Source organism: Rhinatrema bivittatum, chromosome 4 (genome assembly GCF_901001135.1).
Source record: "Rhinatrema bivittatum chromosome 4, aRhiBiv1.1, whole genome shotgun sequence".
Classification (NCBI taxonomy): domain Eukaryota; kingdom Metazoa; phylum Chordata; class Amphibia; order Gymnophiona; family Rhinatrematidae; genus Rhinatrema; species Rhinatrema bivittatum.
In genome coordinates this window covers 374257347-374322575 of record NC_042618.1, presented here as the reverse complement: position 1 = coordinate 374322575, position 65229 = coordinate 374257347, and the positions used below count along the sequence as shown (strand labels likewise).

Genomic DNA, 65229 nt, shown 5'->3' with positions numbered 1-65229 from the left:
TTTATTTCCATCCTTTAGCCTTTAGGGAGCCATAGTATTTATCCCATGCCCTTTTGAATTTTTTCACTGTTTTGGTTTTCACTACCTCTTCCGAAGAGCATTCCAGGCATCCACTACCCGCTTCATGAAGTAATAATTTCTGATGTTGGTTCTGAGGTGTCCTCCTTGGAGTTTCTTGACCCCTGGTTCTACTGATTTCTTTCCAATGGAAAAGGTTTGATGTTTACACATCATTAAAATCTTTTAGGTATCTGAAGGTTTGTATCATATCACCTCTGCACCTCCTCTCTTCCAGGGAGTACATATTCATATCCTTCAGTCTCTCCTAATAGGTTTTCTGATACTGACCCCACACCATTTTGGTCACCCTTCTCTGGACTGCCTCCATCCTCTCTCTATCCCTTTTGAGATAAGGGCTCAAGAACTGAACACAATACTTCAGGTGAGGCCTCACCAAGGATCTGTACAAGGGCATCACCATCTCCATTTTCTTACTGGTTATTCCTCTATGCAGCCCAGCATTCTTCTGGCTTTAGCTATCGCCTTGACACATTGCATCACCATCTAATTTCCCTATAGGAGCAAATGGGCCGATATAGTAAAAACACGGGAGAGCGAGCAAGTGCCTGCTCTCCCAGCACGTGCACAAGCCACTCCCCTGTGCGTGTGATTCAGTATTTTAATTTATTTAAATTAGGCCCGGCGGTAAAAAGGTGCTAGGGACACTACCGCGTCCCTAGCGCCTATTTTTTGACGGAAGCGGCGGCTGACAGCGAGTTTGACAGCCGACGCTCAATTTTGCCGGCATCGGTTCTCGAGCCCGCTGACAGCCACGGGTTCGGAAACCGGACACCGGCAAAATTGAGCATCCGGTTTTCGACCCGCCAGCCGTGGGCCCATGTAAAAAATTTTTTTTATTTTTTACTTTTTTAAACTTTCGGGACCTCCGACTTAATATCGCCATGATATTAAGTCGGAGGGTGCACAGAAAAGCAGTTTTTACTGCTTTTCTGTGCAAAATGTGCGGCTTAGCTGCACATTTTGCTTTCTGAATCTCGCAGGAATACCTAATAGGGCCATCAACATGCATTTGCATGTTGCGGGCGCTATTAGGTTCGGGGGGGGGGGGGGTGTTGGACACGCCTTACTGAATAAGGGGTAAAGCTAGCGCGTCCAAAGCGCGCGTCCAAATGCTAGCTAAAAGTGCGCTTCATCAGAGCGCACTGTACAATATCGACCTGTAAGTTAAGGTAAATGAATTACAGGCCTAAAATTAGGAGAATTTTCAGCTTAAAACATTTTGGGAATGAAGCTTTTTTTTTTTTTTTTTTTAATTGACCCCACCCCATTTATATAATTTCAAGCAGATTTCCTATTTTTGCTGGTTTCTTGCAGTTTATATGTGGAATCATTAAAATCATTCTGTAGACCTATACACTCCTGCAAGCCATAGCATGTCCATTCTGAGTCCTTAGTACCCTGCTCAAAAGGGAAGCTCATTTCCCTTTTGGTGTTCAAATATCTGACATTACCTCTCTAGCACTGTCTCCCTGCCATGTTTTGACGTTCAGCACATCTGGTGCTTCTCCCACAATAACTCAGTTACACCCAACAAGGTTGAGAGGGTGGGTAAAAGCCATGATAGGGTGGAAGAACTGAGATTGGTTTAAGTAAGGGAATTTATATTTATTTATTTATTTATTTTAAAATGTTTGTATAGCGCTTTTACAATTGGAAATTTATCAAAATGGTTAACAAATAAAACATACATAGTAGAAATTTAAAACATTAATAATTAAAAATCCTAAGTAAAATACATTGTAAAACATACTCAAAAACATAAAATTCACAAAGTGCCTTCAAGATATTGGATGAGGGAGATATGAATGAGCGGGAAAATGATAAAAATAATCAGTGGGAATGAATGAAGAAGGATGATTCATGCTTGAGTATTGATCAGGGAACTAAATGGTTTCTGAAACAAATACTTTTTAACGTTTTCTTAAATTGTTGTTTTGATGCTATGAGACGTAAAGAGTTAGGCAATGAATTCCATAAAATGGGGCCTGCTACTGAGAAAGCATGATATATCTTCATGTATCCAAAGTGATGCAGAACAAGAGATGAAGACAATTGGATAGACCAAGTGGACCAATTGATCATCGTCTATACTATCATGAAAACAGCATCTGCCTCAACTTTGTATGGGAATCTGTGCTAGAATTCAGACGCTAGTGCTCAAGACAATCCAATCCTAGATGCTCTTTCCTTGCAGAGATTTCTGACTACCTAAAACCCTCTGAGGTATTTCTGCCATGAAGTGCAGATTTAATTTAATTGTTTTTAGTTTTCCCTTATTATTTCTTGTGACATTCTGTCATGCTGGAACAGAAATCAGAATTATTCTTTCATAGCTTAGGGTTTTAGACACCAGCTGAAAGAATTAAGAGACAAAAATGATCTGAACAATTATTTATTTACATTTATATCCCACTCTTCCAACAAAGCCCAGGGTGGCTAACAACAATAAAAACAGCAACAATATACATAATCATAACAAATATTAAAAACAGACATAATTGGACAAAACAATAACATTATCATAAATATTATAAACAGAAAATTGGCGAAAGACATACATTAGGTTCTCTCTAGAACCCAAATGATATATAAAACTTTGTTAAACTGAAATAATTAAAAAGTAGAACATAAGAACATTCAAACTAATATTTGTCACAGTTGTGGGCAGGGGAAGTGAGGGAAAAAGAAATTGATTCATCTTAGCAAGGTGAAGGGTCAATTCAGTGGAATCTCTCTGCAATAGTCCCTGGTTTTATCCCAAAGTTGTTCCTTCCACATCCTAGAAAGGTTGGGACTGGGGATGCTGTGGAGGCAGTTATATGCCATACCTGGATGGGGATAGTGGAGGAGAAGTCACGGGTGACCCTGGTGGCTGGATTTAGAGGTGTTGGAAGGAACCTTGATATATGGCTTCCAGCCTCAGGACCCATTGCTAAGGAAAGTAGGAGGGTGGGTCTATTATAATAGAGGGAAACCCCTCCCCCCAGGTAGTTGTGAATGAAGGCTCATGGTGCCAGAATCCCAGCACTGGTTCTGATTCAGTTGGAACTACCAGACCCCCCCCCCCCCCAAAAAAAAAAAAAAAATTAGCAAGGTGAGGCTTCCAGTACCACTTACTGAAAACAAACTAGCACAGTCCAGGCAAGCTTGAAAGTGCAAATGATGGCAGCCAAAGACCAGAAGGGCCTGTTCAGTCAGCCCAGATAGGGTTGAAACCGCTGCTCTGTGCAGGTTACCCCCTTGCCTTCTGTTTAGGTTGAGGTGCACAACTTATTTATCAGAGTGAACTGTAGTTATCAACTTTTTTATTTGTAATGGTTTAAGAGGCAGCAATTCATGGGAAGAGAACTGTAATTCCTTTCCTTTTAACATGTTAACCCCCCCACCCTGACAGAAATACAGAGCACTCAGTCCATGCAAAAGGGTCACTAGAAGCCACCAGTAGTTGATTTTCTCCACCCCAATGTTTGCTGTTTTTATGCTGCAAACGGTTGCTTCTGTGAAACAATTCACACACTCCTCCACCTTCCTGTAGTTCAGGGCTTTTCACAACTCCAGTCCATGGGGTCCACTGCCAGCTCTGATTTTCTCCAATATCCGCAATGAAAGTCTGTCAGATATTTGCATATATTTGCTCTAAGAACTTTAATTTTATATATGGATTTGGGGCATCTTGTAAACCCCTGCTACATTTAGCACATCTTATTTTGTGATCAGCGAGTGGCTCTCTCTCTCAGGAGAACAATGAGACTTAAGCAGTGAGTAAGAGAAGTCTTTTGAAAATTTACTATAGTTGTATTCTTAAATTTAGGGTCTTCACTAGGTTCCTAAATTTAGGAGCCTAGAAGTGAGTGGTTAAGGATGCAGAGTTTGGCACAGAAAAAAATGTTAGGTGTTAGCAATAGGCACCTGTTTTAGGACCCTGTTTACTAAGCATTTTTCCCATAAGACAGAAAATGTGAGAAAACCCTTAGGGGCAGATTTTTTAAAAGTACGTGCGCGCGTACTTTTGTTCGCGCAACTGGTGCAAACAAAAGGACGCCGGATTTTAAAAGATACGCGCGTAACCGCACGTATCTTTTAAAATCCAGGGTCAGCGCGCGCAAGGTTGCGCAAAATCGTCAGCCTGCGCACGCCGAGCCGCGTAGCCTGCCTGCGTTCCCTCCGAGGCCGCTCCAAAATCGGAGCGGCCTCGGAGGGAACTTTTTCTTGTTGCCCCCACCTTTCCCTCCCTTCCCCTATCTAACCCACCCCCAGCCCTAACTAAATTCCCCTCCCCTACCTTATTTCATTGAGTTATGCCTGTCGCCGGCTCCCTGCCCCGGCACAGGCCGCTGTGTGGAGTACTCGGCCCCACCCCCAGACCGCAGTCACGCCTCCGGCCCCGCCCACGGGTCACCACCACGCCCCCCGGACACGCCCCCGAATGCTGCGCCACCCCCGACATGCCCCCCAAACAAAGCCCCGGGACTTACGCGTGTCCCGGGGCTTTGCGCGTGCCGGCGGCCTATGCAAAATAGGCACGCAGCCGCGCAGGGCTTTTAAAATGTACCGCTTAATAAATAGACCCCTTAGGAACTTAAATCTAGGCAAATGAATAAGAGACCTGAATTTAGAAGGTGGAAGTTTGAGGATCCTAGATTTAGATACATTTTCAGCTGAAAGGCACCTAGGTATATCTGAAAATCAGTGCCTAACAGGGCCAGACTCATTAAGGCTTTGCTCCCAGTTTGTGTCTATGGGAAAAACAGTTAGTGAATCCTAAATTTAGGCGCTCAAGTTATTATTTATTTATTTATTTATTTTTTTAATAGCAGCTTCTGTGCGTCCAGGTGAACTCTGAATTGCACCATCCAATGAGAACAAAGGAATTGTAAACAAGCTATTAACGAGGGTGTGATCTTCTGGTTAGCTTGTCTTGAGTCGAAAAATACCTGTAGGAAAAAAAATGGGACAGAATATTTTTTAGTCCTGCATGGAGATATTGTGAGAACCTCAGTGAGGAGTGAAATAATAATTATTTATTTACATTCCACCTTTCGGCATTTCAAAGCAGATTACTTTCAGCTCTGTTCTATCCCCCGAGGGCTCACAATCTACGTTTGTACCTGACGCAATGGAGGGAGAAGCGACTTGCCCAAGGTCATAAGGAATGGCACTGGGATTTAAACCCTGGCTTCCCTGGTTCGCTGCTCTAACCACTAGGCTACTCGTCCCTGGAGAAGCTGAAATTGCCTGTAGGGGAAAAAAATGGTACTTAGAATATTTTTTAGCCCTGCGTGGAGAGATTTTGAGAACCTCAGTGATGAGTGAAATGATTAACTAACTCCTTGGTGTCAGGGACTGAAAATGTGAGGTGGCAGGATTGTGTGTTAGAAACTCATTATGATAATCAAGGACCCCACTGTATTGTGGACTCTCTACCAGTGATTTCAATGGGGGTGGGAGGGAGGATATTTTCATGCTTTACTTAATTCCCCCAAAGACCATCCTCTCTTCTCCCTCCCTCCCCCTCCCCCCTAATTTCAAGATTAATCACCGGGCCTCCCCTCCCCCATATACACACACACACACTGGCTAGCAGGAGAGCGATGCACATCTGCATCTCCATACTCCACTGGCTTTGTGTGGTGCCCACAGGTTTCACAAGATTATAGGGCATCATATGGCTCAAATCACTAGACAGGCTGGCAGATGAAGCAGATGGAAGTAGGCACTGCTCTCCTCCTGCTGGCTAATGAGGAGAGCGATCTGACTGTCTGCTGGGGTGATAAGGCATTAGGATGATGGAAGCCACAATTCACTTGCATCTAGTCAGCAGTGGCATGTCCCAGAGCATCAGCTGAAGAGCTCTCTTGCCTACCTAATTGCTTTCCTGAGCAAGCATGGGGCTGCTGGTCTAGAATCACAAGTTGTTGCAGCCAACCAGAGTTTTAAAATTTAATGGGGAAAGCCAGCACTTTTGTTTTTTGGGGTTTTTAAAACTATCACTATCGCAATAAAGTTACGTCTCTGATCATAGTGGTCACATATTTTTCTTTGCTGTGTAGAGGCCCATAAATTACAATGCAGTTTCTTGCCAAATTCAGACGTGCTTCCCAGGCTAGCCCTGTGCCTTATGATCTAGGATTGGTCATGCTATGATGATAACAGGCATGGAGGACAGTTTCATGCATGAACAAACAAAAGCACTACTGGCACGTGCAATCATTACAGCTTTCCCTGAACTGCTTGGAAGCATTTCCCTAGGTAGATAGAGAAAACAGCAGAGATACATGGGTAGGTTTGAGTGCATGTGCGTCCATGTGCGTGCGGTTCCCAGCACGCGCACATGGACGCGCTGATTTTATAACATGCACGCGCACGTTATAAAATCGGATGGCCACGTGCGCATGTGAGGGCAAATTTTTGCTAACTTCGTGCAGCGATGCAATTGAGCCTCCCCCAGTTCCCTACCCCCCTACCTAAATTCCCTCCCTCTTCCCCTGTCCTCCCCACCCCCTAAACCCTTCCCAGCAATTTACTTTTTTTTATTTTAACTGCTCTCCTGGATCAGAAGTAGTTTGCATGCGCCGGTTGGCTGCCAGTGTGCGCTTCCCCGGGACAGTGGCTAATGGCCGCTGTCCTGGCCGGCCTCCGTCCCGCCCAGTCCATACCCCCAGGCCTGGCACTTGTGCGCATATCGGCACTTACGCTCGTGGCCGGGCCCTTTTGAAAATGCGCACACACATAAGTGCTAATTTTTATGCGTGCGACCGCTTTAAAATTTGGCCTACTGTGTGTAAGAAAAAGCATTGCGCAGACTTCACATATTATAAAGGCAGCAGACTCTGACTTCCAAGTATAGTACTTTATTCCCTCTGCTTTCTCAGTTACAGAAAACCAGCAACCTCCTGCCTGTCCCTTAACACTAATTCTTCACCTAAAACCCAGGGTGGATCATACTGACTGTCCTGGGAACAAGGACCTGGACAGGATTTTATCTGAATATTTACAAATAAGAGTGTACATATATTGACTTTTTAAAAGCTATAATCTAAGGAAATGTTTCTTTACAGAGAGGGTAATGGATGTATGGAACAGCCTCCCTGTGGAGGTGACGGAGACAAGGACAGTAGCTGAACTTGAGAAAGCATAGGATAAACACAGAGGATCTCTGAGGGAGTGATAGAGATTGTAAAAATGTGGACAGGCAGACCAGATAGGCCATATGGGTCTTTTTCTCTCATCATGTTTTTATGTTTCTAAATAGTTTTTACCACGTGTAGGCATTTTTTTTTTTTTGCATTGAGTTACAATATTGTTACTTGTGTTGATACATATGTCTTATTACTTTTTTCCATACTGGCCGTTTTGAATAAATAAAAATCTAAATTTGCCTGGTCCCATGTTGCAAAGCCACTAATCAATTATCTGATATAATTTCTAAGCCAGAAGTTCTGAACTGACAGATATCATTTGGGTGGGCATAGCCAATAGAAAGGTGTAAATTAATGGTAACCTTTGTCTAAACTTTGTGACCTCAATTTGCAATGTGTGGGGTTTTTTTCAGTATGACAAAAATGACCTAAGACAATATTTTCAATATACTATAGCTCATTAATCAGATCTTTAGACAGTACAGAAGTACTGAAAGGGCACGCGTCCGTGAATTTCTGTAGCAGTGGATATAGACAGTGAGAGATTGTTACCAGGTATTGGGATTCTTTGCCACAGGGAAAGAAGTCCTTCTAGGACAGCATAGATTCGTTTTACTAAAATAAAAAATGAAAACAACAACAAAAAGTTAGAAGGAAGTTTCATAGGTGAATAAAATCAGTCCAGTCCAGCTCACTCTTGTGTTTTCTGATAGCACTCAGGGGGCAAACAACATGTTCTATCATAGCATTTCTGCAAAGGAGATATTTTGACTGCATTGCAAATCAGCAGCAGGGCTAGGGTTTATTAATTGTACTGATCAGAGGTACAGAATGGACTAAGAATTAGGGATGTGAATCGTTTTTCGACGATTAAAATTATCGTCCGATAATTTTAATATCGTCTTAAACCGTTATGGAACACAATACAATAGAGATTCTAACGATTTATCGTTATAAATCGTTAGAATCGTGAGCCGGCACACTAAAACCCCCTAAAACCCACCCCCGACCCTTTAAATTAAATCCCCCACCCTCCCGAACCCCCCCCCCAAATGACTTAAATAACCTGGGTGTCCAGCGGCGGTCCGGAACGGCAGCGGTCCGGAACGGGCTCCTGCTATTGAATCTTGTTGTCTTCAGCCGGCGCCATTTTCCAAAATGGCGCCGAAAAATGGCGGCGGCCATAGACCAACGCGATTCCACGGCAGGAGGTCCTTCCGGGCCCCCGCTGGACTTTTGGCAAGTCTTGTGGGGGTCAGGAGGCCCCCCCCAAGCTGGCCAAAAGTTCCTGGAGGTCCAGCGGGGGTCAGGGAGCGATTTCCCGCCGCGAATCGTTTTCCGTACGGAAAATGGCGCCGGCAGGAGATCGACTGCAGGAGGTCGTTCAGCGAGGCGCCGGAACCCTCGCTGAACGACCTCCTGCAGTCGATCTCCTGCCGGCGCCATTTTCCATACGGAAAACGATTCGCGGCGGGAAATCGCTCCCTGACCCCCGCTGGACCTCCAGGAACTTTTGACTGCATTGCAAATCAGCAGCCGTGGAATCGTGTTGGTCTATGGCCGCCGCCATTTTTCGGCGCCATTTTGGAAAATGGCGCCGGCTGAAGACAACAAGATTCAATAGCAGGAGCCCGTTCCGGACCGCTGCCGTTCCGGACCGCCGCTGGACACCCAGGTTATTTAAGTCATTTGGGGGGGGTTCGGGAGGGTGGGAGATTTAATTTAAAGGGTCGGGGGTGGGTTTTAGGGGGTTTTAATGTGCCGGCTCACGATTTTACGATTTTTCACGATATTTTACCCCCCCAAACGGCAACAATACGATTCCCTCCCCCTCCCAGCCGAAATCGATCGTTAAGACGATCGAGGACACGATTCACATCTCTACGAATGCAGTAATTTGTTCAACTTAAAAACTTACTAGATTTGATATAAATTATTTTTCAATGCCCTGCATGTCTGTTGCTATATTATAGCTGTTTTTGGTACAGCACAAACCTATCAACTTTAACTTAGTAAAGGAATGTATGTAGTTTAGTAAAACAGCTTAAAGGGAAACTGGTAGGATTGTCAGAAAAGAAATATTTTAACCAGAAAAAGGTTCTTGGTATCCTTCTTATGTGTTTTTTTTTCCCCCAACATTGTAATTATTTTAATGAATGAATTAATTTTATTTGATTAACCGCCATTTGATACAAAACCATCATAGCAGTTTACAATAAAAAGTAAAATAAATAAAAATAACCTTACATTTTTGGAGGGTTCTTTGTTTTGATATAAATGTAAAGGCGCTGTATCCTTGGGGCGTTACATGGCCATGGCTGATATTTGTTTAAAGTGTCAGTGAAATTCAGCAGAATGGGTGTTGGCTTTAATTTGCATATCTAAGATGTTGCACCCTGGAGATAAAATTGATCAAATCACTTTGAAAGCTTTAATTTGCAAAATTTGAAAAGAACTACATTTCTGCACAATTTCTAATAGATTTTTTTCTATCTGTGCTGTTTGACGGCTTGAATCTCCTTTTTCATAGTACAGCAGCTAACTTACTCAAACAGGCTGATGCAATATTGGCGTGCGTTAAACGGGCGCTCATGATTGAGCACCTGCCCCCTTAAAATAAGCCGATCCACCTCTCCGGGACGCCCAATTTATGAGTGTCTATTTCCTAACCTGAACGCCAACACCCTTTAAAAAATTTTTTTTGGGGGGACATTTCAAATTTTTTAGTTCCGCCAACTTAATATTTCCATGATATTAAGTCAGAGGAAGTACAGAAAAGCAGTATTTTCTGCTTTTCTGTACACTTTTTGGGCTTCTCCAAAATTAACACCTGCTCGGGTCAGATGTTAATTTTGGTGATTAAAAATGTGCACGTCGGGCGCAGAATTTTTTTTTTTGGCATGGGGGAATAAATAGCCTCAGCAACATGCATTTACATGTGATGAGTGCTATTACCTACGTGCGTTTTGGACATGCTAACCCCCATTTTGCATCGGCCAGCACACGAAACTGCATCGGCCTGAAAGTGAGGCAACAGACTGGGAGGCAGAGTTGGATTTAAGGTTTTGGCACCCATAGGCAGAGTGCCACGTGGGATCCCTTTGATGCTGTATTGGCACATGACCCTAAAGCAAGCAGAAGCAGGCTCCTCTTTGGCCTGGGTATTTGGTAATTTCATAATTTTGTATCCTAGGCAATTGCCTATGTTGCCTCTGCCTAAATTCAGACCTTCTGGGAATCCCATCTCAACCAATTCCTATTTGACCCAAGCCAAGTCTCTGTTGCTTTAATTTGGGTATCTTTGCTGCTGACATACAGCTGTAAAGAAATGCCAGATGTTCCCATTTTACCAGACCCACATGTCCCTTCAAAATTTAATGCCTTGATCTTTTTCAATACTTTTATTGAAGCAGAGACGTGTTCATAAAAATGCTTGACTCAGGCTGAGTTTCGCAGCTCAACAGCTGCTGCCTCAGGGGCTCAAACACTCCGAAATCATGAATAAAATACAGTAGTGTAGTATCATCCAATGAGCAATGATTCTGTATCAGCAATGTATATACGAGCAGAGATGACCCCTTGAATGCTGGTTTGCAAGTTGTCTTACATTGCTGATACAGAATCATTGCTCATTGGATGATACTACACTACTGTATTTTATTCATGATTTCAGAGTGTTTGAGCCCCTGAGGCAGCAGCTGTTGAGCTGCAAAACTCGGCCTGAGTCGGGCATTTTTATGAACACGTCTCTGCTTCAATAAAAGTATTGAAAAAGATCAAGGCATCTATTCCTTTGTGTTTACCTGACGGCTATTATAGATCGCCTACCTCTTTGTTTTCTTGGACCTTTCAAAATTTAAGACATTTAGTATTTCTGATCATATAAAACATTTTTCACAGCTTCTGAAGTTCAATTTTAATTTTTAGACATTAAAATCCATTTTTGGAGGTGTCCTCTTACAATTGAAACCAGCACTGTTAATACTCCAACTTTTAAAGAGAAAATAGGTTTCAGAAATTGTTTTCTAAAATTGTTTGCAAGTATTTACATTTTTTTTATTTCTGGAAATAAAACATTCCAAACTAAGGATTATTGATATCGTGCATAGTACATATATCTCGGCAGTAATCTGTCACAGGCAGGCACAGTTAACTGAAAGATCTATACATGTTTTGCTTGAGATATCATTACCCTCAGAACTTAAGGCACTTCCCCAATTGGTTTTAAAAGAGTACTGAAGCAAACGTGCAAGAATTTGACTGTAAGGTATCGTCTTACCTAAACCAGGGTATCTTCCAATAACTTCCAGCGAAGCAAAGCTAATTAAACCAATGCCAACAGAGACAGTCCAGTCTAAAATTAATATACACATCAGAAAATTGGTACTTTCTCCATATTCTCAAAGGTAATACATATTATGATTTTACAATAAAAATCTAACCTGTATAGATGTGAAAACAAACCAGGGCAGCTCCAACAGAGAAACAGAAGAGGAGGAAATGAAAAAAGTTATCTGGAAAGGAAGAAATGAAAAATCAGATTCCTTGACTTCTGCATGTGTTGGTTTCTTTCTAAATGTGAAACCCTGAGCAGTACTGAAATGTGCAGCTCTCACTGGTGTTCTGTAGCAGAACATACCTGTCATACTAGCAAGGGTTAGTATTGCATGGTTCGAGAGAGAAGAAAACAAAATGAAAGCCGCTTTCTTATTATTGTTGAAAAGTGTGATATCAAATTAATTAAACATATAAACATATATTTAATAACGTAATGACGGCAGAAAAGGACAAAAATGGTCCGTCCAGTCTGCCCAGCAAACTTCTTATGGAAGTATCTGCCATGCTGTGTAGATTACACCCATGTTTCTCTTTTACTGGGTCATGAACCTTCTGGAAAATTCAGACCGTGCTGCTTGACGTGCAATGCTTATGGACTTGGCGGTAGAAGCAGTCCTATGCTTCTTCCCTTATGTCTGTGTATCTGTAACCCAGACCATAAAAGTCAGGGCCCATGTTTGATGTCATCTGAATCCAATACCTCCAGAAAAGGCACAGCGAACAGAGAAACTTTCTGAAACAAAACCAAGGTGCAATGAACAGGAAAGTAACAAAATGTCTCGGTTTCTACTGCAAAAACACTAGAGATGTGCATTCGTTTTTGCCGAATTGGAAAATGGCAAAGAAATTGTCCAATTCAGCAAGGATAGGAGGACCCAAATCCCGAGACAGAGTTTCCCCGAACTTTGGGGAAAATTCATTGTTCAGGTTAGCGCGGGGGAGAGGGGCACATTTATTAAAAAAAAACAAAAAACCCCAAACCCACCCCAAACCCTCCAGACCCCCCCAAAACTTGCCTAAAATCCATGGTGGTCCAGCGGGGGTCCTGGGAGCGATCTCCCACTCTCGGGCCATCGGCTGCCAGTAAACAAAATGGTGCCGTGGCCCTTTGCCCTTACCATGTGACAGGGGCTACCGGTGCCATTGGTCGGCCCCTGTCACATGGTAGGACGGCTGGCATCATCTTAGAAAATGGCGCGGGCCATCCATTGCTCCTTCCATGTGACAGGGGCCGACCAATGGCACCAGTAGACCCTGTCACATGGTAAGGGCAAAGGGCCACCGGCACCACTTTGTTTACTGGCAGCTGGCAGCCCAAGAGCGGGTGATTGCTCCCAGGACCCCCGCTGGACCATCACGGATTTTAGGCAAGTTTTGGGGGGGGTCTGGAGGGTGGGGAGGTTGTAATAAACTAAATTTTAAGAGTTGGGGCAGTTTGGGGTTTTTTTAGTGAAAAATCGCCGGAAAAAAAAAAAAAGACCAGTTGGAAAACAAAGTTTTCCACGGGTCGCCCGAGCCGACATGTAAAAACTAAACACATCTCTAAAAAACACTGCTCCAGCACTAGAGCCACACAAGAATTATGCAAAGTCCTAACTGGTTTAGAGGGATAGCCGTGTAAGTCTGATGTTGCAAAAATGAGACGAGGCGAGTGGCACCTTATAGACTAACTAATTTATTTTGGCATGTGCTTTTGAGGACAGAGTCCACTTTGTGGTTAGTCTATAAGGTGCCACCCGCCTCTTCTCATTTCTGTCACTAAGTGGTTTCCCATGTTCTATGGCTGGAGGAAAAGCTATCATCGCAAACAGTAGATACCAGATAGCCTGGAACTCAACAGGGTCTGAAATAAGCAGAATCATTTATACAAAACTTAAGGGGGCGCATGCTATAGGCTTGAATTTTAGGCTGGCACAACCATCAGCTCGGTCTAGATTTAGAATAAGGAATAGGGCCTGAAGTGCTGCTATTGTTACAAAGCTTCCTTTTTCTCATTTTGCGTGAGGCAGGATATACTAAGTCTTTAGTGCAAACCGTTTGTCAGGATGAGCACAGGACTGTGGACACAGGAAACCAGCCAGAAATTAGTTTCTCTCTTGCCACATGATAACACAGGTAATGCAGTTCATTACCATTGCATCAGCAGTTAGGAGGTGATAACCCATGACTTACTCAACAGTCATAAATCTAAGGCTGCAGGATGGTATGATTTACATAGTACAGTACAAAAAAAAAAGAAGGCAGTTTTTCGATTCTGCTTCTCCAAAATGCTCCACTAATCAAAAACAGAGGCAAACGTAAACCTCCAATGAAATAAATAATAAAGCCTACAAGGTGAAATGCATAAAAACTTGTGTACCAAATATTTTAAGAGGTAATATAAAACGTGCTTAGCTACTATCAGATCATAGGTTACAAGGCCCTTTTATAATCTTAAGCAAAGAAGCTCTAAGTATTAATCATTTACCAGATAGAAAGAAATCCATAGGGACATATTCATTATTTTTTATGTTTTTTTTCCCCAAAATTGAATAAAAAATTATTCAAGGCAGTCACTAAGAAAACATCTCTAATCAGATCAAAATAATAATACTCGAAATATGGGTTGATTTAGATACTTGGCTTGTATTAAATATGCTGAGATAGACTGGAATATACTGTGCAAATAAGTTAGACAAAACGTGTCTCATGGCTGACTTCCATGCAACACGGATATGGTTCGATAAGCTCTTGGTGGTTGATAAGTAGTAAAATGCAAGGAAAAGCCAAACACCAATGGTGTTTTCACACTATTATCTGCTTCAGGGGCAAGAAAGTGTTGCCAACTGCTGCAGCTTTTCTTTAGATAGCATCTCATATGTTTAACAATCACCAAAATGCTCACCCAAACTAATTTATGTTAGGTGGGATCTCATGATGCTTTATTCCCAATATCCCGTGACTCTGGAAAAATCTACAGTCGGTCCATCTACCATGCAGTAATGGGTTATTTGAACCAGCTCCTCACAGTCAGGCATGGACCTCCTTCTCTACCAAGAACAGGTCTCGTCCTGAGTAAACCACAAGGGAAGAGATTTCTTACCACTCTTGTGCATGTTCCAGTCTTTTTTTGGCCATCGATTAGGAAGAGGATTTTCAGTCTCATGGTCTGTGCAGGAGAAGAAAAGCAACACTTAGCTTGATAGCAAAATGGCTCATGGCAAAATCAGTAGGTTTATTGTGATTTCCTCAGTGTCTGAAAGGACTTCTAATTGTTTTTTGAATGCATTAAACAGAGACTTGGATGAAAGAGGGGCATTCAGGAAAAAAAAAAACACAGCACTCAAATTTGTGTTTTATGTTTTGTTTTTCGAAAGCAGGTAATATTGTCCTGGTAAGCTGCTTTGGATGCTCATTTAATCTATAATATAAATTGATTTGAATTAATCAATCATGAGTCCAAAGTTTCCAAAGGACCTCTCAATATCACCAGAATTCACTATCCCAAGTGTTTTTATACTCGTAGCCTGCTTTTTTTTTTTTTTTTTTAAAAGGAGAACAATTGTTTATTAAACATAGCTAGAACCAGTGACAGCTAGTGAACAATAACATATCAAAGAGCATTGTGGCATTCATCCTCAAATGAGGTAGTTGAATGCCAGTTTTTTATAACATTGCCTCTCCTCCCAGACAGATCCAATTCAGACAATTTTCAGATAGGAGATGGGTAATTAAGAGTAGGATGTACTGTTAAGGGAGAAGTGGAAGTGAATGTAGATTCCCTGCAGTCACTCAATAAGTAACCTATCACCACTAGGTGGTATCAGTATCTTAATTTTCAGAAGCAGCCTGCCAGAAATCTGAAAGAAACAGCAATCATTCTCAGACTGGGATTTATATGTAAGGTAGGTAATAGGAAAACATCCTACCGCATAACAAATGATGATTATTTTTTAAAGGGAATAGAACATCATTATAATGATGAAGCCAATCTACCGAGTTCTCTTACTGAACCCTGATTAGTATCCAAGGCAACTGTGAGACCATCCTGAAGAGTTCTGGCCCCTCAACCTTTCTGAAACTCCACCCTTGGGAGCATTTGAAATAATAGTTGACTTACTTACCAGTGCTCCTAATAATAAACTCCTCCCTGGGCTGCTTTTCATTTGACTATTCATTAGCTCCTCATATACCAACTCATAGCATGAACAGCTTTACGGTAGCCTGGGCTCAGGCCCAGATTTAGGCATAGGCAACGCAGGCACCTGCCTCTGGAATCAAAATTTGTATATGCGCTGGAGCCACACTGCCATGTCTGCTGCAGCAGCACCATCTCTCTTCTCTAGAAGCACGGACTCCAGGTAGCAGCAGCAACTTGAGGGAAAAAATAAATTCAGCCTGGGGCCTCCCGAGGCCTGGCACGCTGACAGGCCCTGTAATGCCCGCCCCTTCAGCACGGGCTTCCTGTTACCTTGGAAACCTGTGTGAGGGGCAGGGCCCGTCAGTGCCTGAGAGCTACAGGAGTCCCTGTGCCAAATTCTTTTATCTGAAGTTGCTGCTGCCTGGAGCCCATATCGAGACTTGACTTGAGGGGGAGATTCCCCTCCTCCCCCAATGCCTATGAGTGCACGGCACATGAATCCAGCCCCGTGTGGGCTAAGGCTTCCATGTGCAGAGTCTGCTCACCCTATCACAACAGTCTTTCTAAATACAACATAAACCATTTCTACATTTACCTGGAGTCGTCACAGTTCCTGTTCTTCTCTCTATGAACATAAAAACAGAACATTATTCTCAGCCTTAATCCATTTATTTTTATAGGATGATAGAAACAGATTCCCATTGACAAAGTCATGATTACACATCTCACTCTATGCTAGTTTTTAGGCATCCCGAGAAATAAATGAATGTGCCTATCACACTAGCCATGTGTATTGGCTCATCCATTTGCCTGTATCAAGCCCTCATGCATATGGATGAAAAGAAAGTGAAGGAAGCATAAGGAGGCCACTCTGTGAACAGCATGAGAGCAGGGCAGATACATGCCAAGGGGCCTCAAGCCTCACTTCCTCCAGCACCATGCAGCTGCCCTAAGCTTGCCATGCATGCCATCACCTGGTGGAAAGCAAAATAAATCAGGCCGCTATAAATCCCTACATAGAAGCTGCATGCCAGCAGAATACCCCACCTCACTTACATGCAGAACACAGACAGACTTTCACCATATACAGAATAAAGACATCATAAACTATAAACAGAAACCAAATTGGAAATTCCAACAAGCAATGAAAAAACAGAAAGATCACCAGTCCTCATAAATCATAAAACAAAAAAAATCAAGAAATATAAATCAACCATAATAAACCACACTAATAAAAAGAATAGTGAAGAGCTGACAAATAGAGCAACAACCAATAATTATTAATGTGCATTCGTTTAGAACGAATTAGGCAATTTCAACATATACCCAGCACCCAGGCAGGCTCCCATGCACACAGATCCAATTTCAACGAAATTGCCTAATTTGTCCTGGTTTGGGAGACCCAATTCCCAAAATGGATTTTCCCCGAATTCGGAAAAAATTAATTTTCCGGGTTAGCGCGGGGGGGGGGGGGGGGGAGGAGAGGCACAATTATTTTAAAAAACCCCAATCCCAACCCAACCCTTCAAATTTACTTAATTACAATCCCCCCCCCTCCCAAGACTTACTGAAAGCCCTGGTGGTCCAGCAGGGGTCCCAGGAGCGATTTTCCGCTCTAGGGCCGTCGGGCCTGCCAGGAATCAAAATGGTGCCGGTGGCCCTTTGCCCTACCATGTGACAGGTCGGCCCCTGTCACATGGTAGGAGCAACGGCCGGCTGGCGCCATTTTTAAAATTTTCCAAACAGCAATAAAATATTTCAAAATAGCAAACACATCAAACACCCAATAATTAAAGCTAATAAGCATAGAAATATCCCCCGTGCCCCATACCTGAAAACGTTTGATTTCCTGTCACATTGAGCTTGTTATGGATCAGTAGGGGTGGCACAAACTTTCTTCACACGCACACACACACACACAACCCATGCAAACTACATTCACACACACACACACACACACACAACCCAGGCAGACTCTAATGTGCACATAGACATACATACAGAGCCCAGGCAAATTCCCTTGCACACGCACACATACACAACCTAGGCAGGCTCCCATGCACACACACAACCTAGGTAGCCTCCTATGTACATATACCCAGCACCCAGGCAGGCTCCCATGCACACAGACCCACACAATTCAGGCAGGCTCCCATGCACACAAACACATTCAACCAGGCAGGCTTCCATACCAACACCCTCACATACAACCCAGGCAGGCTCCCATGCACACACACATACACACACCCCAGGTAGGCATCTATGCACATACACCCAGCACCAAGGCAGGCTCCCATGCAAACAGACCCACCAATTCAGGCAGGCTTCCATGCATATACACACACACAACTGAGACAGGTTCCCATGCTAATATCACACTCACATACACTCACAAAGCCCAGGCAGGCTCCTATAACACACACACACAGACAAGCCTGGCACGTTACCATGTGCTCACACATGCACATTCAAACACACAAGCATATGCACCACCCAGGCAGGCTCCCGTGTATACACACATACAGATACAGCTCAAGCAGGCTCTCTTGCGCACACACATACACACACACACACACACAACTCAGGCAGACTCTCGTACACATACACACAACCCAGGCAGGCTCCCATGCACACATACACACCCACACACAACCCAGGCAGGCTCCTCTCTCTCTCTCTCTTACATAGTCCTCAGGCCTCTTCTGCTACTGTTGACCAGTGCCTCGAGTCATTTGCTGGGGGAGGAGGGTAGCTGGCTAGCATTTATTCTATGCTCATCTTATGCACAGCAAGGGCTTTCTCTTCTGTTCCTGGTCAGGTAATGTTCACATGCTGAGTAACAGAGTGAGAGCCTCCTTCTACTGCCAGTAAGATGGCAAGGGCCTCTGCCTCCTTCCATCAATGGTGGGATGGGGTACACTGGAGGCCACATGGGCCTCTGCCTTCTTCTGTTGCCGGTTGGATGGAGGCCACCAGCAACCGCACAGGCCTCTCTCTACTCCCTTAGTGGTCCCTTCCTCACTTCTACTGCCACACCCCCCTCCCCAAATCTGTTGCCCTGTGCAATTGCACAGTTTCCCACTCAGTAGTGCCATGCCTGTCTCCACAGCAGCCCTAACCTCAGTCAGCCTGAGGAGCAGAAGCTGGACTCAGAAATCAAGCTCTGATTTCCTGTATGGCAGCTGAACCAACGGTCCAGCCCCCACAATGAATGTTCATGCCGTATTTATATACAGTTGAGCTAAGAAACAAAATAGTTTTCATATTCTGATTACCCTGATAACTGGGCATGTTTGGAAGCCAGAAAAAAAGTAGTCAAGAAGCACTGCCTGTATTGGTGTGTTTCCACTCAGGGATATTGTGAGTCTGAGTACCTCAATATAATAAGACAGCAGACGGTCTCGTGTTTGCATGAATAAGAAGTTAAAAAATACTATATGGCAATGCCAGACTTACCGCGGTGGATGTTTTCTCCCTGTGTTCCTAAAATATCCAAGAAACAGGATCAAAATCTACTGGCTTGAAAAAACATATTTTTAAGATTTTGGAGGTTAGGAGGAAATTCCTATACAGAAGCCTAGCAGGAAAAAAAAATCAGGAAGTTTCGTGGAAATGATGGAGGATTCACTTTTATAGTATTCTATTAGAGGGCAAAACTTTGAGGGATACACAAAATTTCCATCTGGCAATAGAGTACTAAAATAATATCACAAATCTTGCAATTTCTTTACATCACCTTGCTTGATGGTGGCGGGAGTCGTGGGGGACATGAGAAAGGTGGGCGCTTCATACAGGCTGGGATAGCCTGGGTTTGCACTATTGACAGGCTGGGGTAGCCTGTGTTGCCCATCTTGCTGGCTGGGTGGGTGCAAATGGGGGACTTTCAAGATTATAAGTGTATGGCTTGGGCTCCGGGGTTTTAATAAAGCTGTGGCCTGTTGACTCCCAAAACTGTGTTGTGTATTATGTGGTTGTAAAGGGGAGGGCTTGGGCAGAAGCGTCAGTCCTGGCTGCCCATATTATGAGAGGTCGGGTAGGCTTCATGCCTGCCTGGCCAAGATAATGGTTTTGTGCAGAGGAGGGAGGGGGGGGGGGGGGAGGGGAGCCCCGAGGTGGCCGGCCGGTCACCCGTGCTCCTCCTACTCCCTCCTGTATTAGGATTGGTGGTTCTTTTGAACCACGCCGGGGTGGGAGCCGATTGGCTCCTGAAGCGATTAGTTGGGAGGGGGGGAGGAGCTGGAAGAGAGACTAACTGATCCCTCGGGCTTCATCTCTCTTTCCAGCCTTGCTTCTGGCGCTGCATCCCACCCGGCCGCCCTTGTTGCTATTGTTTGTTGTATGGGGCAGCTTCAACGGGGGGAGGGGGGTGGCGGGTAGCCCAAGCCGATTGGTGGGGGGTTGTGCTTTGGTAAATGGTGGCTGACCTGATGGGGGGGCAGGTCAGTGGTCCCTAGCCAAACAACTGGATGCAGTTGTGGCTGGTACGGCTCCTTGCTGGACGGTGGCTGGGGTCGATTTATTCGGCTCCTTGCTTGATGGCGGCAGGGGTTGTGGGGGACATGAGAAAGGTGGGCGCTTCATACAGGCTGGGATAGCCTGCGTTGCCCATCTTGCTGGCTGGTGGCGGATGGGTGCAAATGGGGGAATTTCAAGATTATATGCGTATGGCTTGGGGAGAAGCGTCAGTCCTGGCTGCCCATATTATGAATGTTCATGCCGTATTTATATACAGTTGAGCTAAGAAACAAAATAGTTTTCATATTCTGATTACCCTGATAACTGGGCATGTTTGAAAGCCAGAAAAAAAGTAGTCAAGAAGCACTGCCTCTATTGGTGTGTTTCCACTCAGGGATATTGTGAGTCTGAGTACCTCAATATAATAAGACAGCAGACGGTCTCATGTTTGCATGAATAAGAAGTTTAAAAATACTATATGGCAATGCCAGACTTACCGTGGTGGATGTTTTCTCCCTGTGTTCCTAAAATATCCAAGAAACAGGATCAACATCTACTGGCTTGTAAAAACATATTTTTAAGATTTTGGAGGTTAGGAGGAAATTCTTATACAGAAGCCTAGCAGGAAAAAAAAATCAGGAAGTTTCATGGAAATGATGGAGGATTCACTTTTATAGTATTCTATTAGAGGGCAAAACTTTGAGGGATACACAAAATTTCCATCTGGCAATAGAGTACTAAAATAATATCACAAATCTTGTAATTTCTTTACATCACCTCCAACTGGCAGTGATTCAGCCTTCTTTTTCTTGTGATCCTTTTCTCTTCCATCTGTAAAAAGAAAATAGTTAACTTTATTTGATGAATTCCATTTCTGGTATATAAAATTAAGGTGAAGTACAATAGTAAAGTAATGGATACAATAATACAAATCAATGCATAAACTTTCAAAAATAAATATGAAAAACAAAAGTGAAAAAAATGAATAGAAGAAAATGAAAATCAAACAATAAAGAAGGAACACAAGATAATAAAACAAACTGCAACCAATTAATTCATAGGGGAAAAAGGTAATAAAAGTGTAAAAAATGTATAAAAATTAGCAGTCAAGGAACTCAGAAGCAAGCAAGAACAATCATGTTTTTATATTCTTTTTAAATTTGTGTAAATCTCTATCAAGATGCAAATACAATGGAAAGGAGTTCTACATGTTCGGAGCAAAGTAAGAAAAACACATTTCTCTAGTAACTTCCAATCCAATTTCCTTCACTGAGGGGATTCTTAGAAGTTCATGTTGTGAAGCTCTTAAGGATCTGGTGGGTTAGTGCTGGATTACTAAGGGGGTCATTCTCTAATCTCTAACGCTATCGCACACAAAAAGGGAATTTTCGCATGCGATAGCTAGCTCAGGGTGGAGTCGACCCCGGAAGAGGAGGAGTCAGGGTGGCACCGGGAGCCCACGCTGCGGACACATCGCTGGCGGCGAAAGGTAAGATTCCTTATCGCCGTCAGTTTCGCGCCAAATAACTATACCTTTTATGGTATAATTATTCGACGTGAAAGCTGGCAGCGATTGCTAAGTATGAAGAATTACCACCAGGAAAAGCTTTAAAAGTCAGGCAGGCAAAATTGAATTCGGTATGAGATAAGCAACCAGTGTAATTGAATTAATAATGGGGTGGCACGGTCCTACTTTCTTTTCCCCAAAAATAAGCTTTGCTGCTGTATTTTGTACTAGTTGAAGTCTGCGAGTCAGTGAAGAAGAGAAACCATGATAAAGGACAGTACAATAATCCGACCGGTTTAGAATTAAACAGTTAAAGGTGAATTTTAAAAAGCCCGGCGCGCACCAAAATTAGGGGAAGCGTGACTATGTTGGACCGGCGCACACCGAGTGGATTTTAAAAGCCGCCTGGATACGAGGGTAAATGCCGCTGCACACACAAATGAAAAGTTTGCAAAGCGGGGGCGTGGTCTGGGTGGGGAATGGGCGTTCCAGGATTTGAACCTGAAAATAGCGTGTAAATACACGATGCGACACATGCCGGGGTCCCCTGCCACGTAACTACTTCTGCTCTCTCTCTCTCTCCTCTCTGACTATCGTGGATGGCGGTAATCCTTTTCAGGCCTGTAACGCAGTCCATAACGCAAGGTTGGAGTTGTAGTTATTAGCCGCGATAGCAGCCGCGCTAACACTGCGGCTGTTTCGCCGCACACGATACACAGGTTCCCGCTTTACATATGCTCCGCCCCAACTCCGCCCCCTGAATACCAAATGACTAATTTGCATTCGCACGCGGTAAAGTGCTTGGAAAATGAGGCCCACAGATGAGAAAATTCTCACTGAAAATCACTGGAGTCATTTGAACTATGATATCATGAGTGGCCTATTAACATTCCTAACTATGCAAACATTGTCTTTTCCACTAAAGGTTATGAAAGAATCCAATAAGTTAATCCTATGGCCAAGCAATTAACCAATCAAAATACAAAAGCTTCCCTAAAAGAATTCATTAAAAAAAATTACAAACCCAATAAATATCACTTAAGACTAACAATGTTATTTTAAAATGACAGAAAAACATCAATGATATTTGTTAAATTGTTTTGTGTGGTTTCCTGTCCAAAAAGACATTAATAAAAACCAAAATGTTGTTTTTGTCATTTTGGAGAGTGCTATTTGCAAAAAAAATACTTGCACTGTACAAAAATAGCACGTGTTAAAAATGAAACAAACAAAACTAATAAAACATGAAAAAACTGAAAATAAATGGAAAAATGAAACAAAAAACAAAACAATTTTTGCAATGCACATCCCTTATTCATTTTGCACTATTCAGGTACTGGGATATACTTTACTTATCACTGGTATTCCTGATAGTTTGATTGGTCATGATGGAAGCTGCAGCTATATAATTTTAAGCCCTTCCCCACTTTAGCTTGTCTGTCTAGGCCAGTACTGGCACACAGGATGGGTCGCTAGTGCTACTTTTACCCACACTTAGCAATGTGCACATTTTTGAAATTTCATTTTGTTATTCATTTTGTTTTGTGTTTTTCATTTTTTTTTATTTGTTTATTTAATTTCCTTTCATTTATGTATAATGAAAAAAAAATGTATAAAAATGTCTGTGCTGCAGCCAATAATCCTCTCTCCCCATTTCAGTATTTTCCCAGCCCAAACCCTCTAACCCTCTTGTTTCTTGAAACTTTTTCACGGAGCAGGACCTATCCCTGGTTGCTCCTACCCCAATGATGCAGTTATTACAAATTTATTTATTTATTTATTTATTTTAAGCATTTTATATACCGAGATACATTGGGAACATCATCTCGGTTTACAGATAACTAAAAATAGCAAGAAGCTTCACAGGGAACAATTAATATAGCATATAAACAAGACACCCTTATAAAAAGGTGTCAACATTAAACAAGGTAACAGGAAGGGTAAGGGGGGGGGGAAATATTTACAAGTAATTACAAGCAATTTACAAGAAATTTACAGGGGGGAGAGAGGAGGCGAAGGGAGCTGCGGAGGATAAACCTTTTTGGGCAAGGCTCAAGGCGAAGGTTAGGGGGCATCTTGTTCCATAGCGAGGGCCCAGCTAAAGAGAGTGCACGTTCTTTGGTAGACTTAAGCTTTGCACTTTTGGTGGAGGGAGTATGTAGTGTGGCACAGTGTTATGCTCTGACAGGTCTGTTAGAGGCACAGAATCGTAGATGTTTAAAGACCTGGCTCTTTAAACAAGTGTTTAAAAAAGAGAAGGGGGAATAGAATAAAACGCCAGGGCAGGGCAAAGCACGAACAATCAAACACCCACACATGCACTGCAGGATCCACTAAGGGTGTAGTTTTTTTAAATAACGCATCACTAAAGTTAAAGTTTAAAGATAGTTTTGCACTCAAAGCTGAGAATGACCTGGACATGATTCATCACATGTAACAATTAAACATTTATAACAAACTATGTTACCGAACCTTATGGCACCTATGTAAACTGACAAATTTTAGTATCATTACTTTTATGTGCCTTATTGTAAACCGTTGTGACGGTCCCTGCCGAATGACGGTATAGAAAAGATTTAAATAAATAAATGTTCTTTGAACCAGGGCATGTCTTGGTTGTGGATAGTTTTGTGCATGATGGTTAGGGATTTGCATATGATTTGTGCGTTGATAGGCAACCAGTGTAGGTGTTTGAGGACTGGGGTGATGTGATCCCCTCGGTGGGCATTGGTGAGGATTCGTGCTGCCGAGTTTTGGAGTATCTGCAGTGGTCATAAGGCGTATTTAGGGAGGCCAAGGAGTATGGCATTACAATAATCAAGCTTGGAGAGGATAGTGGCTTGGAGGACAGTACGGAAATCGGAGAAGTGAAGCAGAGGTTTCAGTTTTTTTAGGGTGTGGAGCTTAAAGAAACCATCTTTAAGGGTGGAATTGATGAATTTTGTAAGATTGTGGTGGCTATCAAGAATAATGTCAAGGCTGCGAACGTGAGGGGTGAATGAGGCTGTGGGGTGGGAGGGGGTTGGAGAGTGGCTGGGGCAGTTGGGTGTGGGTGAGATGTGTAGGAGCTCTGTCTTGGCTGTGTTGAGAGCGAGGAAGTTATCAGCAAGTAGGGAGTTGATGGTGCTGGCAGACTGAAGCTAATGCCAGTTATTTTTTTCCATAAACAATGGTGCCAGCATTTATCCATGTGCTTATTTACACTTTCAATGAATTCTAATAGACTGATAAGGCATGACCTCCTTTGTTAAACCTTGCTGGTCATGCTTATCCATATGACCAATACTTTTGTTCTTAACAATAGCTTTCACCATTTTACTCACCACTGATATCAAGCTTACTGGTCTGTAGTTTCTTGGGTCCCCCCTTTTTTAAATTAGTATTACATTGGTTACCCTCCAGTCCTCTGGTACAGAGGAAGGTTTGAGTGATAGGTTACAAATTACCAGCAGCAATTTTGTATCTGAGTTCATTTAGAACTCTGATGTGAATACCATCAGGTCCTGGTGACTTGCTACTCTCTAGTTTGTCAATTTGCTTTCGCACTTCTTTTAGATGCACACTGATTTTATTTCAATTTCTCTGAATCATCACCTAAAAAGAATGGTTCTGGCATAGATATCTCACAAAAACATAAGTCTGACATACTAGGTAAGACCAAATGTCCATCAAGCCCAGTATCCTGCTTCCAACTATGGCTAAACCAGGTCATAAGTACCTGACAAGATCCCAAAAAGTAGATAGATTCCATGCTGCTTATCCCAGCGATAAGCAGTGGATTTCTGTAAACCATGTTAATAATGTTTTATGGACTTTTCCTATAGGAACTTGTCCAAATCTTTTTTAAATGCAGCTACATTAACAATTTTCACCACATCCTCTGGCAATAAATTCCAGAGCTTAATTATGCGTTAGGAAAAAAAACATTTTCTCTTATTAGTTTTAAATACACAACTTAGTAACTTCATTATATCCAGTATGTCCCTAATCTTTGTACTTTTTGAAAGAGTAAACAACCAATTCACATATACTCATTCTACTCCTCTCATTATTTTAAAGAATTCCACAGTAAAGACCAAAGCAAAGAATTGTTTACTTTTTCTGCTATAGCCTTAACCTCTTTGTGTGTCCCTTTTACCCTCTGGCCATCCAATAACGCAAACCCTTGCAGGTTTCTTTACTTGTAAAATTTATTATCTTTTGCCTCTTTGGAAGGTCTCTTTTGATCTGCTTTATTAATGTTTTACATCTAATTTTCCAGTGCTTTTAATACGTTTTGTAGAAAGGTGTGAGATTAGCCTAAAATTAGATTAGAATTTGTAAATCTCTATCATATCCCCTCTTAGTTGTCTTTTCTCCAAAACACTTTCCCCCTTTTTTTTTTAATCTATTTATTTATTTAAAAATGTTTATATAAAATATAATCAAAATATAATCAAAACAATATAAAAAGTAACCAAAACAGTTTACATACAGTACATACATAATAAAATACAAAAAAGAGCAGTATAGTATAAAAACTAGATAACAACAAAAACAACAATGGAAGGACAAAACTAATAAAAACTAAAATTAATATCCACTCTTAGTATTCAGAATACCAAACCACAAATGTTGTTAAAAGAAGTAGCTGGAGAATGGGGAAGGATGATAGTCGAGGGTGATTAAGTGTGTTCTGATGCAAAAGTCTCCGTAGGGCATATATTCAATTATTTATATAGATATCCCCCTTTAAGTGAAGTCTTGCCAGAAATGAATAGTTTAGTTTTATCAAGCATGTGGCAACACACCATGCAAAAATGTAAAACAGTTTTACCATGGAGCAAACTGATCTGCACCCCAGCTTGGGAAAAGCCTTCCAAGGTAGCATAATAGTTTCATAGTTACTGCTTGCCTTCTGCAGAGAGTGAAAGTTTTGAGTAACCATTTTAGAATATGCCCAACTTCTCTTTTCAGACATGCAATTCCAACAATTCAGAAAGCATGACCTCATTAATAGAGAGGCATCTATGTATGAGCAAAGAGCGCTTTTTGTGTTTACCAGTTACATCCTGCTGGGCTTCCTTGTTTCCTCGCTGTTTCTCATGTACCATTGGTTTAACTGCTGCCACATTGGTTTTTGCCTTGTGGGTATCTTCTGAAAATAAATAAAAAATCTGCATAAGAAAACTGCTGGTTGCCAGAGCTAAGTTTTATTAAAACTCCACATACTAGCAATAAGTAATTTTTGATCATTTCTAATAAATTTCATTTGTTATTCTGATAACTGGCTCCAGTTTTTCAGGACATGCTGATGCCCTCCTGGTTTTATCCCCCTACTGCATAACAGGACATGAAGGTCATGCTTTCCTAAGGGGCCTACAACCATACCACCTTGAATTTGCCCAATCTCTTCTGTTCTTGGAAGTGGAAACAGGGTCAGGTCTAGTTAGTACTTAGATAGATGGCCTCCTCAGAAGATCAGGTGCTTGCACTCTGTTCAGCTCACTCCCCTCTAAATCAGTCTTTACCAACCCTGTCCCGGACATACACCTCATCTATCGGGTTTTCAGGATTGCCACAATGAATATGCACACATGTGGAGTGCCTTGAGGACAGGTTTAGGAAACACTGCTCTAGATTATACTTTGTATTTGAACATTTAATTCTCCCATGCACTGTTCTTTTGTGTGTGTAACAGGGTGTCAAATTATGCCCCCTGTGGGTGGTTTACTCTTTAGTGGAATGGCAAGTATAGCCTCAACAGGTCATCCTGCCAGTAGTGTGGGTCAAGTCTCCATCTAGACCCCGCCCTATGGGTGAGGTCAGTGTATGGTAGGTGTGTTGGTATAAAGCACCACTCCCTTTTGAGAGGGGTTTGAAATCTAACAAAACTCCTGTGCCCATGTGATATAGAGGAAAATAAGAACATAAGAAAATGCCATACTGGGTCAGACCAAGGGTCCATCAAGCCCAGCATCCTGTTTCCAACAGTGGCCAATCCAGGCCACAAGAACCTGGCAAGTACCCAAAAACTAAGTCTATTCCATGTAACCATTGCTAATGGCAGTGGCTATTCTCTATGTGAACTTAATAGCAGGTAATGGACTTCTCCTCCAAGAACTTATCCAATCCTTTTTTAAACACAGCTATACTAACTGCACGAACCACATTCTCTGGCAACAAATTCCAGAGTTTAATTGTGCGTTGAGTAAAAAAGAACTTTCTCCGATTAGTTTTAAATGTGCCCCATGCTAACTTCATGGAGTGCCCCCTAGTCTTTCTACTATCCGAAAGAGTAAATAACCGATTCACATCTACCCGTTCTAGACCTCTCATGATTTTAAAAACCTCTATCATATCCCCCCTCAGTCGTCTCTTCTCCAAGCTGAAAAGTCCTAACCTCTTTAGTCTTTCCTCATAGGGGAGTTGTTCCATTCCCTTTATCATTTTGGTAGCCCTTCTCTGTACCTTCTCCATCGCAATTATATCTTTTTTGAGATGCGGCGACCAGAATTGTACACAGTATTCAAGGTGCGGTCTCACCATGGAGCGATACAGAGGCATTATGACATTTTCCGTTTTATTCATCATTCCTTTTCTAATAATTCCCAACATTCTGTTTGCTTTTTTGACTGCCGCAGCACACTGCACCGACGATTTCAATGTGTTATCCACTATGACACCTAGATCTCTTTCTTGGGTTGTAGCACCTAATATGGAACCCAACATTGTGTAATTATAGCATGGGTTATTTTTCCCTATATGCATCACCTTGCACTTATCCACATTAAATTTCATCTGCCATTTGGATGCCCAATTTTCCAGTCTCACAAGGTCTTCCTGCAATTTATCACAATCTGCTTGTGATAAAGTTCAGAGTCAGTCTTAGCTCAGGGCCAAGGGTACAGGTGTCTCTCCTTGTGGAGAGCATCTGAGGGGCCTTATCCCTAAGGAGAGGATTTTCAGCTCTGGAGTCCTGCTGGTGTTTGAAACCATCTTCACAGAGTGCCACCATAGGGCCTTTCCCTTCACAGAGAAGGCTCGGAGGAGTGGAGGAGAAGGATTCCAGGATCAGAATTTCCAGAAGAGAAATAGAAGGTCCTAAGAGCTGGGGATCAGTACATTAGGAGGTGTTAGAGGAAGGACAGAATTCCCAGAAAAGTCTATCAAAGAAATATAGTAACATACTAAATGATGGCAGAAAATATCCCAATTGGTCCATCCAGTCTGCCCAGCAAGTTTTTATTTATTTATTTTAATGAGTAGAAACTTCCATTCCGTGGAGGTTACCCCATATCTTTATTTCCATTCTTTAACCAGTAGGGATCTTCTGTGTTTATCCCATGCCCTTCTGAATTCCATTAGTGCTCTTGTTTTCACTACCTCTTCCGGGAGGGCATTCCATGTAACCACCATCCTTTCTGTGAAGAAAGGTTTCCTGATGTTGTTCCCAACTCTAACCCCCTTGGAGTTTCATATTATGAACCCTAATTCTACAGTTTTCTATTGGAAAAGGTGTGATTCTTGTGCATCATTAATTTCAATATATTTCATGTTATGGTTATTGGTGTTTGGGTGGATCCTTGGACACTGTGGCAGCTGACCACGCCCATGGGGGGGGGCAGTCCTGTGAGGGACCACGGAGTCAGGCTAGGCTCTGGACACACAAACACAGATTGAATCTTTATTTAAACAGTTAGGGAAACCACCAGAAGTGGCAGTAGTGAGTAGTAGATGTTGAGCCTGGCTGGGCAAGTATCCCACAGGACGCTGGAACAGCGGATCCTCTGCTTGGCTGTGCTGTAGTGGAAAGAGACTGAGAGTTATGAGTACACAGTGAGACATATACAGGGTCCCAGGTAGAATAGGAGAAGCTCTGAGACAGGGAGAGCAGGTCCTCGAGCAGCGAGTACCTGATCCCTTAGAGCAGGGAGACTCAGTGGTATTGTACTCACACAGCGGTTCCACTAGACGAGTGGTCTGGCACTGGAACAGAGGGCAGGCCCTCGAGGAGCGAGTACCTGGTTCCAGGGAAGCAGTACTGTGGAATAGATGGTAGTTGTACTTACAGATGGATACTGTTAGTGAAGTCTTCCAAGTAGAAAGGTTTGTAGATGCAGGCAGCGACTCAGGGAACATGGGCCCTCGAGGAGCGAGTACCAGTTTCCTGACAGCACCTGAAAGAAACAGAAGAGGCCCCCGAGGAGCGGGTACCCCGTTAGCAGTAAGAGTTCCAGCAAACACTGGACTGGCAGAGTAGCTTCGGTACGGAGAGCGAATCCCATCCGTAGTAATCCGAGTAGTTGCTTACTTGATTAGCTAGCAAAAGAGGTAAGCTTAAATATCCTGGCAGCGTGATGTCATCTCAGGGGGACGCCCCTGAGGTTCGCACCAATGATGAAATAAAGATGAGGGTGGCATGCGTGAGGATGCCCTATGGTACCTTGGAGGTGCATGGCGGGAAGCAGCACCAAAGCCGGTCCGGGGACGCCAGAGAGGTTGGTAGACAGACGCCGCGGCAGCCAGTAGTCTGAGGTGAGCGGGAGGAGCCCCAAGAAGAGTAAGGTAGGCGGGGCGAAGCTGGCGCAGACTGATGGTCGCAACATACTCCAAGTGAGGGCTCACCAAGGACCTGTACAGGGTCATTATCAACTCCTTTTTCCTGCTGATTATGTCTCTCTCGATGCAGCCCAGCATCCTTCTGACCTTAGCCACCACCTTGTCACATTGCTTCACTGCTTTCAGATCGTCAGACAGTATCACCCTGAGATCTCGTTCCCAGTCCGTGCACTGATGTGCACGGACTCGTCTCACCTAGAGTTCCTCGTCTCACCTAGAGTTCCTTTGCATTTCTGCACCCCAAATGCATGACTCTGCACTTCTTGGCATTGAATCTCAGTTGCCGAATCTTTGAACACTCCTCAAGCTTTCTTAGATCACTTTTCATTCTTTCTACTCCTTCAAGTGTGTCTACTCTGTTGCAGGTCTTAGTGTCATCTGCAAAAAGTGGAGTTGGAAGCCCTACAGTGAAGAGGATTTCCTTGGAGAATGTGTGGAGCAGTGTACTGGGAGGTGCCAAAGAGAGGGCTGCCTGCCTAGGAAGGTTCACCAGAGTCAAAGTCTGATTCAGTCTGAGACTCCAAAGGAGAGAATGAACAAGACAAGAAGCCTAAGGAAGAGATTTCATCTATCAAACAGGGAAGGCCCAGGGTGGAAGGGATACCCTTCTCAAAATGCTGACCTGTTTTGGGGCGAAGAGAGTCTTTGATTATTTTTTTGTAACTTTTTCTGAACTGATTTGCTGCTATGGTACACTACCCCATGTATCTATTTTTGGACTGTGCTTTCTTGCCATCAGTCAATAAAGAACATTATTTTGAACAACAGAGCAGGTGTGGACATAGACTTTTTGGGAGAGTTTGACTGGTAGGCAAGAAGAGCCCTTGAAAACTAGTTTCCCTCTCCCCCACATGGGAACCCCAGGACAGTCATGGGGCTTTGCCTGGTCAATGGCCCTCCCCATGTGCCCCCATACTCAGGATCTGAATGGGACAGGGGTTATATGTGATTTGCAGTCATATAATAACTGGGTTTTGTTTGATTCTCTGTTTAAACCTATTATTCTTAGTTTCCCTTTGAAGGAGGAACCATGGGGGTAATATTCAGCTACTGGTCAGCTTGCAAAATTAACTAGATAAATGACCCCCTTACTTATCCAGCTGGATACATGACCCCCTTACTTATCCAGCTAAGGGGTCATTTATCAAAGTGCTATATGGCGATTTCGCATGCAAAAAACACCTTAATGCATACGAAAGCACCATACTGTTTGGTGTGATTCAAATGAGAAAAACGGGAGGATATTGGAGGGGGGGGGGGGGGAAGAGAGAGAGATTTGTGCAGTGTTCTCTCAACCTAGCTTGATGGACTCTCTACCTAGGTAACATCATGCTAGGCTGAGAGAACATTGCACAGATCTCATCTTTGGGTGATTTTCCTCACTCCGAAGGTCATCAAATCTTCACAAGAGAGCACTGTTCTGTTCGTACGTCTCACTTTGAATGTCAAAGTGGCCCCTAACCCCTACACTAATACCTAAACCTCACCTCGAGTTACTAGGTGGGCCTCCCATAGAGATATAAATACCTATCTAGCGGGAAGGCATTATGGTTAGTCAGACTCTCTCCCTCCCTCTTCATGGTCTTCCCCCCTTAGTGGTTATATGTAAAAAATACATCAATTCTGACACTTATTGTAATTTGTGCTAAGATAGTGCTTTGCAAAGGTATTAGTGCAAACTGCCTATTACCATAAAATACACACCTTTTCCTATTGCATGCAATATTTAGTGCATATTGATAAATCCAGGCCTAACTTTGGTGGGATATTCAGTGGCACAGCTACACAATTGAATACACACTACTTTCTTAAAGTTAACTGAATTATATTTACCTGGCTAAGTTTAGGATTACTCTATGGCATGACCAGAGTTAGATGGATAAGTTAACCGGCTAACTCAGAATACTGGAGATAGCTGGATAACTTATCTGACAACTTAACTCCACCCAAAATGCCTCCAGAATGCCCTTAGGTTATCCAACTAAATATTCAAAAGTCAGTATTTAACTAGATAACTAAAATTTGAAATATTACCACATTATTATTATTACTGTTGGTAAAACCAATAGTCTACAGAAATGTGATTAGATTAAAACCTGGAACAATAAAACAACAAAGGCAAAATAAAAGTTGCACCTGGGGGATTTACTTCTGTATGTTCACCAGATATTTCTGAGTTCTGTCCTTTTAAAAAAGGTAATTTGTCTTGCCATTCTTTAATAAACTTCTCTTTCTCATCTGCACATAAAAAGAGGGGGTCACAGTTTGTCCAATTTCCATAAATTAATTCTGCATTAGTGAAATAAAATAAAGCATCATATAATTTCTTTTATTCTCAGTAAATTTAGGCCTGCATCATTCATGACCTGCACAATTTGAGATGTCACAAGGAGCTGCTTTCAGCCATGCAAGCACATTGGCACTGGTTTTAGTATTTTATAATTTGTAAAGTTGTACTTTCCTCCTCCGGATAAAACACTGAAGTCAACATTCAGCTGCTATCTGGCTAAGCAGGTTAGCTGGATAAACGTATGCAGATAATTTGGCCAACATAATCAGCAGCGCTACTGAATATACTCAGCTATTTCCTGCTTAGCTGGATACATTTATCCAGCTAATTATAGGACGACCAAATAGCTCTTCTAAATGTACCTAGCTAACAGGAGATGCATCAAGCTGTGGCAGTGCTCTAACACTGTTATATCACGCAATATACACGATATTTCATATCTCCCCACCCAGGTTCCCTTCCCTATTACAATGACCTTCTTTGCATGAGATTTTCATGCATGAATAATACAAATGCATGCAAAAGAAGGTCATGCATAGGCAATCCTATGCAAATATTTCATCGCGGCTAACCGAGAAGGTGGAGGGGAGGTTCAGCGGGGATCAGTGCTGACCCCTGGTTCAACCTGGGGCCATCACTTGAGGCTACCCTGACTCCCCCAAAGTGAGGTGGGAGGCCCAGAACCCTAACACTGGTCCCGAGGCTCCCGCCTCACATTTAAAGTCTCGGCAAACCCCACCCCCAAAAGATCACAGCAAAGAGGGGAGGTTGAGCGTGGGTCAGTACTAGCCCCAGGCTCAACCCGGGACCGCCACTTGAGACGGCCCTGACTCCATTAGGCACATTCTTTTGCCCTGCAGGGTTTGGCCGCAAGATAAAAGAACGCGCCATACAGCCGCTATGGCTTTTCAGGGGAGGGGTCCCGCTATCGCAGCTACACCCCCCTCCCCACGACAGTGTGATCCCCCTCCTGCGATAAATGATCACGGTTAATGCATTTAGGGGAAGGGGCCTCATTTTCCCCCCATAGGCACAGAATGGAAGAAATGTCTTAGTACAGGTACGGCTAACTGGTGTCTCGCAAGCCGCCTGTGGCTCTCTGGAGGAGTGTTTGCGGCTCTTGTTCTATATGGGTGGCAGGAATAGTGAGAGTGGCAAAGGACAGCTTTGGCAGTGACAGCATGGTGCAAAGACAGGCATGGCAGCGACAGCAGTGGCAGTGACATGGCACAGTTCAGATACCAGCGGGGAAACAGTGCAGCTCACAGACGAGCAGCAGCATGAAATCGACACTACACCAGCAAGTCACTTGCACTTCTGCATGTAACGATCCTCCCTGTTCTAAGAGGCCCGCTCGCAGCAGAAGTTGTAATACCTAACACTAGTAATATTTACAGTATTGTTCTAGTATTACCCTTCAAATCACACCAGGCATTAAATAAATCTTCCATAGCTACAAAATTTTACCGTTTTAGAAATGAAGAACCAGAAAGGATGCCAAAGGAAGAGAAAGAGCAAGTGAGATGAGGGCCCAGATACAATTTCCTTCACTTGTCCTTATCTAAGTCACTGCTGCCACCAGCTCTTTGTACCTCAGTGTTCTACGAAATGGAACAAATTATCTACATGCAACAAAACATTTACCTTTTTCCTTGGAACTAGGCAACTCTTTGTAGCCGGATTCATCTTTCAACTTTAGCAGCAGATAAAATACCAGTATTGCACCAGTTCCTTTTTCCTTCATGAATCTTTCGATGGCTTCCTGTTTTTCTGATGGTGTGCTGCATTTGTTGAGGAGCTGAAATAAATAAAAACTAATAAGATACAACTGAGCTCCAGGTCTTCCAGTGTCAGTCCAAACAAGAGCAGCAGACTCCGATCCCAGACTGCAACAGCGACTGTGCTACCACGACTGACCAGGCAACAGAGGTGGCAAAGGCCAACCTTATCTCTCTGCTCTTATATGAGCCACTGAGGGAGAAAGAGCTGCTGGTGGCAGTGACTTAGATATAGATAAGGAGAACTGAGGAGCAATCCACTGGGGCTTTTGCCGTGCTTGCTCCTCCCTCTTTTTCCTTCTTCCCCTCTGGCCACCACTCTTTCGCCCTCCTCTTTTCCATTGCTCGACTTCTCCTCCCCTTCTCTACCATCGTAGGCAGCAAACTTCCATTTACCTAAAGCAGCAACATTTCTTTTTTTTTTTTATAACTCTTTATTTATGATTTTAAAGTTACACTGCGAATGAAACCAATGTGTTACCTAGTCAAAAACGAGGTTCCAACAAGAGAACATCGCACAAAATAGCATAACATTTCGAACTTGCCTTTTCCAATAATCAAAGCAGGGTGGTCATTTCCAGAAAGTGGCAATAGTAAATCGGGCAGCTAGTAGTAGACGATCCACTAGGCATCGAAATGTAAGCAGCAACATTTCTTTACCAGCCTGCAAATATCTGGTTTCAATATTTATGAAATTATCTGCATACGATGATTTTTGATTCTGCTGAAAAAAAAAAGCTCTATTTGCATCAGGTGAGAGCTAACTCACTGTCCCTGCCCTGTGTCCAAGAAAGTGAATGTAAATATTGCTCTCCAAGCTGCAGAATGAGAGCCTGCCACACAGAGATGGGAACCTGTTCACAGCTACAGTGATAGAAGATGTGTGTTTTTGGTAAAACCAAAGCTGTTTTCAAAAACCAGTCACAGAGGTTATTCACGATCACGGATGGTTTCCTCCTCATGATATTTTCAAAGTCTGGGAAGCGATACATACAAGTCCAAGTATACTTTTTAACAATAGATCAAGGAAGTTTAAAAAATGAGCTCCAGTTAATGGATGGAATGCTCTTCCTCCTGAAGCCGAGTGACATGTAAGTGGTGTCTCCCATCCAACTCTTGTGCCTGAGCTCATGTTAACAAACCTGGGAGGGTGTACAGCAGGAGCAGCCTCTGACACATGACTGAAGACGACATGGTAATATTTAACTTTGTCATAGGGAGGAGGCACTGCCGAACTGAAACTGGAAGGAAGTGTGATGGCAGGAAAAATGCATTAAATCAAGTTTGCCAAAGCAATGAGATGGCTCCATGTCAACAGAAGGCACAGTGCGAATCCCAATTTAAAGATATAGAGATTGTTAAATGAAAGCAAAAGCAATTATTCCATAATCTAAAACAATCAAAAGTAATCAAAATAGATCTTCATTAATGGGATGTCAACAAGCAAGGTGCAAAGTGTAAGACCTCTTTATAGTTGGAGGTTGCCCAGACCTCTTAATCATTCACACCCGGCCCAGTATATAAGTCATGGATATAATGGTCATCAACTGCCAATCTTTTCTTTTTCTTTGTCTGTTTTTCAAGCACAATTTTCAAATGCAAATAAAAAAAACCTATAGGTAGACCATGGTCATGTCAGGGTGCCCACTGTTTATTCTATGGAGATCATTTGACCCGAGCCAAGCAACTTACCAGATGACATCATTATTCAGATAAGTCCCCCTGATGCAGGAGATCCGAAATGCCAGCTGACATCAGGGTTTGGTTCTCTCTTGTTACAATGTTTATTATAAATTACCTATAGGTTTTTTTATTTGCATCTGAAATTTGTGCTTGAAAAAAGACAAACAAAAAGAAAAAGAAAAGATTGATGGTTGAAGACCATTGTATCCATGGCTTACATACTGGGCCGGGGGTGAATGATTGAAAGGTCCGGGCAACCTCCAGCTATAAGGAGGTCTTACATTTTGCACCCTGCTTGCTGACACCCCATTAATGAAGATCTATATTTGATTATTTTTGTTTTAGATTATGGAATAGCTGCTTTTGCTTTCATTTAACAATCTCTGTGCCTTTAAATCGGGATTTGCACTGTGCCTTTTGTTGTGTAATTGGATATTTAAGATAGTTTTGCAGGATTTGTGGTTTCAGATTGCTCCATGTCAACAGAGACAGGCTGAGCCAGTCCTGGTTATATGCCCATTGCAATAGCATTCACTATAACAGAACTCAAGGTCACTGAAAAATACATTTCAGCCTTTAAAAAAGTGCTTACCCTCAACATTATTGGATCCTGAAATTCTCCTTTAACAGAAAGCTATGATATGTTTTCACTTATTTTTATGCAGCAAGAATAAGTACTGTCTATAACCAGCTTTATCAGTAACTTACAGTAGATGACTCGTCCTCTGTGAGAATGGACGGTGTAACAGCCTTGAGAAGTGTAACCAGGGATTTAAGAAAGGGCTGGCTTATCTTCTCAAAGTAGTTTGTATCTTCACTGAAAGCTTTGTTGAAAATGTCTGCAAAACAGGAAATGAAACAAGCTTAAGTCAATTAGATTGTGCAGGTAGTAATGATGCCTGGAAGATACAGCAACATCTAGGATTGCTTATTAGAGTGCCAGTGCACTAAGGTGTGTTAACAATGGCAAATGAAGCAGACAGTAAAGTTTGTGTGGACAAATGGATAGTATCACAACACCTTAATGACTCCTCCCTGAGGCTTAGTTTACTTTTCTGTGTTAATGTGTCTGAGAAACAGTTTCTGTGCATACATTTTTGCTGCACTAATAGATAATGAGGTGTTTAGCATAGTTTTGCATCTCAATACCTCATTAGCATAGTTTGTGCATTAGAATGCTAGCAACCTAGGGACCCATATTCAGCTGCAAAATGGCTAGTTAACAGGCCGATACAGTAAAATTCGTGGGAGAGCGGGCGAGTGCCCGCTCTCCTGGCGCGCGCACAGGCCACTCTCCTGTGCACACGATTCACTAAAAAAAAAAAAAAATTAAAATTAGGGCCCACGGTAAAAAGAGGCGCTAGAGACACTAGCACATCCCTAGCGCCTGTTTTGACAGGAGTGGCAGCTGTCAGCGAGTTTGACAGCCGACTCTCAATTTTGCTGGCGTCGGCTCTCAAACCCGCTGACAGCCACGGGTTCGGAAACCGGACGCCGGCAAAATTGAGCATCCAGTTTTCAACCCGCGAGCCGATTTTATTTATTTATTTTTTTACTTTTTAATTACTTTTAATTTTTGGGACCTCCGACTTATTATCGCCATTATATTAAGTCGGAGGGGGTACAGAAAAGCAGTTTTTACTGCTTTTCTGTGCACTTTCCCGGTGCTGGCAGAAATTAACACCTACCTTTGGGTGGGCGCTAATTTCTGAAAGTAAAATGTGCGGCTTGGCTGCACATTTTACTTACTGAATCGCACGGGAATAACTAATAGGGCCATCAACATGCATTTGCATGTTGCAGGCGCTATTAGTTTCGGGTGGGGGGGTTGGACTCGCGTTTTCGACGTGCTATTACCCCTTACTGAATAAGTGGTAAAGCTAGCGTGTCGAAAACACGCGTCCAAACGGCTGAGCACACTGTACAGTATCGGCCTGTGTGTTAGCCAGATAAAAGCTATCTGTCTAACTAAACGGGGCTATTCAGCAGCTATCTTAAAGTTAGCTGGATAAGTATGGCTGATCAAATTAAGGACAGCCCTACGGTGCTACCAGAGTTAGCCACATAAATTAAACGGTTAACTCCAAATATCACATATACCCTGCTAGTTTTTAAGCTGTTGATTTTATGCCCTTATTTTCTAGACAAGTTATCACCCCCTTCTGCTCCAAATTGCTAGTTTTAAGTTATTCATAATTCTGTTCACAGTTCCCTGTAAAGCCCATTTGCTGCTTATTGTTTTGTTATGTGTAAACCGATGTGAGGTTCCCAACGAACGTCGGTCTATAAAAATGTTCAAATAAATAAATAAAATATCAGAGTTAGCTGCAAAACTTATGCGGCTAACTCTGCTCCGCCGAGAAATGCCTCCTGCCTGCCCTTGGAACACTCCCAGCTTATGCGGCTAGAATTTAGCCACAAATAGTTTTGAATACAGCCGGGTAGCCATTTAGACGGATAACTTTTCAGTTATCCTTCTAAATGATTTTTGAATATCGACCTCTTAGTTTACACATGTTAAAAGTACTGCCATCACAGATAAACTAACTTTGCATGCTAACAGCACATTAATGCTTGCAAAAGTATTAACGCACTTTAGTATATTGGCCGCTAGGTTAGAAATGAGAGACTGGTTTCTTTAAGGGTCGTGCATTCATTGTCAAATGACATTAAACAGAAATGCAATGAAAGACTCTGTTTCCTTACATGTCACTTGAAACTTAAATAAAAAGAAAAACCCACTGAGATTCATTGAGATTTCATTTCTGCCCGTGGCACAGTGTCCCGCTGCTCCCATCAAAGCTTCCCCCACAGCACCAGTGAAATAAAACAATTCTCCCCAGGCCTTCTCCTATTAACACACCTCTCCCCCAAAGCAACTTATTCTATCCATGGAGTTCCAGAAATCCAAATGGGGCAGGAGTGATCTCCAGTGACTCCTGTCCTACCAGGGCCCAATTTGAAAATGGCAGCAGCTGGCCCTGAAGCCAGCATCATTTTGTTCTACACTTGCATGGTATACGGCCACACAACACAATGGTGTCAGCCTCCGGCCCGGCTGGCGCCATTTTCAAATGTGGGCCTGGCAGGGAAGGAGCGACTGGGGATCGCTCCTGAACCATTTTGACTACTGGAACCCCATGGATGGGGTAAGCTGTTTTGGGGATTGGGGATTGGGGGGGGGGGGGGCGAGGAGATAGTGGAAGGCCTAGGGAGGTGAGGGTTTGTTTTATTTTCATCGGTGTTTGAGGTTGGAGGGTTGGCAGGGGAACCTGGCCCCTTCCTATCTTTTGGGGGTTTTTTTTACCTTTTTTTTTGCTTTGGTGTTTATTTTGATTCAAATAAATAAACCAGACTGCAACAAGCATCAAGCGAAGTGAAAAATAAATAAAAAGAAAAGAAAGAAAATGAAAGATATCTCCACCCCTAGTTTCTTTCAATGGAATCAGCTTCTGGGAGATCACTGCACCAGCTCCTAATCTAAACTGGGAGACAGAAGGAAAGGAAGATGGGGAGGACTGCAGTGCAGTAAAGTTATTAGAAAGCAGCTATGTGAAACCCTGGGACCACAGTTCAAATCCTACCTCACTGTGTGAACTTCATTATGCTGTGTAATTTTCCTGGGTCTCAGATTCAGATTATTCATTCTTTGAGACCGGGACCTGACAGCCATGTAAATTTATCTCACATCATTGTGTACATTAATTTATTTTATTTATTTATTTATTTAAGGTTTTTTTATACCGGCATTCATGAACTCGTTCACATCATGTCGGTTTACAGATAACAGGGGTGCGAATAATACAACCAAACATAAATAACGTGATGAAGAGAAGCAGTTACAATTAACAAGGGCTAATGAACTGGGAATGTAAGAAATAGAAAGAGATAGAGGAGGTTAATTATATACAAAAGTACAATATAAATATGGCGTCTCATATATACAGTCTCTGAGTAGAGAATTTATTTGTGGTGCATATTAGGTAGAGTTCGGGAAGGCTTGCCTGAAAAGCCATGTCTTGAGTCTTTTCCTAAAGGTTAGGAGACATGGTTCGTTTCTGAGTTCTGGAGGGATGGAGTTCCATAACGGTGGGCCTGCAGTGGAAAGGGCTCGGTCTCTTAAGGTGCTGTGATTAGTGGTTTTCGTGGGTGGAACAATGAGGCATCCTCTGTAGGCTTCCCTGGTCGGTCTTGTGGATTTGTGTACGCGGGGAGGAATTTGTAGATCGATTGTGGTATGTTGGTGAATGATTTTGTAAATCAAGGTGATGGATTTATAAATGACTCTGAAATGAATTGGTAACCAGTGGAGGTCTTGTAGCACTGGGGAGATATGGTCTCTTTTCTTAGTGTTTGTCAGTAGACGGGCTGCTGCGTTTTGGACCATTTGGAGCGGTTTTGTGTATGAGGAGGGGAGGCCAAGTAAAGTGGAGCAGCAGTAGTCCAATTTCGAGAAAATGAGGGCTTGGAGGATGGTTCTGAAGTCTTTGGCGTGGAAGAGTGGTCTTATCCTTTTTAAAACTTGCAGTTTATAGAAACAGTCTTTGGTGGTTTTATTGATGTGGGCTTTGAGGTTCAGTTTATTGTCGATTAGCACACCTAGATCTCTCACATGAGTGGTTTGTAGGTTGGTTGGCAGAGAGGTTGTGAGATTGTTATCAGGAGTTATGAGTAATACCTCAGTTTTGGCGGAGTTTAGTACCAGATTTAGGCTGTTGAGGAGGCTTTTGATTTCTAGGTGACAGGATTCCCAGTATTCAAGGGTTTTTGAGTATGATTCTTTGATGGGGATCAGGATCTGGATGTCATCTGCATAGAGAAAGTGTATTAAATTGAGGTTGATGAGGAGTTGACATAGTGGTAGGAGGTAAATATTAAAGAGTGTAGGGGATAAGGAGGAACCTTGTGGGACTCCGATGGTCGAGTCGTGGCGTGATGATTCTTTATTCTGGATTTTTACCTTGTAGCCTCTGTTGGTTAGAAATGATTTGAACCAGGAGAGCGCTAAACCAGAGATTCCTATCGCAGCTAGCTGTTTGATGAGGATAGCGTGGTTTACGGTATCGAAAGCTGCTGAGAGGTCCAGAAGGATCAATAGAAAGGATTGACCTTTGTCTATGCCTAAGATAAGTAGATCTGTTAGGGAGGTAAGTAGGGATTCTGTGCCCCGATTTTTGCGGAATCCATGTTGTGAGGCGGATAGAATTTTGTTGTCTTCGATGAAATCTGATAGTTGGGAGTTCACAAGCCTTTCCATAATCTTGGCTATGAAGGGGAGATTAGCTATTGGACGGTAGTTGTTGGGGTCTTTTAGGTCCAGGTTGGGTTTTTTTAAAAGAGGTTTGAGTGAGGCTTGTTTGAGGTCTTCTGGGAAGGAACCTTGGGAAAGCGAGCAGTTGATGATGTCCGCTAATGTTTTAGAGATGGTGTCTGGTATTGAGAGGAGAAGTTTTGAGGGAATATGGTCTGCTGGGTGTGAAGATGGTTTCGTTCTTCTAAGGATGGTTTGGATTTCGGAAGACGAAGTGGGTTCAAACATTTCAAGATGAATGTTTTTGATGTGAGGCATTAGGGCTGGAGTTAGGGGGATGATATTGGAGGGAAGTTGAGTAAGAAGATTTGTGATTTTGTTTTGAAAGAAGAGAGCAAGTTCATCTGCTTTAGCTTGAGCTTGGTTACTAGGGCATTCTGGTGAGGGTACTTGGGTTAGGGAGGAAACATAGGAGAATAGAGCTTTCACGTCAAAGACTAAGTTGTGGATTTTGGAGGCAAAAAAGTCTCTTTTTGATTTGGAGGTGCAGGCCTTGTATTGTTGTAGCGTGCGTTTGTAGGCTGAGAGTGTGCTAGCAGTAGGACTTTTCCGCCAGTTAGATTAATGTACACATCATTGTGTACATTAATAGTTCTACCTAAAGAGCATAAGGGTTAATTTATCTCTAGCTAGCTACATGAGGCTGTGATCCTAACTAAGAGGTTCTTGTCTGTATCTGACAAATGTTTCCAGTCTGTTCCTCTATAATCACTACACTAATCTCCATAAATGAAGTATCATGTGAAATATCATGACACCTACACTCCTATCTATACACCAGGCAGCCATGATATTTGACCTCAAATTGGAAAAAACCAGAATGGCTGCAGCATCCCACACAACCCATTGCAGTCACTAAGGTCGACTGCATGTACGTGCTCTGTGAAAATGCTGAAATTCTACCCATGTGAACCGTCTGCATTTCTCACGGGGCAAAGTAGGCAGCTGCCTAGTAGGTCTCCTTCTCCATTCCAGCAATGCTTTCTGAGCAGCAGTGTCCCATTGCACTTGACCCCCTTAAAGGTTCAGGGGCTGGCAGACCAGCAGCATTAGCACTGTAAAATAGATTAACTGTTGGCCCTACCCTGTTCCTTTAAGGGGGTAGGTACAATGAGATACTGCTTGAACGTAGAAGGAGTTGTCACGTTCATTTTCATAGAGCGAACGCATTTCACCCCCCCCCCCAACACACACACACACACACACACTTCTCCGAAATCCTCAGAGAGAGACTCAGCCCCACTCCCATGCCTAGGGGTGCCTAACAGGTCTATCGAGTCCAGAGTGTGAGTCAGATTCAGAAAAGTGAGCTGAAAACATGAAGCTCAATACTTTTGTTAATATCTTTTGCAGATCAAAATTCAGGGTATGCTCTGTTGTTCTGTTTACACAGCAAAGAGACACAATTACAGCCCATTAGCTATGTACAGGTATATGTCTAGCTGATATCAGTAAGACTGCAGGGTGAACAGTGGGTAAACGTCAACAGAACTCTGAGCTAATACTGCCTTGGTATTATTTTATGGATTATGTGTGGAAGGCTTTGCTTCTCTGCCCTTCTCCCTTCTACACTTTTTTTTTTTTTAGACTGCACCTCCTGCAAGGTGTCCCCTCTGCCAAGTCCTTCTCTTCCTCCCTTTTGTGAGCGATGCTAGACTGCCCTTTTTCTCTTCCTGGTCTTATAAAATCCAAACACTGCCTTTAAAACATTAAAGCATGACAGTGATGTGCCATCAATAAGTCAGAACATGCATAATTCCAGACCTTTTCCAGGAAGATAGAGACTACCCTTTTGAGGCAGAAGTTATTACATAAGAACACAGCCGCCTTTCCAGTTTTAGGGATCACATGTTGGTGATACCAAACCTGCTTGCCTGGAAGGTGACCAAGAGGAAGGAAGCCAGTAGAGAAAATAAAATGCAACAGGCCTCGGCAAGACTTCACTTCGGCCTGTTAGCTCTGTAATTCCAATCAAGAGATGTTCACACTCAGAAAGATGGGGGTGGAGAAGAAATAAGAAAAACGTAACAAAAAATGAGTGCATATTTAACACTAGTGTGGGAAATAAACTATGATAGGTATAGAAAAAAAGGCTAACAACATAGGGTTTTACTACTTCAGATTTATGTGACAAAATTGGGGCGAACCCATGCTAAAAGACTGTGCCATCCTATCCTGACTTTATTATCTTGGCTACAGGACGTGGATTTGCAATAACAATATATTTTGCATTCTTTATTTCCATACTAGCTGATAAATTAAGTTCTTTTGCTGTGCAGATTCATATAATTGATACAACCATGTCTGTCGTTTTTTAGAGAACTGCAGGCAGACCAATCTGCGCATGTTATACCACATGTCAATTACGCTTACTTTGGAAAATCTCATGGGATCGATATTTTTGCTTTTGTTAATCCTTCTCTCAAGTAACAGAAAAAACCCCACATGTATATCTACAGAAGTCCAATTTTAAAATACCTGGAAAAACACTTGAGAGCTTCAGAGATGAAGCAGTGTCCCACACCCAGAAACCTAGCATCATGGAAGAGCTAGTTTCTTAAAGATGGAAATATAAGGACAGGCAAAAACAATGCATGCATTTTGCATGGCAGTGCAGGGAAAGTACAAGATTACGTGTATAACGTGCGAGGCTCAAACTGGTCTCTCAGTCAGAGAACTGTTGCTGCAGTGGCTGGGTTAGACGGGGCTGAGCCTGGCAAAGCCCCTGGGTAGCTGCACAAGTAGGATTTTGGCACACTATAGTACCAACTCAGACCAATTCTGATTAAACTGGGAGCGTAAAGAGCAGGAAGAAGCTGTGGCAAAATTCTCCCTACCCGAAAAAAAAAAAATTCCTTTCTAAAACTAATTGACAGAGATCATTCCAAACTTTTAACAGAGGCTACTCAGTTTCTGACAAGTTTGAAAATCAAATCAAATCTATCTTTGTCCTCACTCCCGATACCATTACTAGCCACTTTAAAAAGTCCCGGACTAGCCACTTTAAAAAGTCCCGGTGCTATCCAGCACCTTTAAAGGCATCTAAGGTTAACCAGTTCCCTTTGATTATCTGGCCTCACGTGTGTGCATTTGGAATACAGCTGACCATTTTCTCATGTCCTTTGAATCGCATCAGCCGGAAAGCACCCTCCTGCCACTTCCTTTCATTAAACCTAGGAGCTGGAAACTTAAAACCAACTTTAAAGCAACTACGCAGTTATACACAGTGACAGATATTGGGCAATGAACATTTTGCTTTTGTTTCTACACTTTTTACCTTGTTGTTCCTGGGTAAGAGCTGGAAGTGAAAAGCTGGAATAGTCCATCGCCCTCCTGTCTAAAAACAGATCATGTGACATGATTAAACAAAGATAGGCAAAAAGGTCCAACCATCAAGGAATCAATAAGCAATCAAAGGAGGAAGGGCGTAAAAAGCTCATCAATGTGTCCATAAAGTTAAAAAAAAATGTTTTATTATCGTCAATCAAGCAAAGCGTTCAGTATGTCAGCATCAAGCCAGAGCACTTATATCAAGAAATCAACGGTCCCCCGACATAGGCCGTGTTTCGTGAAGAATGTGTTGGGAGGGAACCCAAAATTAAGGGACTCAGATTGATTTCAGAGTTAAAACGAAAACACTTTGAATCCAAATTCTTATGTCTGAGCTAGGAATAAATCATATTGCTAAAAAGCTTGGTGAATAACTAACGAGTTCAGGTTTCAGGCGAGGAAGCCGGCGGTCCTGCATTGATGAACGTTTTACCTCACATGGTTAAAAGAAACCAGAAATATTTATTATCAATTATTTAGATCTGATACACTTCCATATTAAAAAAAACAAAACTCTAGGTGGTTTACTTAAAATAAACCAAGCACAATACAGACATCACAGAAATTATTTTTCAAGCTGTGCCTGTATTCAGGATGCATTTTACAAGCCTAGGTGTAAGCAAACTGATTACGTATTTATCCTGCTTCTCAGCTGTCTTTTGTTCTATTCAGCGAAAGGGATGGGGAGGGACAGAGGGGGGGTGGTTTCCCAGGGTGGGGGTTTCTGTCTAAAATTGTTCATCGGAACACATGAGTGTACACTGGTCGTTGTCTGACATGCTTCAGAGTCATGGGTGTCAAATGTTTGCAATGTTTACTTTTAATAAACAGTTTCATATAAAAATATTTATAGCCCGCACCCTCTGAATAGTTCAGGGCAGGGATACAAGTCATATACATAATAAAAACCAAATACAATAATAATTTGTGCAATAAAAACAAAACAAATTCTCCATACTGTTTGAAACGGTCCAAAAACAGTAAGGCTGAATGTGCAGAATCACAAATGTCAAAGGCCTGATTGAATAACAGGATCTTCAGGGCTCACTTAAACATTTTTGGATCAGAAGTAAGTAATGCATTAGTGTGAGAGGCAGGGAATTCCAATGAAGGGGACCAGCTATTGAGAAGGCGTGCTTAACGTTTCTGCAACGCAGGCCAACTTAGGGGAGGGAACACCGAGAATATTTTGGTCTGTTGAGCGGAGAGTGCCAGTACATTGTAACAGTACTAGCATGTATTCCTGTGTAATAGGGATGTGCAGTCATTTGAAAAAAAAAAAGGGAAGTCTTAACGAAATTTCTGTTTTGTTTAATTTCCTTGGTTTCATTTTAAAAAATAATAAGGCGGTAGCTTTCAAACTGGTGCACAGGCTACACATGTGCATGTTTGTTGGCCTGTGCCCAGGGACAAAGCTATTTTATAACTTGCATGCACAAGTTATAAAATAGTCTGGCCGTGCGCACGAGTGCCAAATTTTAAGTGGGCATGCACGAGTGCACGCAAATGCCATGAAAATCGGGGGATTTTAAAAGGCATTTTCAGTTTTACCAGTTCGTCCCCAGTTGACCTAGTTAAGAAACAGGTCTTCCAACCCCCTCTGGTTTGATAGCCTTCACTCCCCCCCAGTTATCCCTGACTCTTAAAACCCCACCGATCTGCCTATTTACCTTTATTTTATAACTTATCCATAGCAGAAGTAACATTTCTTGGCAGGGGGCACTGGCGCGCACTGGAGCGGGTAAGTATTTACGCACACATCTCACCTTCACGCCCTGAAATGCATTGCCCCGCTCCTTTTTGAAAACGTCGGAGATATGCGCGCTGCGGCATTTATGTGCTTATCCGGGCGGCAATCTGCTCAGCATGCATGAGCCCAACATATTCACACATCCCCTAATAAATGCGCGCTTCAGGCTTTTAAAATCCACCTTTAAGGCGTTTATCATTGTCAAAAGAAAATGCTTCCTGGCCCCTCTTACCCTCTTGTTTCTTGAACAAGGCTGCTGCCATGTTGTACAGCAAAAATTTGTAATACTAGCCTTGGTCTGCTGGTGCCGTTTATAATAGCTGCATCGGAGGAGCAGAGGCGACCAAGGATCACTCCTGCTCCGTTAAGAGATTTTCAAGAAACTAGAGAGTGTAAGAGGGCGTGTATGTGTGTGTGTGTTGTGGGGGGAGAGGGGGAAGGTTGGCTGCAGACCAGATATTTTTTATTTTATTTTCTTTAATTTCATGTGCTTATCTTATTTAAATGCATAAAAGAAACAAAAGAGAAAATGAAAAAAGAAAGAACAAAATGAAAAACAAAGTAAAAGAAATGTCTGTGTGCACACCCTACTGTGCAAACATCTTTGCCTGCATATCAGTGATATTTTCAGACCTAGTCAAGACCTGGATAATCACTGCTCAGCTGAACGTCTACTTAACCTATCAGAAATTGCTCATCTTCTTCCACCAAACTCACCTAAAATCTTTGGGGTTGGGAATGAACCCAGATCTTTTTAAAATGAATGTGAAAAGTTTCAGGTTACATCTTTAGACAGCAATTTTCAAAAGTATTGGCCTGGTTAGATAAGTATTTATCTGAGTAAAATGGCCTGACTGGAAATTATCCTCCTCAGAGGCATGCTAAAGGGGGTGTGAGGGGGATGGTCTGCCCCAGGTGGCAAAAGCGGGAGGGGTGCCATTGGGGCGAATTGGACTAACGGGGCTTCGGGCATGCCCCGGTGGGCCAGTCAGGTAGTTGTGGGGCTAACTTGTGCCAGACCGCACGAGGAAAGGAAGAAGCTGCTGTGGGCTGGGCTATGGAAAAGAAGGAGATCCCTATCAGTCGGGCCGCGGAAAAGAAAGAGACCCCTGTGAGCCGGGCCATGGAAAAGAAAGAGGCCCCTGTTGGCCAGGCTGCGCAGCTGAAGAGAAGAGGCCCCTGTCGGCCGGGCCGTGCGGCTGAAGAGAAGAGGCCCCTGTCATTTGGATTGCCCAGCCTGCACTTGTTTGCCTCACGGCCCAGCCAACAGGGGCCTCTTCCTTTCAACCGCACGGCCCGGCTGTCAGCGGCCCCTTTTCTTCAGCCACGCAACTGAAGCGATGAGACACCTGTCACAGGCCAATGCAATACAGAGATCCAGCCCCTGCAAGAAGATGGCAGCGGCGGAGACACACCCACAGGGGTCCTAGGCCCTTCGGGGAAGAAAAGACTGGCGACAGTTGGAATTATGATGTACCCCCAGGGATCACAGCCCCAGCAAGCAGAAAAAAGATAGCAGTGGCACAGATTTATGACGCGCCTGCGCTGATCCCAGGCCCCCGGGCAAGAAGATGACAGCAGCAACAGCTAGACATGCCTGTGGGGATCCCGGGCCGGCGCTGGATTTTGATGTGCCTGTGGGGATCCTACATCCCGCGGACAGGAAGGAAGAAGAGACCTGGTGTGTGGGATTTAAGGGAAAGGGGCAGGTGAGTGAGAGGGAATGAAAGGGAAAGGATTGCATGAAAAGAGTGGAGAGAAGAGGGAGGGAAGGAAGGAGGAAAGGAGTGTTTGAGAAAAGGGAGAGAAGGAAAGCAAAGGGGCCTTAGAGAGTGAGAGGATGAAAGGGAAAAGAATTGGGTGCGTGAGAAGGAAGGGAAAGTGGAGAGTGTGAGCATGTGTGTGTATGAGAGCATGTGGAGAATACGCACATGAGTGAGCTTGTGTGAGCGAGCTTATATGAGTGAGTGTGTGTGTGAGAGTGTGATCAAGCTTGGGTGTGAAAGAGCATGTGAGTGTGTGTGTGAGCATATGGGAATGTGAACGAGTGTGTCAGAGCGTGTGAGAGTGCGTGTGTGTGTGACAGCAAGTGTAAATGTGAGTGAACTTGTATGTGAGAATGAGCATATGTATGTTAGAAAGTGTGTGTGTATATGAGAAAAAAAATGGACAAAGTTGTGTGTAGTGCTCACCCTTCCCCGTCTAATCCAGGACAATTTCAGGGTAACTTGAAATCAAAGCTCTCAGTTATGGAAAGCTGGAAATGTTTTTATTCTTCTTAATTTTAATTATTTTTGGATGTTATTTGATGTGTCTGATGTTTTGACATGTTATTGGTGTTTGGGACCTTTTAAAATGTAATGAATTAATATGAAATTAATTTTAGAATGTTATTCTGTTCATCAGCTGTCTTGAAATATGTTTTTTATTAGTATGGTTTTATTATTATGACTGATGTTTTATATTTCCTGATTTTATTGTTTTATGAGGAATAGTGATATTTCTGTTTTTCCATTGTTGCACTGCATACAGAGTCTGGATTTTTGCAATTTCCAATTCAGTTTTTGTCTGTATATTTGTATTTTTACTTTATGGTCACTTTATTCTGTATTTGGTAAATGTCTGTGTTCTAATGTGTGATGGAAGTGTTGTATCCCGCAATTGTGTAATTTATATTTAGGGATCTATAACCTGTTTTGTTCTGTTTTCTTATTAGGGGATGTATTGATTTTTTAGGACCTGGTGTAATATTTGAATTGTTACATTATCATGGGTAGAGTTCTTACTTTTTGAGTGCTGGATGTTAGTGCAATTTTGGTAAGGGAGGATTACTATATTATAATTGTAATTCAGTTTATTCATGGCTTTCTTGAGGTCTAATCCCAAACCAAACACATTTTTACAATAGGCGTAATACAATATGGGCTCCAAGTGTCTTTTCTGCATCATCTCCTCACTGGCATCACAGCAGTGCCATGTTGTTGTAAGTGATATTTTTACATCAGAAGACTGTACTTGTCCTTTTTCATGTAAATCTGCTGTTGCTATGCATAATTTTTAATTGTGTCTGGTGAGAGCTTGGAATAGGGCAGACAAGGCTGTAAAGATCACCAAGCACCTAATATTCTTGCATCGGCCATATGGATAGACCCTCGCCAATCGTCCATCTCCCACTTTCCCAGGGTGCAAATGCTGGGGAATGGTGGGATGTAGATGGTAGGCGTAAGAAGGGTGGTAGGATTGCCAGCTTCTTAGAAATATTCCTGACACTCTTACCTGCTGCACCTCTGGGAACTCTCATCCCTGCCTGTGCACTTCCCCACCATTTAAAATCATCGAGAGGACCAGACTCCAAGGGGGGCATCACCTCCTTGCTATCTCAGTGGGGGGGAGAGCCATCTCTTCCATCACCTCAGGCAGCAGATTGCCTTGAGCCACCCCTAGTTGTACCTAAAGGGCTGCATGGCCAAAAGATGCTTTTGGGCTCACTAGCTGTGTGGCAAGGAGGCTGTTGTGTCAGTGGAGCCACACGGCTGAAGAAAGAAGGCTGAAGTTCCTTGGAAAGAGAGAGAGTCAGTATGTGTATGAGTAAATAGAATGTAAGACAGAATGTGTACGCATGTGTGAGAGACGTTGCACAGGCCCAAGGAGCGGGTTTCTGTTATTGGCATGTTCCAGGGAGAGAGCGAGCAAGTGTTTGTGTGTGTGTGTGAGAGAGAGCATATGTGTAAGCAAATAGCATGTAAGAGAGCATGTGGGTGAACATGTGTAGAAACATATGTGCATGTGAGCAAATAGCATGTAAGACTACATGGGTATGTGAGAAAGAAGCTATGCAGGCCTGACGAAGCCTCTGTTTGTAATGTTCTGGGGAGAGAGAGAGAGTGTGCATGAAAGAGAATGTGTGTGCATGTATGTGTGTGAGAGAGAAAGCATCTGAGAGAGAACATGTGTATGAGGATGTGTGAGTAAGCAAGTATGTGTGTGTGTGTGTGTGTGTGTGTGTTGGAGAATATGAGTGTGTGAGAGAGAGTGGAGAAAGTTGTACCACTCCCTCCCCCAAACTAATCCATGACAATCTCAGGATGAGGATGACTTTAAATCAAAAGTTCCCAGGTATGGAGAGAAGGGGATTTTTTTTAATCCTTATTAGTTTTAATAACTGGGTGTTATTTGTCTTCTGTTTTTAAATATTTTATTTATTTGGTTTATATTCTGCTTTTAAGGGTATTTGGAAATAATTAAAAAAATAATTATTGGGTATTCCTTTCATCAGCTGTTTTGAATATTTATTCTTTTTATCATTATGGTTTTACCATTATGATTGATGGTTCATATATATATTTTTTTTTTTATTAAACGTTTTTTATATACCGACAACCGTTTGCACATCGTATCGGTGTACATTTAACTCAAAAAAGGTAGGCAGAGCCTTTACATGGAACATTAACTATAAAATTAAAAATTAAAAAGGTATATCTTGATTTTAGGGCCTGGTGCAATATTTGAAGTGTTGCCTTTTCATACGTAGGGTTGTTACTGTTTGAGTGCTGGCAGTTGGTGTGCTTTTCATATGGGAGGTTTACTATATTGTAATTAAGTTTACCTACAGCTTTCTGAGGGCCGACATGCCTTACAATCGTCTCAATACCAGGTGTCTTTTTTGCAGAGTTTTCTGGTTGGTATCACAGTAGTGCATGTAAATAATATACATGTTTTAAGTGATATTTTTACCTTAGAACACTGAATATTCTTTTTTATGTAAAATATGTTACTATAAAGGCATATTTTTCATTTATTTATGGGAAAGGTAAGACCAGAAGTGTGTGCAAGGTTGTAAGTTTCACCTATGACATTTAATACCCTTGCACCAGCTCTGGCTGCACTGGCTCCACAAGAGAAAGCAGGATTCCATCTGGAGCTGTGCTACTTTGGGTTAGTGGCTCTCCCCAGTCTCGGCCAGGGCTTAATTTTCTATTTTTATAAACCCAGGGTACAGTAGGGGGTCACTTCTTGTCCCCTCCCCCCTAGAGTCAGTAGGCAGAGCAGAGCCTGGGGAACCATAAAAGCAGCAGACTGTGTAGCCTGCGGTCATTGTGAATGCACTAGAGTGGTGGGAGGGTTGCGGAGAAGTGGAGGCAAGCTACAGGCTCAGGTCAGAAGGGGGTAAGCCAGGAGGAAGTGCCTGTGCAGTGTCGGGGAGACTTCTATCTGAGGTGACTGCACTGAGCTCTGAGAGAAGCAGCTGGACCTGGAACCAGAGAGTCTCTTAGAGAATGAGATTGGGAAAGGGAGGGGGCTACTGCAGAATGGGGAAGGGCTGGCAGCAAGCAAGAACTTTACACCATGATGCAGCAGTGCTGGACTGGGGATACTCACTGTGTGAGCACATAAGCAGCAGCACAACAGTAACCTGTCAGAAAGAGTGTTTGTGTGTCTGTGTCAGAGAGAGTGAGGGAGACACACACACACCCATACACACTATCTGTGTGAGTGTGTGTGTGGGTATCTTTCTCTCTGACACAGATACACACATACATTCTCTCAGTGAGTGGGTGTGTCTGAGAAAGAGTATGTGTCTTTGTGGCTGTTAGTGTGTATGTGCCAATAAAGCTCCTGCAATCTAAAACATCTGTTTGTGACTGAGTGTGTGTGTGTCTGACACTGGCTGGCATTACTTGCAACTGGTTCAAAAGCCAGACCAGGTATCTAGAATATATCTCTATAAGAGATATAAGCAGATATGTAGGGGGCCCAACCAATTTGCATGGATGGAATGGGGGGTTGCAGCTCTGCTCACCCATGGTCTCTAGAATGTGTTCATGTTACGACTATGGCTGCTGTGCAGCCTCCTCACCACCAGAAGTCCCTCATGAGCACGCTCTCTTGGCTGGCCCAGTCTGTCCTACCTATCTGCTCCATGACCTGGACTTCCTACTTAACCCCGCCTAGCCAATGCCTCAGTGCTTCGGCATCGAGTTCCCTTGGGCTCCCTGCTCTAGCCTCCTGTTTCCTTCTGTGTGCCTTCGGGCCTTCTGTCCTGCCTTGCTGCCTTCGGGCTTTGTATCCTGGCTCCTTGCCTTGCTGCCTTCGGGCTTTGTGTCCTGGTTCCCTGCCTTGCTGCCTTCGGGCTTCCTGTCCTGCCTCCTTGCCTTGCTGCCTTCAGGCGTTTGTGTTTCCTGTTCTGTGTAAGTCTTGTCTTGGTTTTGTCTAGTCCAGTCATTGTCTGTCCTGCTCTCTTAGTTCTCTCATTCCAGTTCACACATACCTACAGTCAGTGTCACACTTACCTGCACGCTATCCTGAGTCTTGCGGGAGGCCACTGCTGCTCTGACTTCGTGCGGCCTGGAGGCCGCCCCAAAGCCTGCCTGCTTCTCTTTTGCTCCTGCACGAAGATGCCGCTGTCCAGGGTCCTGTTTCTCTTCAGGGCCTTCCTCTAGGTGCCAGCGCGTGCCTCTTCTTGGTATTTAAAGGGCCAGTAGCAGGACGTGCTCCTGGCCCCACCGGAATCCAGCTCCACCTAGTTTCCTGCTTCAGCCCTATAAAAGGGCCTTTCTTCAGTTCTTCCGGGCCTTTGGATTGGGTTCCACAGTCGTTTGTGTCGTCTGACCGGTCCAGGTCCTCCATGGTCTTCTCTTGTTTTGGCGGCTTTGTCTTCTTGTTCCCGATGCCCTTCGTCCAGGTCTCCAGTCGTCTTCTTGTTCCCGATGTCCTTCGTCCAGGTCTCCAGTCGTCTTCTTGTTCCTGATATTCTTCGTCCAGGTCTCTGATACCGGAACATGACATCAAATACACAACTGTCTTCATGTTCCTGATGTCCTTCGTCCAGGACTTCAGTCATCTTCATGTTCTTGATGTCCTTCGTCCGGGCCTCCAGATGTCTTCAGATTCTTGATATCCTTTGTCCGTGTCTTCAGGTGTCTTCATGTTCCTGATGTTCTTTGTTCATACCTCCTGATGTCTGATGATGCCTTTGTCTTCGCCTTTGCCTCCATGCCTTGGTTCCCTGATGTCCACTTTCCTGGCGTGCCATTGTCATGGTCCACGACCAGTCCCACGGGTGGGCTGTGTAGGGCGCCTCACAGTACAAAGGCCATCCTCATCTCCGCACTGCAACCCTCCAGATGACTTCTGCTTCAGTCCTAAGTTAATCCTTGAGAATCGAATCCTTTGCTTGAATCTTGTCCCGGTCTTCGGAGCCTATTGCAATTCGCGTCCATCCATGTCAAGACTCTGTTCGATCCTGCTCTGTGCCAGCATGGTCCGCGACCAGTCCTGCGGGGGACTGTGTAGGGCGCACCCCGGTGCAGGCCTCTTCAGTATCTTCTTCAGTATCAGCTTCCATTATCTCTCCTAAAGTCTGCTATGAGCCCAGCGTGGTCCGCGACCAGTCCAGAGGGTGGACTGTGTAGGGCGCGCTGCATAGCTGTTATCATTCGGAGTTAACAGTCTGCATGGAGTAGCAATCTGTTATAGTTAGGGATAGTTGTGGGTGGATCCTTGGGCCGGTGGCAGATGACCACGCCCCCGGGGGAAGATCCAGAGAGGGACCACTGGTCAGGCTCAGAGTTTGGAGACAGACACACACTAGTTCTTTTATTAAACAATATATTGAACTACCAGAGATGGCAGTAGTGAGCTGGAAAGCCTGGCTGGGCTGTAGTCCCTCAGATACTGGAACAGCGATCCCTGGAGGCTGAGCTGTAGCGAAACTGAGATATAGTGAGTAGGCAGGGTATGCAGATGGTAACACTCACACAATGTCCCAATGAAGCCCAGGAGCTGAAATGTATAGCCCTCGAGGAGAGAGTACCTGGTTCCAGGGAAAGCTCAGAGAGAATGATGTTAACTCACTGATGTAGCTGATATAGTTGGTAGTGATGACTTCCAGGCAGAAGAGTATATGAAGCAAGTCTGGGAACAAGGGCCCTCGAGGAGCGAGTACCAGTTCCAGACTGTCACCTGAAAAACAATGGAGAGAACAAGGCCCCCGAGGAGCGGGTACCTCTGGTACGTCTGAGGAGGCAGAGTTGCTTAGAAAGACAAAGCGAGTCCGTTGTCAATCCTTGCTAACTCGATGTGTTAGCAAATACTGAGACCTTAAATATCCGTCGCGGGTAACATCATGTTCGGGGGACGCCCCCGAGGTTCGTGCCATTGCCGGTACTTCAGTCGGGGCCATGCGGCATGCGCCCCTAGGCCTCCAGGAACATGGCGGATAGCAGCATCGAGCCGGTCCGGGAACGCCCAAAGACTTGCGGCAGAAGAACGCCGTGGCAGCCAATCTTCCCACGGTAGGAGAGGGAGGCGCCAGAGAGGTAAGGAGGGCAGAGAGAGAGAGAGCATCGGGCACCGACGGACACAACAGTCGCAGTCTCGACCCAGTACTTTGACCTCCTTGCCTTTGTCTACAGTGTCCTCGTTTCAGTCCTCGTCTAAGTCTTCTGCGATCTAAGGACTCCATCTGCCCTCGTCCTTTGTCCGGCCTGCTGCCTCTTCCCGTACCCAGCGGCAGGTCCGAAAGGGCTTGGAACAGTCGGAGGACTGTTCACCGATCAACATTGCGTTGTTGGTCATCCTGGGGCGTGCAGGTCCAGTAGAGGGTCAGACCTTGTATCCTTGTCTCCGCTTCAGCCTTGTCCTGCTCTTCATTACCCATGCTCGCACCGATTCACCTCCCGCGGTGTGTCTTGGGGCTCCTCCCTGAGTCATGCCGTGGCCCAAGGGCTCACAACACAAGCTTCAGAAACGACCACGCCTCCGCACTTGTAATAGTAGCCAAAGGTCCCAAGCCCTTGGTTTGTAACAGCTGCCGGAGATCGCGCTCGTAACAGTTCAACTTCTCAGTTATTTAGGAAAGATTACGTTTATTTTAGAGATATTTTGGCTCAATTCTGCTGGGTTTCAGTGTTGACTTAGTGTGCTTTTGGAAACTATTAATACACGTGCTGCAGGGAAAATGCATGAAGGCATCAGATATCCCATGGGCCAGTTTAGAAAAAAATCCCCCAAGCCAATATTTTCCTGCAATCCGCCCCTGGGTGCCATTGCTGCCGGCAGGAAGGGCCTGTGGTGGTGTGGAGCAGTGACGTGGCAGGGGAAACCCCGCCAGCAAAAAGCAAGGAGCTGCAGTGGTAGAGGCCAGCAGCACTGCCGGTATTTCCTGGAGCCTGCACGGTGGCAAAGAACAGGCCCAGCATTGCTGCCGGTGGCTGAAGAACAGAGCCAGCATTGCCACCGATGGCCAGAGAAGGGAGAGACTGGCCCTGTGAGAGTAAGTGCCAGTGTATGAGTGTGTGTGTGTGTGTGTGTGTATGAGGGTGTGTGTGTGTGTGTGTATGAGGGTGTGTGTGTGGGTATGAGAGGATACCTGTGTTTGTATGAGACGGCAAGTGTATAGAAGAGAGAGTGTGAGTGTGTGTGTGCCTATGGGTGCCTGTGTGCAGGGGTAGGGATGAGAGAGAGAAAGCATGTGCATGTGTGCGTGGGTGAGACAGGAATCCTGTGTGAGAGATAAAGAGGAAGTGTGTATGTGTGAGAGAGTGGAGGAAACGTTTACGTCTTTCTCTTTCATACACACACACACACACACACACACACACACAAGCTCCCTCTGTCTCTCACCAAGTGTGTATATGAGAGATAGAGGGAGCATATTTTGTTTGTGATCTGTGTGTGTGTACCCCCAGTTCATGAAAATCTCAAGGTGACAGGTATGGAGAGTGGGGAATTTTTAAAATCCTTATTAGTTTTAATTACTGGGTATTATTTGATGTCTGCTGTGTTGAAATATTTTATTGATGTTTAGGACATTTTAAAAAATTTGTACAGGAGCTTCTAATTATTACATATTATTCTATTCATAAGCTGTTTTGAAATGTATATTTTTTAGTATGGTTTTAATATTATGAATGATTTATATTCCTTGATTGAATTGTTTTGAGGAATAGTGATTTCTGCTTTTCCATTGTTGCACTGCATACAGAATCTGGTTTGTGGTTTCCAGTTCAGTTTTTGTCTGCATGTGTGCGTGTGAGAGAGATAGAGATAGAGGAAGCGCGCGCGTGCGTATGTGTATGTGTCTCTGTGTGTGTGTGTATGTATGTGTGTGTGTTAGCTTGTGAGAGAGAGACAGAGGAAGCATGTATGTGTGTGTGTGAGAAGTACAGAGAAAGTGTGAGTGTGTGTGCACGTGTATGCCACCAGTCTACAACAATCTTAAGAAGACAGATATGGACAGCGGGAGATTTTTAAAATCCTTATTAGTTTTAATTATTGGGTATTATTTGATGTATCTGTTGTTTTGAAATATTCTATCGATGTTTAGGAAATTTTAAAATTATATATTAGGGGGTTGCCAAAGAATTATTCACTCCACATGCCAATACTCTAGGTACGTCTCTGATCCTGGCAGAAAGAATGCACAGGTTCCACTTTATGCATTCTTTAGCCGTAGGTTAGCTAAGGCATTCTTAAGCTTGTGTTTAGGTCAGGGAGGAAAGCCGTGCATGTGTATTCGATTTCCAAAAGTACATGCAATATTTCTACCCTCTGATGCCCACAGAAATATCAGATGCAAAGTACACAGACATTTTTAGTGCATGCAATTTGCACTTGCCAGTTTTCAAAGAGAAACAATGCAGGTGGATTCTCTTTGGAAATCTGCATACAGTAGGTACATTTAAAACTACCTTCCAGTTTGAAAATCGCCCCCTTAATCCGGAAAGCAGCACTGCCTGCTGCCCAATCACAAATTAGCTAAGCCGAAGCAGCCACCAATGTGCAGTTCTATTTTCGAACATTGCTATCTATCCCATTGTTGTGAGCTGCACCCTGGGCTGGCCTGTCAGAGAATAGCTCACATAGCACAAGCAGGGAATGAAAAGCTGGGGGATCAAGGAGGATGGAAACAAACCAATTCTGATACATGCAACCTAAAATTAAAAGGGCAATTCTGAAAGCACTATCTGCAGGTAAAAAAAAAAAATCCACATATTTTTCCACCGTGCATGTACTTTATGCTGCACTGAGTGGAGGCATTTCCTGGGGGGGGGGGGATGAGAGGTGTTTAGGTTGAAGAAGTATGTATGACAAATGTATGACAATAATTTTCCAGCAAAATTTCTACCAGTACAAAAGCCAGGTGTAAATGGCCTTGCACATTTTGTATTCATATACTTTCCTTTTGGAAATTAGTGCAAAGAGCACAGGATAGAAGTACACATGCATGTTACATCAGTGCAGGCAGTCTGAATATTGCCCCTACAATGACTAAAAGCAGCACAGACAGCGAGGTTGGTGGCTTCAGCCACTTCTTGTCTGTCTTAATGTATATATATACCTTCATCAGCACACTTCAAACAGCAGGAAAAAAAAAGATTTGCTATCACTTAATATTTATTTATTTCAAGTCTTTTATATCCCACTCATATTGCAAAAAATTCATGCAGAGTGGATCACAATAAAAGTGCACATAACATTTATCATTAAATAAAAAAACATTCTAAATAAAACAAACATAACATATCATCATATATCATAAAATCCATGCTGGCATAAGCACCAAGTTCACCAACTCAAGAGAAGACTGCTGTAAGCTACTTGACAAAAAATGCTTTAAGATGTTTATAGAAAAATAGTATATCAGAGGGAAAGTCAGACATTGTGTTCCTCAAATCAGAAAAAGCGCATGATTCCTTGTAGCCACAAGTTTAGTGGAAGTAGCTGAGGGAACTTTTAAGAAATTCTGAGACTGAGAATGCAGAGAGTGGCATGGATTATAAGAGGTTATCAGATCTGCCAAATAAGAGGAACCCTTCATACACAGATTTAAAACTTAAAACTAAAATTTTAAATTCCATCCTCTGCTTTACTGGCAACCAATGAAGCTCAAACAACAATGGATTTATATGACATCCCCATCTACGTCCATTTGTCACAAGACGGACACCCGAGTTTAATAATACCTGTAAAGCCCTGATTGTGGTGGAAGGCAAACCAACATACGAGTTACAATAATCTATGTTTGTAAGCACATATGCCTGAACTACAGTTCTAAAATCAATAAGATCCCAAATAGGCTTTAAATGGCGAAACGTGCATAATTTGAAATATCCCTTCCTGAAAACCTGAAGAAAGCCTTGAGTTGAATATAAATCCCAAACTGAAACTGTACAGAGTAGTTACCCAAAACGGAGAGAGATTCTAGAGGTGGCTCAGCCAAATAGATAGTATGACGCGAGAAGCATATAGCCTCTGTCTTATCAACATTTAACTAGAAATAATTTTCAGACATCCATTCATAAATAAGGGACAGACTGTGTGAAATGTGATTAATTGTTTGAGACAATTACATTAAAAGGGAAATAAAGCCCCATATCATCAGGGGAAATTCTAAAAGTAATAGATTGACGATCCAATAAATCATACAGTGGTCTCAGATAAATGTTAAAAAGTACTGAAGACAAAATAGAGTCCTGCGGAATTCCAGATGGCATCATAAACACCTTAGATGCATTTCCAGCAAAAGACACCAATTGTTCCCTGGACTCTAGAAATAATTTAAACTAGAAATAAACCAAACCTCCAATGCCAAGGCCCACCAAACACTTTAAAAGAATTGAGTGGGATACATTGTCAAAGGCAGATGGCTTGATCCAACTCCTGCAGCAGATAATTAGTAACAGAGATAAAGGGCATGGAATGGCTACACTGTGAGGAAAGGCTGAAGAAGTTAGGGCTGTTCAGCTTGGAGAAGGGATGGCTGAGGGGGGATATGATAGAAGTCAACAAAATCATGAAAGGACTTGAATGGGTAAATGTGTTATTAACTCTTTCGAATAATACAAGAACTAGGGGGCACTCCATGAAGTTAGCAAGTAGCACATTTAAAATAAATTGGAGAAAATTATTTTCTCTCAATGCACAATTAAGCTCTGGAATTCATTGTCAGAGGCTGTGGTTAAAGAAGTTAGTGTTACTGGGTTTAAAAAAGGATTGGATAAGTTCCTGGAGGAGAAGTCCATAAACTGCTATTAATCAATAGGGAACAGCCACTTCCTGTTGCCAGCATTAGTAGCATGGGATCTATTTAATCTTTGGGTACTTACCAAGTACATGTGACTTGGATTGGCCACTGGTGGAAACAGGATGCTGCTGGGCTTGATGACATATCTTATGTTCTTATGTTATGTTCTTAGAGAATTAAGATTTTTGTACTGTCCTTCTGTCGAAAGCCACACTGATACAGATGCAAAACCTTGTTATCCTTGAGAAAGTCTGCTAACTGAGAGTAAACAATGTTTTCTAGCAACTTTCCCAAAATAACAAGATTGGTGATAGGCGAACCACTCCGTGGGGTCTGAGAGCTAGAAGGAGCTGGAGATGCGGGCGTCTGGGGTGCAGGTGACTTGCCGCGGCAGCCAGCGAGGGGGGACCGAGACCCCCGGAGGAAGGAGAGAGGTGAGCAGGGCCCAGCAGTGGCCTTAGCACAGCCGGGGCACTCAACAGTCAAACCTTTAATGGTATTAAATAAAGCCTGAGGTCAATGAAGGGGCATGAAAAGATTTATGTCATTAGACTTCTTATTTTCAATGGGCTTCATTCAGATTCAAATATTAAGTCTTAGGAACATAACATAAGATGTGCCATAATGGGTCAGACCAAGGGTCCATCATGCCCAGTATCCTGTTTCCAACAGTGGCCAATCCAAGTCACAAGTACCTGGCAAGTACCCACACATTAGATAAATCAAAACTTACTAATAAGGGTCTTCTATCAATACCAACATTAAATCGGCAAGGCTTACCCAGGTGAGGGAGCGTGTGTTATCTGTTGCAGGAGCAAAGCTATGGAACTCCCTACCAGCGTCTTTGAGGTTATGTACAGACAAAAAACAATTCAAAACTGACCTTAAGACTTGATTATTTAAATGCGCTTTTACTGAATATGAAGTGTCAGCTTCGAACACCAAGTAATGAAACTAGTAGCGAGATGCGAACCAGTTAATCGAGCACTATGAATTGATAAGAGCGTTCCTTTTTATTGTTTGTCTGCTGTTTGTGGTTTTTGATAATTTTTTATTTTACTCTTAGATTTTAATTGATTTCACCTTGCTTTTATTGCTCTTAATAGCTAACTTATTTCATACTTTTAACAGAGTTAGCCTTTACTATTTTATAATGTATTGTATTTATTATATGTTTTGATCCATGTAAACCGTTGTGAAGGCACGTCTGATGTAACGGTATATAAATCCCAATAAACTAAACTATTGCTTATTAATTACCATAATAGCAGTTTATGGATTTTTCTTCTAGGAACTTATCCAAACCTTTTTTTAAACCCAGTTACACTAACTGCTGTAACCACATCCTCTGGCAATGAATTTCAGAGTTTAACTATGCTCTGAGTGAAAAATAAGTTTCTTTGATTTGTTTTAAATGAGCTATTTGCTAACTTCATGGCATGCCCCCTGGTCCAAACTACCTTCAAAACTGGATGGTCACGGCCCAAATCCCCATTTCTGGAATCAGGAGGACATCTCAAGCATGTCTCTTGTTCTCAGCTCTGGGATCTCTTTTCTCCTTCCCTCATCTCTAGATAGAGGTTCTCCTGTGGGGTTGTCAACAATTCCAGGTTCTAAAGGTCAGGTTGCTGCAGTTCTGCTCGTACACCCACTGCATGCAGGAACTTTGCATTGCATGCATGGAAATGCAATGGAATCATTGGGAGCTCTAATGCAGATTCCCTTAGGTGGGGAGCTGTAGAAGCAGGGAGAGACCTGTAAGGGTCTCAGCTTTCTCTAACAGTCAACCCAGTCAGATTCTCTTTTTTTTGGCCCAGTAATTCCTTCCGTATCTTTATTTTTTTTTAATTCCATTTCAGTTGCTGGGATTCTGGCATCATGCATGTTCAATCACAACTACCTGGGGATTGCTCCCCTATTTCAGTAGAGTTCTGTTCCTAATCTGGTCATTGCAGCAATGGTCGTGAAGCCATGAGAATCCTGTCTCATGAGCTCTAAATCCAGCCGTCACTCTTAGGAGCTATGAATGCACTTCCAGCCCAGGCTAACCCTGGATGCAGAAGGCCTGATCTGAAAATCAATCCAAGGATTCCGATTCTTAATTCAGGAAAGGTTTTCCATTGGAAAAAAAAAAAAACCAATCCTTGCTAAATAGACCTCTGGTTTTCCCCATGTTTCACATACTTTCCGCATTCCTTATCAAAAGAAAAATTTTTCCCCCATTCTCAACCCGAGGAAAAGATCTATATTAAATAAGGCCTGAAGAATTCAAGCAGCAAGACACTCAAATAACAGTAAGCTTTAGTCAACACATTCATAAATATTTCAGGGTGTATTCATACCCTAATCATAGCCCATTACACACTCTGGAAATTTGTCAAGAGGACCATAAACTCTCCAGTAACTGAACTTCCAGCCTCTGGTCACACAACCAGCTGAATTGGATTATTTGTCACTAGCTGAGTTTTTAAATTAAAATATAAAGAGCCAGATGAATTGAGCAATTTATCATAGACACAACATGAAAGAAAACCCTGGCCCCAAAGAAGGTAAAGAACGCCAATTAACAGGTGCACATCAAGCTTTTAATAATGAGTAATTCCAAGTGCTGTTTTTGAACTGCAGTAATTGTCCCTCTGCAAGAGAGAGAGAGAGGGGGAGAGGGAGGAAATGCCAGAAACATGTTGACTTACCTTTCCTCCTTATGTGCTCACTCTCTAAACTCTTTCATCGAATCCCTGGGGTTTCTGCCTCTGTAAGAATAGCATAGGTCATAGAGGCCAGTATCAGGAATGTGTAAAAATAATATTGGATTTATTTCTAAGATACAGCAAAGTTGCCTTCAAAGCAAAACCAATAACAGAAGTTTCAGTCAGATCCTTAAAAAAGAACAGGTAATCACCACACCCCACAGTACTAACTACATCAGCATTTAATCCAGACCTTTAGATCTTTTAAACCCAGAAAACCAGTTTACGAAAGCATTAGCAGTTTCAGTTTCTTCCAAATAATCTTTCCAGATGAAATGCTTGTACAGCTTCAAACAGTTTAGCATTATTTCCCCAATGATAGCTACCCCAGACCTGGTGAATGAATAGTAAGTACCTGCTTTCCTGCCCGACTGCGAAAGTAGGGTGTGTGGAACAGGACTCCCGCAGGATGCTAGGGTACTGGGGATGCCAGCACTCTCTCTTCCGGTTCCGCTGCTGTGGGCTGTCACTCCTGGGGGCCCGGCTGTGCTACCTCGGCTTCTGCGTCAGAGGCCTGCGTGATGAGGGAGGCGGTGCTCAGGGACACCTTAGTCTAGCCTAGTCTTAGTCTGGAAGTGGAGCAAAAGAAAGAGCTTCCCCAGACGGCTCTCGGTGCCTGTAAGTAACTAGCGCTTTGTAAGCTAGGAGTGCTGCGCACACTGCTTTCCGCCTGAGAGACTGAAGGGCTGCTTGGGCGGACACAGGCACCTTGACAGAGTCAGCCTTCCAAAAATGTGACCAGACTCGATTTTCCTCTGACTGGGGGGAAGGATACAGTGTTGTCAGGCCTTATGACATTCAGAAATTGCTTCTTTTTTTTTTTTTATCATAGGGGAAGTGGGGAGATGGAGACTAGGGTTGCCAACTGACTCCAGATTTTCAGGGCAGGTTGATCCAGTCCTGGTTTTACCCTACTACAAGCAGGGACTTATTGTGATTTCTCTATTGCATTCCCTAACAAAAGCAAGTCTATAAGTACCTGCATGCAGGTGAGTAAAAGCAGGACTGGATCAACCTGTCCTGAAAATCTGGAGCCAGTTGCCAACTCTAATGGAGACAGATGTAATTTTTCCACCATTTGGGAGGGTGGTGTTATTTTTTATGGGGATGCTGCTCATCAACTTATTTTAATTTCTCTGTGGAACTTGCTTACATTTTTATTACTTCGCATTTTGATCAAAGATTCTGACAGAAGACATAATGGGGTCCATATTCAGCAGCATTTAGCTGGATAACTTGTGAGCGATTTGGCTATGCTGACTTTTAAATATTTCATCCACTTATCCAGCTAACTTTAGCTAGATAACATAGAGGCACTCTGGAGCAGAGTTAAGTTAGCCAAACAAGCTATCCGTCTAATTCCAGTATTCAGTTAGACAACTTATCCATCTAACTCTAGCCGTCATGTAGAGTAGTTCTGGAGTTAGCTGGATAAACTTATTCAGCTAACTTTAAGATAGTTGGAAATATTCCATGGTGCAGCTTCACTGCTGAATATCCTAACAAAATTAGCCAGATAAATTTGTCCAGCTAACTTTGAAAGCCAACAAGTTGCTGAATATTACCGTATAGAGCAATAGCGTCATTATGGTACAAGATGTCCCATTATAAATAGAGATGTGCATTTGTTTTTGCCGAATTGGACAATTTCAACGGAATTGTCCAATTTGGCATGTTTCAGGGAGCCTGAAAAACGATCAGGATTTTCCCGTTTTTTCATGAAAAATCATTTTTTGGGTTAGTGCACGCTAACTCCCATTATTGCGCACTAATAAAAAGTAACAAAAAGTAACAAATCTACCCAAAAAAATGATTTTTCACAAAAAAAAACCCCAAACCACAAAAAACGACATTTCCCATGGCGGACGAAAAACGAAGAACGACACGAACACAAAAAAATGATTCATATCTAATTATAAATATACCACAGGACTCATGGGATTTACAAAGAGAGATAGCAAGGGCATATGGGCAGAAAACCAGCAGATGAGTCTTCATATGGACAGGTTTTATGCAATATTTTAATAATTTTAATAATTTTTTAATGATTTAATATTTTTAATAATTTGATATTTTAGTAATTTGTTCCATGTAACTGTTATGCTTCATTTTATAAGCGCAATGTTCTTTGTAAACCGATATGATGTGCAAACGGCTATCTGTATATAAAAGCCTTTAAATAAATAAATATACTTGGGGCAGAAGAACAGATATTATAGATATAATACACTGCTCAGGAAAAAGACCTGGAAATACAAGTTTTTGGTAAACCAGAAATGAGCACCTACACAAAGTCATGCACTGGTAACCAAGATAGGGTGTGCGTTGCATATTCAGCTGAGGGAAGTGGAGGCAGACCTTTCTTTACATTTTATTTCATACTCATACACTGCCTTTTTCCCCAAAAGGGACATGAAGCAGTTTACAACATTGGTTAAAATACATTATAATTTAAATTTAAAAAATTAAAAATAAAATAAACATCCCTATTACAGACTGCCTCCACCTCCCAACTCTCAATAGGGAGAGAAAAACTAAACAATTGCAATCATAAATACACTCCTTCCCCCAAACTCCTCACAATAATAACAGCAAAAATTTAACGTAACAATCCAATTATATTAAATATTCAAAATACTCATCCCAAGCATCCAGCATCAATCAACTTCACTTTATCCAAGTTAGGAAACATACTGACAAAAAAATAATAAAAATCCCCCATCCTTCCAGAGTTCTTAACCCCCAGCCATCCTGGTTGTTCCCGGAGGAACAAAGGGGCTAGCCCTTTTGGTATACTCTTTGGGAACATCCTGCCCCCAATGGCAAACCTTGACTTGTAGTCCACTGCCGATAATATCATGGGGGAACAGAGTACCTAATGGAGACCAGGTCCAGGCAGGAACACAGGTCACTTCAACTGCAGAGGGGGGCCAGGTTCGAAGTCTCATACTGTCTTGCCTCCAGCAGCTGGAAGGCTATCGTTCTCTTCTTTCCGCAGTGCAGATCCCTCCACCGACTATGGCCTTTCTGAAGTCTCACCCATCCTCAAAGGGATAATAAAAGGATACA

General features: G+C 43.0%; 1 protein-coding gene across 3 annotated transcripts; it reads right to left on the bottom strand.

Moving 5' to 3' along the window:
- Positions 1–4530: 4530 nt before the first annotated feature.
- On the bottom strand, positions 4531–62801 carry TMEM40 (transmembrane protein 40). Of its 3 annotated transcripts, none has more exons than XR_003856597.1 (17): positions 62516–62801; positions 62104–62163; positions 44581–44640; positions 36701–36831; positions 34176–34329; positions 32378–32479; positions 26682–26777; positions 20911–20964; positions 20631–20657; positions 19135–19161; positions 16274–16303; positions 14641–14706; positions 11663–11734; positions 11500–11574; positions 9468–9616; positions 7773–7835; positions 4531–5015 (listed from the first exon to the last, which is right to left on the bottom strand). XR_003856597.1 is itself a non-coding variant. In XM_029600871.1 (16 exons), the coding sequence occupies exons 3-16, from the start codon at positions 44627–44629 to the stop codon at positions 4990–4992; spliced, it is 972 nt and encodes a 323-aa protein (XP_029456731.1). In that variant the 5' UTR covers positions 44630–44640; positions 62104–62163; positions 62516–62798; the 3' UTR covers positions 4531–4989. The 3 variants fall into 3 exon arrangements, 1 of the variants encoding a protein (XP_029456731.1); XR_003856596.1 differs by lacking the exon at positions 9468–9616 and adding an exon at positions 5190–5316; XM_029600871.1 differs by lacking the exon at positions 9468–9616 and having other exon boundaries at positions 62516–62798.
- Positions 62802–65229: the final 2428 nt, after the last annotated feature.

Excerpts from the sequence above, each read along its gene's own strand:
- TMEM40 (XM_029600871.1), bottom strand. The coding sequence starts at position 44,629 with ATGGACTATTCCAGCTTTTCACTTCCAGCTCTTACCCAGGAACAACAA. Across the intron at positions 16,304-19,134 it reads GGGAGAAAACATCCACCGCG|AGAGAAGAACAGGAACTGTG; the intron begins GTAAGTCTGGCA and ends TTATGTTCATAG. Across the intron at positions 11,575-11,662 it reads TTGTTTTCACATCTATACAG|ACTGGACTGTCTCTGTTGGC; the intron begins GTTAGATTTTTA and ends TATTAATTTTAG.